The sequence below is a fragment of the Salvelinus sp. IW2-2015 genome, linkage group LG17 (assembly GCF_002910315.2).
Source record: "Salvelinus sp. IW2-2015 linkage group LG17, ASM291031v2, whole genome shotgun sequence".
Lineage (NCBI taxonomy): Eukaryota > Metazoa > Chordata > Actinopteri > Salmoniformes > Salmonidae > Salvelinus > Salvelinus sp. IW2-2015.
In genome coordinates, this window is record NC_036857.1 from 36,133,013 (window position 1) to 36,205,101 (window position 72,089).

At 40.5% G+C, this 72,089-nt stretch overlaps 3 protein-coding genes and 1 long non-coding RNA gene across 5 annotated transcripts in view; 2 read left to right on the forward strand and 2 right to left on the reverse strand.

Moving 5' to 3' along the window:
* LOC111976769 (protein RER1) overlaps positions 1 to 13,391 on the forward strand; it is a 13,857-nt gene extending 466 nt beyond the window's left edge. The window contains exons 2-7 of the mRNA XM_024005881.2: positions 2,323 to 2,408; positions 2,667 to 2,771; positions 3,481 to 3,577; positions 11,537 to 11,615; positions 12,336 to 12,471; positions 12,702 to 13,391. Coding sequence (XP_023861649.1) covers positions 2,328 to 2,408; positions 2,667 to 2,771; positions 3,481 to 3,577; positions 11,537 to 11,615; positions 12,336 to 12,471; positions 12,702 to 12,791 — 588 coding nt within the window. The 5' untranslated portion in view covers positions 2,323 to 2,327 and the 3' untranslated portion in view covers positions 12,792 to 13,391. The remainder of the gene's footprint in view (positions 1 to 2,322; positions 2,409 to 2,666; positions 2,772 to 3,480; positions 3,578 to 11,536; positions 11,616 to 12,335; positions 12,472 to 12,701) is intronic.
* A 21,780-nt stretch (positions 13,392 to 35,171) lies between these two features.
* On the reverse strand, positions 35,172 to 36,563 carry LOC111977044 (transcription factor HES-2-like). The gene is made up of 3 exons (XM_024006304.2): positions 36,426 to 36,563; positions 36,223 to 36,318; positions 35,172 to 36,087 (listed from the first exon to the last, which is right to left on the reverse strand). The coding sequence occupies exons 1-3, from the start codon at positions 36,519 to 36,521 to the stop codon at positions 35,683 to 35,685; spliced, it is 597 nt and encodes a 198-aa protein (XP_023862072.1). The 5' UTR covers positions 36,522 to 36,563; the 3' UTR covers positions 35,172 to 35,682.
* Positions 36,564 to 42,793: 6,230 nt separating this feature from the next.
* Positions 42,794 to 44,129, reverse strand: LOC111977042 (transcription factor HES-2-like). The gene is made up of 3 exons (XM_024006301.2): positions 43,975 to 44,129; positions 43,680 to 43,863; positions 42,794 to 43,560 (listed from the first exon to the last, which is right to left on the reverse strand). The coding sequence occupies exons 1-3, from the start codon at positions 44,062 to 44,064 to the stop codon at positions 43,244 to 43,246; spliced, it is 591 nt and encodes a 196-aa protein (XP_023862069.1). The 5' UTR covers positions 44,065 to 44,129; the 3' UTR covers positions 42,794 to 43,243.
* A 17,982-nt stretch (positions 44,130 to 62,111) lies between these two features.
* Positions 62,112 to 66,169, forward strand: LOC139029090 (uncharacterized). Of its 2 annotated transcripts, XR_011481357.1 has the most exons (4): positions 62,112 to 62,564; positions 63,050 to 63,116; positions 63,605 to 63,649; positions 64,759 to 66,169. It is a non-coding gene; the product is annotated as an uncharacterized lncRNA (long non-coding RNA). The 2 variants fall into 2 exon arrangements; XR_011481356.1 differs by having other exon boundaries at positions 62,112 to 63,116; positions 64,759 to 66,168.
* The last annotated feature ends 5,920 nt before the right edge of the window (positions 66,170 to 72,089 follow it).

Here is a 72,089-nt window from a genome sequence, read left to right on the forward strand (position 1 = left end):
AAAGGTGGTTGTTTAAAAACTACACAAACCAAGAAGCTTTTTTCTAATGTTAGCCAACGTCACTCACTCTGCTTGCGAGACAGGAAAACATTTAATCAAAATTGCGCTATGAATAAAAAAACACAAATGCTAACCATCTCATCTCAAACACTATGAATAATTGTTTTAGCTGGCTACAGTAGCTAGCAACTGCATTCGTTTGCTCGCTAGCTAACCAGTAAACGATTCAACGTTGGAGAGCTAACTAGCCATTATGAGAAGAGACAGTCTATGTGAGCGACTCAACCCCACGATTTACGATGGAGTGGCGCGCCGACTAGTGTGTGGGCGGCCTGTTATGTTTTTAATACAAACTAATGATTTCAGCGCTATTCTTTGGGTGCTGAAATATGTCGTTTTTGACTCATTACATTTTGTGACTTCGGAACTCCAGTCTGCCCACACTAGTCGCCGCTCGTAAATCGTGGAGTTTAGTTTAATTCGGCTATCAAGTCTGTCATTATCAGCTAACTTCAGTCTCACAATAATTGGATGGCTGTTTGATAAGCAACGTGACATTTGACTAGAATGGAAATTAAAATGAAACTATTATCGTTTGAGCCGGTAGACCTTCCAAGGGGGCTAGCCCTATTACAAGCCAAGGACTTTGGGTGGGACGAGTTGGGATAACATTAAACCAGTACTTAGGCTTGAGGAGAAGGTATCTCCTCTGACGCCCATTATCCTTAAATTTCTAAGTCCCATTAATCAGCTCTGCAAATGTGATGTCAAAATAAGTTCAGTACACACCCAAAATATGGAGTTTCGCAGCAAATATCGTCTTTACTGCCGTTGTGCGCAGTATGTACTTGCAAAAAAATTCTACATCGTTTTTGACCAAGTGCATGAGCCAAATCCACAAATCAACCTAACACCAAATGTTGACATTAGGTTGATGTAGCTGACTTAACTCAATTCCATGGAGTTGAGCAGAGACCAGGCTTTGTGGAATTCAGCTACTACTACATCGAATCGCTCCCAAGGTCAATACTCAAACATTTACATTATGTAACGCTTACCATGATGTCCCTATGTTTGCCCTCTAGTTGCATGCCTTTCCTTGTTTGCTGAGATCCATACTTTTTCAGTAAACGTTAATGAAATACAACCACCGATTGTTTGCTCGTTGCTTTTAGATGGCATGTGCCAATTTGAATCTCAACAACCAGTTGGTTGTATTTGATTCATGTTTTATAAAAAAATATGGATYTCAGCAAACAAAGGCACTCAACTACACAAGATTAAACATAGGTACAAGGTAAGAATTTMATTTTTTGTTGTTGAAATGTTGACCTTGGGCAAATCAATTTAGTCAGAGCTGAATTCCAAAAAGCCTGGTCTCTGCTCAACTCTGTTCATGGAGTTCATCAGAAACTTCCTTTACGGACCTCCTGAAAGGCGCAGCGGTCTAAGGCACTGCATCGCACAGCTAGAGGCATCACTACAGACCTGAGTTTGATCCCGGGCTGTATCACAACTGGCCGTGATCAGGAATCTCATAGGGCAGCGCATAATTGGCCCAGCATCATCTGGGTTAGGGGAGGGTTTGGCCAGAAAGGGTTTACTCGGCACATTGCGCTCTAGCGACTCCTTGTGGTGGGCCAGACGCCTGCAGGTTGACCTCGGTCATCAGTTGAGCGGTGTTTCCTCTGACACATTGGTGCGGCTGGCTTCCGGGATAAGCGGGCGGTTGTTAAGAAGCGCGGCTTGTTTTGGGGGATGCATGACTCAACCTTCGCCTCCTGAGCACGTTGGGGAGATGCAGCGATGAGACAAGATTGTAATCGGGGTGAAAAAATATATAAATAAACTTCCTTTACCATGGAGTTGAGTTTAGTCAGCTAGGTTGATGAAGCATTGTTGTCGCTGTATGTGAGTTGTTGCCATGTTATTATATGTGGAAAAGGACTAACAGAATAAAGAAACTAGCTAGCTATATAGCTAGCCAATTCAAAAATTACTGTAGCCTACATGTTGGGTAAGGATGATCTGCCAGTGTTAGTACTGAATATCAATAGCCTATTTGCCAAATTGCTCTGAGCTGAAGGCCAAATATCCTCAGGCTCATCTGTCCACACATTATTTATATGCAGCAAATGTAGCCATGCTTTGAGTCACAGCCAGGCAAGACGTTCTTGTCTTGATAGCTCAACACATTGTGTCTATAACACCTTACTATAAACACTTTGTCTACAGATCCATACTCGCGTTGCAAACAAAAAGCCTGGTGGTGAAATCTGTTAAAGTAATACCTGTTAACAACCCTTTTCTCTCCTTCCACAGACAGAATGTCAGAAGGGGACAGTGTTGGTGAATCAATCCATGGGAAACCATCCACAATCGGAAGCTTCTTCACACGGGTTGGACAGGTACTGCTGCCAGGGCCTTTAGTTGTTCTCTCATCAAATGTCAAGAGGAAAGAAAACTAGGCTAAACCAAGGGAAACGCTGCCACCACTGTTTTGATAAAGATAACCATTGGACCCACTGTCACGGTGGTGCTGCATTGAAAAATTAGAAATTAAACTTCAGATAAGACGATGTGAAAATGTGACGCTTTATCTAATGTTTACTGTTGCGCTCCTGGTAATGGTTGTGCACTGTCTTTCTGGTTGGTGTCTTTTCCAGATCTATCAGTCATGGCTAGACAGGTCGACGCCGTTCTCCATAGGGCGATGGGGAGTCACTCTTTCGCTAACGGCCATCTACATGATCAGAGTGTACATATTACAGGTAGAGAAACACACCACACACAGGGCTTATGCTGGGTCACGTTCAGGAGGTTGCAACGTACTGAACACTACAGATAGAAGTGCCATGAGTAGAGCTGACATTTTCCCTTTCTCAGCATGTCAAAGAGGTATGTCTGTTCTGCACAATAKATTTCTATCTTAAGAGTTCCACGACATTTTGCCCTACTGAATATGCATCTGACGTGTTTTGAAGGTAGACTCTGTAATCTGGCGTCACCATATACAGTGCGACAACTTCCTCCTTTGACGAAAACAACAACAAAAGTCAAATCTGCCACGATTTGGGTATGCCTCAATGGAGGGAGCCTGTAACTGGCTTGTCAGATTTGAATTGTATTGTTTATGACTGATCATGTTGCTTTTCTGAGTTTGAACGTTAATATATTTTGGGGCTCTCCTAGGGTTCTGCAATGTGCCTTTAGGCGTAATATGCACTTGCACACATCCAAGGAGTAGAAGATCACTTTGGGCGCGTCTGTGTGAAAATGTAGGCTACTGTTTTCCCTTTAGACTAGTATTGCCCCAGATATTGTCAATGTGATACATTTGTGAATTATGTGAGGGAATACACGTTTACGCTTCTTTAATTTCCAGTTTGGAAAAGAGCGTCTGCTAAATGAGTAACATTTTAAAATGTAATGTATGAAATTCAAATGAACACTAATATAGGTTTTCTCTGCTCCCTCCAGGGTTGGTATATTGTAACGTACGCTCTGGGAATCTACCATCTCAACCTGTTCATCGCTTTTCTATCACCAAAAGTGGATCCATCAATGCTTGACGAAGGCAAGTTAGAGTTCACTGTAACATACGACATTCCTTTGGGTTGCAGTCATGTTTAAGATGTTTACTTTCTCACATAAAACGATGTACTTCTAGCGCTCACTCTTCATGAAGATACCCTCAAAGCACTCTCCATGTAGGACTGTGGCTCGAGACTATATTTAAGAAACTTTGACTAGGGGTGTGTATCTTTGGCCGACTACGCATCTTGATACACTGGTGTGTATATGATTCAGGAAAGATACATTATAGTTTGGGACGATTCAATACTATATGTTTCAGTTTTCATCCTTATGACTAAACAAAGACTATTAAAAATCACATTTTCTAATTGGGTGATTCTCAAGAAACTCGCCGTTCACAAAATTCTCCTCTTGGATCACTAAGATTAGATCTGTATTTATCTATTTCATAATTATGTTTATTAATGAGATTGTCATTTACAACAATTTCCACATCTACCAATGCAAAAATGATCATTACTGCAACAGTTTTAGAAGTCCAAAGTAGTAATAACAAAKACATTTCTACTATTTGTTTTAGCATTCCTCACTTAATGAAAAGGCCTGAGTTAAACATGACACGGACATATTTCAAATGTAATTATTATTTTGTAACTTCTCATTACCGCTACACAACCTTTTCTGAATCTTGTGTATACATGGTATTTTCACGTACACATTTAGATAAAGGCATAGTATCAGATTAAGCCCAAATAACTAGAGTACATTTTATTTGTTCTAATAGTTTTCAATGTTGGTGCATTACGGTGTTGGTGCAGCAGGTTTCAGAGATGATAATGCGTGTTTGATAGTTGGCGATTTAAAAATTATACTGAGCTCTATTAGAGATTAGATATACTTTTGTATATATAGTGTACAGTTGAAGTCGGAAGTTTACATACACCTTAGCCAAATACATTTAAACTCAGTTTTTCACAATTCCTGACATTTTAATCCTAGTAAAAATTCCCTGTCTTAGGTCAGTTAGGATCACCACTTTGTTTTAAGAATGTAAAATGTCAGAATAATACCTTGACTTTGTTGTCCTTAAGCCATTTTGCCACAACTTTGGAAGTATGCTTGGGGTCATTGTCCATTTGGAAGACCCATTTGCGACCAAGCTTTAACTTCCTGACTGATGTCTTGAGATGTTGCTTCAATATATCCACATAATTTTCCTACCTCATGATGCAATCTATTTTGTGAAGTGCACCAGTCCCTCCTGCAGCAAAGCACCCCCACAACATGATGCTGCCACCCCCGTGCATCACGGTCGGGATGGTGTTCTTCGGCTTGCAAGCATCCCCCTTTTTCCTCCAAACATAACAATGGTCATTATACATTTACATTACATTTACGTCATTTAGCAGACGCTCTTATCCAGAGCGACTTACAAATTGGAAAGTTCATACATATTCATCCTGGTCCCCCCGTGGGGAATGAACCCACAACCCTGGCGTTGCAAGCGCCATGCTCTACCAACTGAGCCACACGGGATTATGGCCAAACAGTTCTATTTTTGTTTCATCAGATCAGAGCACATTTCTCCAAAAAGTACGATCTTTGTCCCCATGTGCAATTGCAAACCGTAGTCTGGCTTTTTTATGGCGGTTTTGGAGCAGTGGCTTCTTCCTTGCTGTGTGGCCTTTCAGGTTATGTCGATATAGGATCGTTTTGCTGTGGATATAGATACTTTTGTACCTGTTTTCTCCAGCATCTTCACAAGGTCCTTTGCTGTAGTTCTGGGATTGATTTGCACTTTTTGCACCAAAGTACGTTCATCTCTAGAGACAGAACGCGTCTCCTTCCTGAGCGGTATGACGGCTGCATGGTCCCCTGGTGTTTATACTTGCGTACTATTGTTTGTACAGATGAACGTGGTACCTTCAAGCGTTTGGAGGATGAACCAGACTTGTGGAGGTCTACAATTTTTTTCTGAGGTCTTGGCTGATTTCTTTTGATTTTCCCATGATGTTAAGCAAAGAGGCACTGAGTTTGAAGGTAGGCCTTGAAATGCATCCACAGGTACACCTCCAATTGACTCAGATTATGTCAATTAGCCTATCAGAAGCTTCTAAAGCCATGACATAATTTTCTAGAATTTTCCAAGCTGCTTAAAGGCACAGTCAACTTAGTATATGTAATCTTCTGACCCACTGGAATTGTGATRCAGTGAATTATAATTGAAATAATCTGTCTGTAAACAATTGTTGGAAAAATGACTTGTGTCATGCACAAAGTAGATGTCCTAACCGACTTGCCAAAACTATAGTTTGTTAACAAGAAATTTGTGGAGTGGTTGAAAAACAAGTTAATGACTCCAACCTAAGTGTATATAAACTTCCGACTTCAACTGTATGTGGACACCCCTTCAAATTAGTGGATTTGGCTATTTCAGCTACACTCGTTGCTGATGGGTGTATACAATCGAGCACACAGCCATGCGATCTCCATAGACAAACATTAGCAGTAGACTGGCCTTACTGAAGAGCTCAATGACTTTCCACGCTTCACCGTCATAGGATGCCACCTTTCCAACAAGTCAGTTCGTCAAAGTTCTGCCCTGCTAGAGCTGCACCRGTCAACTTTAAGTGCTGTTATTGGGAGGTGGAAACATCTAGGAGCATCAACGGCTCAGCCACGAAGTGGTAGGCCATACAAGCTCACAGAATGGAACCTCCGAAGCGCGTAAAAATCGTCTGTCCTTGGTTGCAACACTCACTACACTGCMTCTGGAAGCAACGTCAACAGAGTAACTGTTCGTTGGGAGCTTCATGAAATGGTTTCCATGGCTGAACAGCCACACGCAAGCCTAAGATCACCATGCGCAATGCCAAGCGTTGGCTGGAGTGGTGTAAGGCTCGCCGCCATTGGACTCTGGAGCAGTGGAAACGCGTTCTTTGGAGTGATGAATCACGCTTCACCATCTAGCAGTCCGACGGCCGAATCTGGGTTTGGCGGATGCCAGGAGAACATTACCTGYCCCATTGCATAGTGCCAACTGTAAAGTTTGGTGGAGGAATAATGGTCTGGGGCTGTTTTTCAGGGTTCGGGCCATGCCCCTTAGTTGCAGTGAAGGGAAATCTTAACATTACAGCTTACAATGACATTCTAGACAATTCTATGCTTCAGTTTGGGGAAGAACCTTTCCTGTTTTAGCATGACAATGCCCCTGTGCACAAAGCAAGGTCCATACAGAAATGGTTTGTCGAGATCGGTGTGGAAGAACTTGACTGGCCTGCACAGAGCCCTGACTTGTACCCCATCAAACAGCTTTGGGATGAATTGGAATGCCGACTGCGAGCCAGGCCTAATCGCCCAACCTCAGTGCCCGTCCTCACTAATGCTCTTGTGGCTGAATGGAAGCAAGTCCCCGCAGCAATATTCCAACATCTAGTGGAAAGCCTTCCCAGAAGAGTAGAGGCTGTTATAGCAGCAAAGTGGGACCAACTCCATATTAATGCCCATGATTTTGGAATGGGATGTTTGACGAGCAGGTGTCCACATACTTTTGGTCATGTACTGTATCATGGGTGAATAAAACTTTATTTAAAAAAAMGTTTTTTTACTGAAACTTGAAAAAGTCTTAAGGTAATGGCAAACATGTCCACAGACAGTGTTTTTACTTAATACATATTTAGTTTAATGTGAATTTCAAATGGTATACAATTTATGATTGATCAAGTCAAATGTTATTGGTCACATACACATGGTTAGCAGATGTTAATGCGAGTGTAGCGAAATGCTTGTGCTTCTAGTTCCGACAGTGCAGCAATATCCAAACTACAGCAAGTGTTTTATTCGAATACATTAGGTTTATCGAAAGTAAAATTGTATAAAAGGAACTGAATTTATGGATGCATTTTGGTAATGAGAATTTGGGGTGAAAATGTCAAATTCAGGCTCATATTTATTTGAAATGAGACACTATGCCTAAACTAGGCACCTTAGTCTTCAGAATGATTGCAGATGCAACATGGTTTTCTAAGTCCATTTGCAACTGTCAAACTGGTATCATGAGAATTACTCATTTCTGAAAACATTGCCATTGATATAGGCTAATGCCAAAATTAGATCACAAAATTCAGATATGTTACAGTTCAGTTCACCTACATGCAATATTTTGGATAACGGTTTGTTTACTTTGCCCTCACCAGACTTGCTAATTAAAAATTTGGAAATGCATTTGGTAAGTGGCGTCTATTGTGCAAGGTTATTTTAAGGCTGGGATTGTGACCGAATCGGGGGGGGTCGTCTCATACCAGTTCTCAGAAAGTATTGGTGAATAGTTAAACCTACTCTGTACACTCAAGCAGACTTTCTTTAAGTATGGTTTGTGACCCACCTGTTAACGGTGGGTTGCGACGTGTCACAGTAAATGTATAATTATTTAATTCATTACCGGAATTAATTTGGCCAAGTGCAATTGCGCTCTATGGTCAGTGCTCTCTCTGCTTAGCAGGGGTGTCTCTGCTCATTTTGGTATCTGCGGGAGTGGGAGGGAGACGCCGGTGTGCTTTGCAGTTTGATCTGGTTTCTGCAGTTTTATTGAAGATCACTGCAGCGCTGTCTTTCAGCAGCAGATGATGCGCTGTCAGCCACTGATTTGTTATTCTCACTCGCCATCACTCACCGCTGTCATCAAATGGACTCAAGCTAGCCACAAGTTCTGACTGAGCTCATACACCACAAATACAGCGTTGAGTTTCTCTCATGCAAACTTTGAGAAATGGTGAGGAGCACCCACAGTGTGTTTTATGCGGGAAGTGCTAAGTAATGAGTCTCTCAAAACAAACATTAAAACGACACATCCGACCAAACATCCACAGCATGATGGTAAACCCAGAGAATTTTTTTCAGACAGGGCACAATGCTTCAGGAGACAGTGCTTCGACAGTGGAAAAGTAAGTCAGCTAGCAAGGCATTGTTGTCATTTTATAACAGGTGATGATAAGCAGAAATAAGGGAGCACTAACTCTCAGTAGTAAATGTGAATTTCTCTTTCAAAAAATCCMCTTGTACACAGCTAAGAGCTAGCTAATGTTAGCAAAAGCAAGTTAGCTACTGTACTTAAAAAAATWAAAAAAAWAATAATTCACTAGCGAAGTCAGTTAAGAACAAATAATTGTTTTACAATGATGGCCTACCAGAAGGCCTCCTGCGGGGACAAAACACACAACGATGAGACGACAACACTACATAAAGAGAGACGACAACAGCATGGTAGCAACACAACATGATAGCRGCACAAAACATGGTACAAATATTATTGGGTACAGACAACCAGCACAAAGACAACAGTGCATCACGCGAAGCAGCCACAACTGTCAGTAAGAGTGTCCATGATTGAGTCTTTGAATGAAGAGATTGAGATAAAAACTGTCCAGTTTGAGTGTTTGTTGCAGCTCGTTCCAGTCACTAGCTGCAGCGAACTGACAAGAGGAGCGACCAAGGGATGTGTGTGATTTGGGGCCTTTTAACAGAATGCGACTGTCAGAATGGGTGTTGTATGTGAAGGATGAGAGCTGCAGTAGATATCTCAGATGGGGGGGGGGGGAGTGAGGCCTAAGAGGGTTTTATAAATAAGCATCAACCGATGGGTCTTGCGACGGGTATACAGAGATGACCAGTTTACAGAAGAGTATAGAGTGCAGTGATGAAATCTAATGGCTGAATGGTAAAGAACATCTAGCCGCTCGAGAGAACCCTTATCTGCCGATCTATAAATGATTTCTCCGTAATCTAGTATGGGTAGAATGGCCATCTGAATCAGGGTTAGTTTTGCAGCTGGGGTGAAAGAGGAGGGATTACGATAGAGGAATCCAAGTCTAGATTTAACTTTAGCCTGCAGCTTTGAGAGAAGGACAGTGTACTGTCTAGCCATACTCCCAAGTACATGTATGAGGTGACTACCTCAAGCTCTAAACCCTCCAAGGTAGTAATCACACCTGTGGGGAGAGGGGCATTCTTCTTACCAAACCACATGACCTTTGTTTTGGAGGTGTTCAGAACAAGGTTAAGGCAGAGAAAGCTTGTTGGACACTAAGAAAGCTTTGTTGTAGAGCGTTTAACACAATCCGGGTAGGGGCCAGCTGAGTATGACTGACTATCATCTGCATATAAATGGATGAAAGATCTTCCTACTGCCTGAGCTATGTTGTTGATGTAAATTGAGAAGATCGTGGGGCCTAGGATCGACCCTTGGGGTACTCCCTTGATGTGCAGTGGCTGAGACTGCAGATGTTCTGACTTTATACACTGCACTCTTTGAGAGAGGTAGTTAGCAAACCAGGCCAAAGACCCCTCAGAGACACCAATATTCCTTAGCCCGGCCCACAAGAATGGAATGGTCTACCGTATCATAAGCTTTGGCCAAGTCAATAAAAAGAGCAGCACAACATTGCTTAGAATCAAGGGCAATAGTGACATCATTGAGGACCTTTTAAGGTTGCAGTGACACATCCATAACCTGAGCGAAAACCAGATTGCATACCAGAGAGAATACTATAGACATCAAGAAAGCCAGTTAGTTGATTGACAAGTTTTTCCAACACTTTTGATAAACAAGGCAAAATAGAAATTGGCCTATAACAGTTAGGATCAGCTTTATCTCCCCCTTTAAATAAAGGAAGCACCGTGGCTAACTTCCAAGCAATGGGAACCTCCCCAGAGAGGAGAGACGGGCTTGGTGACGATAAGTGCTGCAACCTTAAAGAAAGAATMTGACCCAGATGTTTTTTGGGGGTCAAGTTTAAAACTTCTTCAGGATTGGTGGGTCCCCTGCGGGACGGTTGAGCTAACATAGGCTAATGTGATTAACATGAGGTTGTAAGTAACAAGAACATTTCCCAGGACATAGACATATCTGATATTGGCAGAAAGCTTACATTTTGCACTGTCCAATTTACAGTAGCTAATACAGTGAAAGAATATCATACTATTGTTTGAGGAGAGTGCACAGTTTTGAACATGAAAAGATATGAATAAACAAATTAGGCACATTTGGACAGTCTTGATACAACATTTAACACAAATGCAATGGTTCATTGGGATCAGTCTTAAACTTGCAYATATACTGCTGTCATCTWGTGGCCAAAATCTCAATTGCACCTGAGCTGGAATAATACATTATGGCCTTTCTCTTGCATTTCAAAGATGATGGTACAAAATAAATACAAAAACTTTGTATTATCTTTTACCAGATCTAATGTGTTATAGTCTCCTACATTCCTTTCACAGTTCCACAAACTTCAAAGTGTTTCCTTTCAAATGTTACCAAGAATATGCATATCCTTGCTTCAGGGCCTGAGCTACAGGCAGTTTTTCATCTGTATTGTTACTTAGGGTTGTATTATCAAACTGAGCCTGTGTGATGTGATCAATCTGTTTATTCCTGTTCAGAATGAAAATGATTTATTGTATTTTAACAGCAACAGTTCCAATCTAGACATTTGTACGAGTTAATGGGGAAAATAAACATGAAATTATATTTATATGGGTATTTAATTTCATTGTTATTTGTTTTTGTCTATATTGCATTTGTTTTAGGCATAAGGGAAATGAAATATACCGATAATTACATATAGTCGCATGTTTTCATAAGCTTGGGTCCCAGGAAAACAGACTTTCTAATTTGGTTCCCAGGCTGAAAAAGTTTAAGAACCCCTGCACTAGAGAAACAAGATATTGGAGAGCTCCTTTCCTTTCAATGTGATGAGAGTAACTTAGAAAGGTATTTCTTTGGAAGCTCTTGGGTTACTATGTAAATACTATTTAAAATGCCTTTAGTGACATTTTGGTATTTAAAACCGAATGCAAAGTGTCTACACCAGTGCTCTTATCGGGATTCTATTTAGAGCCGTTTTGAAACTCTGTAGTCACTGTTCTTGTTTTGAGTCCATTTGATTGGCTAGCAACGTGATCCTCGCTGTAACTTTGCTCCCCCTCCATTCACCTGTAGATGAGGGCCCGGCGCTCCCCACCAAGCAGAACGAGGAGTTCCGTCCGTTCATCAGGAGGTTGCCTGAATTCAAATTCTGGTGAGATCCCCCAAGGACCACACCATCTCTAGCTGTCATCTACCCAGCTTGGCCTGTCACTGAACTGGACTGAGTTACAGGCTTGTGCATCATTTGTGCCCACTATTTCAGTGTCCTGTCGGAATATTCCACAAATCTTTGAGTGAATGATGTCACACAGAAAATACACACAATCCATGGAAAGTGAGAACACCCATATTAACGTAGTACACTGACATGTACAATACTGTGTTCTATGTCCCACTATTCAATAGCCTGGTTCACAGAAAATACCTCCTGCACACTGTCCCTTGCAAATTCTCTCCTTTTTATTCTGTTTACTCACCAAGTAGCCAGCTCACCCACCAATGTGAAGATATTCTTGGCCTGTGGAAGTATATTTCCAATAGGACACGGCACTAGGATTGCTCTACGAACTTTTACAATACAATGTAGCCTAGCTTTCCAGTGCAGAGCTGTATCGTTGTACATACTTTCCTTACTATCAAGGCCATTTCATTCTCAACCTGAACCTATAACAACAATGCTAATATGTACCGGAGGTGGCACTGACAAGTATGTTGTTGCCCATACTTATTTTGATGGTAGGAAACAGAAATATCTCGTGCTTAGCGTTGTAGTTTACTTGTGCTTTCTTTACCACTGTCTACAGGAAAGGAACTTACTATCGTTAACGCTGACTTTTTTGTTGTGTGCATGTGTTTTTTCTTTTGTCTTCAGGCATTCGGCAACAAAAGGCATCGTCATCGCCATGATTTGCACGTTCTTTGAAGCCTTCAATGTGCCAGTGTTCTGGCCCATACTTGTAATGTACTTCATCATGCTTTTCTGTATCACCATGAAGAGGCAGATCAAGGTAAGGGAAACCCAGATGACGCTGCTGCTTACTCTGCATGATATATAGTTGTGTCAGACAATTCAAAGCTAAATGGATCACAGTCATACAATCCTAATGAATTCCTCTGCTCTTGATATGTATCTGTAATTAATCATGCTTGTCAATCTTCAAGATGTTTCACCTAGAATTCAGTCAATAAGAACATCATGTGAATGTGGCTAATTTTATTTTTCTTCTCCTACTTTCAGCATATGGTCAAGTACAGATACCTCCCCTTCACACACGGGAAGAGGACTTACAGAAGCAAGGAAGAAACCGGGAAACCTTTTGCTAGTTAAAATCAAACCCTCCCCCTTAACCCCCCCTTGAGAATTAAAAGTTATGGAAAAATAGTATATGTGGGTAAAAGGGGTCAGTGATTGTCTGAGGGGGGAAAAAGATACAATAAATAGGTTTGATCCAAAATGTTGACAGTATTGGATGGTAGTAGTGCTGAGGATTGACGTAATCACAAGAACACGCTGCCTTTGGTTATTATGGGGATGGGGAGTCATCTCTCAGCCGCGGGATACCGTTGTCTTTGGTCAGTGGATGAAACGCAGTGCCGCCCTTTGCCTTGTAACCCCCTGGGGTAAGTATGAACTCTGCTGGAGGGGGCGCCACTGGACGGATTGCAGGAGAAATTCAGTTGTGGATTCTTAATGACGCTCCATTTCTAACTGCTGGCTCCAAGCGAAATACAACTACTTTTGATTAAAGACATGGTACCTACTCGTTTATAACGTGTACTTGTGGGAAGTCCTTAGGTTTAGAATGAAATAACCTGATTAGATGTACTTTTTATTTTAATTTAATTGATTTAAATTGATGTGGGTCTATGATCAAGTGTACTTTTGCACTGTCTTGAGACTCACATCAGAAATGTTCCTTTATGTAAAGCAGTTAATTTTTAGTGACTGGTTACCCTTCAGTTGAACACGAATTCACTACATACAGTACAGAACCATCGTCCAACCATCTGTTGATGGCACAAGCAGTGATTTAGGTATAGGAGATTGGCTAGATAACAAGTTAGCGAAGAGTGAAAACGCTGCATGGCTAGGACAGAGTTGGTGTACTTTCCAGAGAATATCATCATGGAGAATTATGAAATGTCATGTTTTTTACAACATTATGTACAGAGAGGTTTAAGAAAGCCCAGTTCAAGTTGTGTGGCTGCTAAAAAGAGAAAAAAAAAGTATTATTAATTTGTTACTGTTTTTCCCTCCGTAGCCATAGAATCCCTTTTGTGTTTAWTCCCTCTGCTTTCCCGTCATGTCAAACATACGATTTGCTTGTACAGTTGAAGAGAACTGTAATTGTCATTCAGCACTCTTGGATACTAAATGACAGATTACTTTACGTATGGGGAAGTAAATCAAGTAGTTAAACTTCAGATTTATGCTTTGCGCCCCCTGTGAATATACTTTTTTGGGTTCAGATTTCTTAAAATGTACATCAGTATCATACTCTTATTCAAATTATTATTTCCTTCCAAAAAAGTTATCCCCTGAAAGACCATATCCTTTGAACAAGCAGTTTAGGCAACTGTTTACAAACTAGGGTGTATTCCATTCAAATCTAGTAGCTTGATACTCACATTCTGTATTTTTCTTTTGACAAATGTGGTAATAGTCTAATCATTCCAAACAAAAATTATTTTATCTTTTGCAGAGGACACATAAGAAAAAGTGAGATTTGAGAGCTTTTAATGTAACAAATGAATGAAGGGGGTATGCTGGGGATCTTATGAAAAGTGTGCGGTAGTATTTTTGGTAACCAGAGACATTTTGGAAAACCTTTGATCAGCAATAGGGAAGGGGGAAAAAAATTAAAATCCTGTCAAAGTACATAGTGTTTCAAGGGTTTATATCTATTTTAAAGATTACATTTGTTTTGAGATTTATTTAACATTTTTTTTCTTCAAACAACTGTTGAACAAGTGTTCCAAGTCATCGTATGTCATTTAAAAATAAAACTAGTAAAATTGATTTCTAGATTTATAAACTTTCTCATGAAAGAGATTGCATGTTCTTGGTTGCTCTTGTGCTGCAATTATAAACAAAAAAAGATTTTAATAACTTTTAAGTGTAATTTTTTTCACTCCAAATGCTATTAAAGAGACTGTGTCCCTTCAAATTAGGTGTGGCTGTTTCTGCTTCATGTTTTTGGATCTCACTGACATTTGTCTGTTAACTTTAATCCATTCCTGCTTTTAGAAGTAACCATTAGGGCGGTAGGTAGACCAGCGGAGATGGACAGTTCGATTCCCGGGCCAGGCACTGGAAAAATAGGGGGAATTGATCTGGCAACTGGAGGGCTGCTGGGTTCACATCTTAAAGACCTCCCCCTACTGTTGGGCTCTTGAACAAGGCCATTAACCCCACAACTTGCTCTCCATCCAGGGGAGCTGCTCGTCTCAACTGTATGTGATGTTGGTGTGGACACAGGCACTCTGCCTTCACATGTAGTATCTGAAGAAAACAATGCTGTAGCATCTCCTAGCCCTGCAGGTAATGCACTACCTGAATAATTCTCTTGCCCAGCCTCTGAGTTTAAACTGGATAGAGAATATATACTGGGAGGACTTTGACATTCATCATGCCAGCAGCTCAGTTCTTTACAACAGACCGGAGACTGGATTGCTCTCAGTACTGTAGCACAACATACGTTTCCACATTCAGGGAACTCCAAACTCTAGACCTGGAGAGACATTGGGTGTGCAGGGTTGTTTTTTTTACAGCCCAACTTAATTAAGCAATGCTTGTACTGAATACAAAGGTCATTATTGTAAACTGTTCTGTTGGTTTGGAATAAAAGCCTGCATACCCAGTTGGAGTTGGAGACCCCTGAGTTAAATAATAACACATTTAAGTAAAGTGAAATGTCGTTCATAGTACTGTAAATGTATTATACTGGGGCTATTCAACTATATTCTTACAGTGGCCAGATTTGAAWTTTTTTATTTACAGAGGTGGCAGACATTTTTTACATGGGATTACTCTTCCTAAAAACTGGTATAAACAACAATGCAGAAACATAATTATAATCTTATGAAGCCCTTTTATTAAAATTAAATAGGGATAAAAGTTCATTTTAAGTGCTTTAATATTAGCCTAATTCAGTGCATTAAATTGTTTAAATAATGGAACACATTTGTACTTACAGTGCATTCGGAAAGTACTCAGACCCCTTAACTTTTTTCACATTTTGTTACGTTACAGCCTTATTCTAAAATGGATAAATTAAAAAAAATCTTTACCTACACGCAATACCCCATAATGACAAAGTGAAAACAGGTAGACATTTTTGCACATTTATTAAAAAGAAAAAACTGAAATTCCTTATTTATGTAAGTATTCAGACCCTTTGCTATGAGACCTGAAATTGAGCTCAGTGTTTCCATTGATCATCCTTGAGATGTTTCTACAACTTGATTGGAGTCCACCTGTGGTAAATTCAATTGATTGGACATGACTTGGAAAGGCACACACCTGTCTATATAAGGTCCCACAGTTGGCAGTGCATGTCAGAGCAAAAACCAAGCCATGAGGTCAAAGGAATTGTCCGTAGAGCGCCGAGACAGGATTGTGTCAAGGTGCAGATCTGGGGAAGGTTATCAAAAAATGTCTGCAGCATTGAAGGTCCCCAAGAACACAGTGGCCTCCATCATTCTTAAAATTGAAGTTTTGAACCAAGAAATAAAATTCTTAAATTCTWAAAATGGAAGGTGACCAAGAAATCAATTGTAACTGACAGAGCTCCAGCGATTCTCCCATCTGGAGATGGGAGAACCTTCCAGAAGGACAACCATCTCTGCAGCACTCCAACAATCAGGCCTTTATGGTAGAGTGGCCAGACAGAAGCAACTCCTCAATAAAAGGCACATGACAGCCCACTTGAGGTTTGACAAAGGGCACCTAAAGACTCTCAGACCATGAGAAACAAGATTCTCTGGTCTGATGTAACCAAGATTGAACTTTTTGGCCTGAATGTCAAGTCTGGAGGAGACCTGGCACCATCCCTAAGGTGAAGCATGGTGGTGGCAGCATCATGCTGTTTTTCAGTGACAGGGACTGGGAGACTAGTCAGGATCGAGGCAAAGATGTACAGAGAGATCCTTGATGTAAACCTGCTCCAGAGCGCTCAGGACCTCAGACTGGGGTGAAGGTTCACCTTCCAACAGGACAACAACCCTTAGCACACAGCCAAGGTAACGCGGAATGGCTTCGGGACAAGTCTCTGAATGTCCTTGAGTGGCCCACCCAGAGCCCGGGACTTGAACCCGATCGAACATCTCTGGAGAGACCTGGAGAGACCTGAAAATAGCTGTGCAGCAACGCTCCCCATCCAACCTGACAGAGCTTGAGGATCTGCATAGAAGAATGGGGGGAAAACTCCCCAAATACAGGTGTGCCAAGCTTGTAACGTCATACCCAAGAAGACTGTAATCGCTGCCAAAGGTGCTTCAACAAAGTACTGAATAAAGGGTCAACTAATCCACATTACTTATGTAAATGTGATATTTCAGATTTATTTTATTTATTAGCAAAAATGTCAACCTGTGTTTGCTTTGTCATTAGAGTATTGTGTGTAGATTAATGGGGAAAAAACGAATACATTTTAGAATACGGCTGTAACCTAACAAAATGTGCAAAAAGTCAAAGGGTCTGAATACTTTCCGACGGCACTGTACATCGTAGTAGGTATAACATACCTCCTTACATGTTACCAAACCGCCCATGTTGCGTGTGCGAGCTTTGCAAAATAAATGTACACATGTTATTCAATCATTTCATCCAAACTGCTCGATCGCGTCAACGAGCGTCTGCGTAGCCAGGCGCTACAGTAGAACTTGGTTATATTTTAGACGCGCTGCAAGTCTGGCCTCTCCCATCTACTCATTGGTTTTAGGAGCATATTAACTCACGTGGGTGATTGCAAGATGAACTAGGTCCACACTCCAGTCCAGTTGGTGGCGGTAATGCACCCTAAAGTTGGTTGCCAACCCCCATATGAAATCCAGAAGAAGAAGGGTAGATTAATCAAAACTAACTAGTTTTCCCTTTTTATCTGTGGATTAGTTGTAGAGAACAGACAATTTTGTGAAACTCAAAATGAGTCCAAATTCTACAAAGATCCAGACCAAAAAACAGACAATGGATTGCAGGTAAAATAACAACCCAATATTTATCTCCCAGGAAAGGTTAGCTAACTAAATGTCCATGAATGTTTAATGTGTTTCTACCCGTCCTCAAATGAATATAGTTGGTTCACAGTTGGTTTTGGTATTTTTACCTACGTGCTATGAACCCGCCTGGTGGGGGATAGACAAAATTAACATGCACACGCGATGAGTCAGCATGTTAGAAACTCACGTAAATTTGCACAATCATTACTTTTTTTCAGCAGGTGTTTTAAAACGCTTGACTCTGAAGATTCAATTACGTCTAGCCCCTCACCATTGTTTCTGTGAAGAACGTCTGCACTTTGTTCACCAGTTACCCACAGCCAGTGAGCCTCAACACAGCTCTTTATCCASCTCTAAGGGGAAATCCTCAGTATTGTGGGTCTGTTTGAGTAGGCTATTTTTTATTATTATTATTATTATTTCACCTTTATTTAACCAGGTCAGCTAGTTGAGAACAAGTTGTCATTTACAACTGCGACCTGGCCAAGATAAAGCAAAGCAGTGCGACACAAACAACAGAGTTACACATGGAATAAACAAGAGTACAGTCAATAACATAATAGAAAAAAAGAAAGTCTATATACAGTGTGTGCAAATGGCGTGAGGAGGTAAGGCAATAAATAGGCCATAGTAGCAAAGTAATTACAATTTAGCAGATTAACACTGGAGTGATAAATGAGCAGATGATGATGTGCAAGTAGAGATACTGGTGTGCAAAAGAGCAGAAAAGTAAATAAAAACAATATGGGGATGAGGTAGGTAGATTGGGTGGGCTATTTACAGATGGACTATGTACAGCTATGTAGGCTACATCGATGCATCTTAAACTTATCTTTATAGATACAGGCCTACCCAAACTGACTAAATGAACGTTCATGACAATTGTTCTATGACCTTACAAAACCACTGCCTGGTCCACAATTCATCCTAAACCTCCATTTTGAATTTATGTGTATGCAGATTAGGCCTATGTGGATTCCCAACCGTTTAAGATAACACGGGGGCCTCTGATACGAGAGAACTGATGCATGTAAATAATTAGTAGCAGAAAAGTGCTGTGCTGTTCAACAAGAACCTCATTTGCGAGCCGCTGTTTCGGTAGTTATGCATAAAACTGGAGAAGAATGTGATGAATGGGCATCATGGCATGAGCCCAAGACAACCCCCCCCTGACTGTTGGTTCCTCACTGGTTATGTCTTAACATTGTTAATGTAGGAAGGAACTGATAACAAGCTATAGGGAGCTTTGATGCACGGATCGATCCCTGTGAACAAGTGTCACATGGTGCACACACTGGGAACCAAACGCCGAGCTTACTTGATGCCCACCGTTTCAATAACAGCCAACAGCCACCTCTACCTACCTGCAGTCCAAATAAAGAAGAACGAGAAAAGAGTATGGAGGAATGTCCATAGAGCTATTCAAAGAAACAGTAGTAAAGTAACCTTATCCCCTGGACTGGCCTTATTGACAAGGCAGATAACTCACTAAAACAAATAGGCTGGTGAGGTGTGCTGAAAGATACTCTCTAAACCTGGAGGCTATTCCCATGTAAAGAGGAATGGAGGATGGGGGCAAGCACCGTTCCACCTCCTATACGCGTTGCGGTGTGATTGAGATGCCGTTGGATAGCACTGGAGGCCCCTTCGGTCTCCACAGAGTTGTGCCCTTTACGTGAAACAACTTACGGAGCTCTCTGAAATGACATGTTCTGGAAATGAGATGTCCTTGGCATCGGCGTTATTTACTTTGTACCCCTAATGAAGCCAGCTTCCTGCAAGACAGTGGCTGCTTAAGAGGTTTTAAAGCTGGACATGGTGAGGTAGGCCTAAGCCTATAGATCATTTCTCAACTACTATGACAAACCAAACTGTTCCCAGTGCATTTTATTCTGTGTTATAGAAGTTGGTTCATGAATCATTACATTGATAAAGACGTACTGTATTTGTGTGTGAATATCCCGTCCATTCCCTCTCCCAGCCCACTAATGCCGATACCAAATCAAATGAGGAGAGGATTCTTCAGTTCTGTCATTTAGTATTTATAAAATACAAATCTACACTGTGAAAATACTAAACAACAAAGCATTTAATAGTTCATTAAAAGAGCCTATAAAAAATGACAGGGTCATTTTGAGATAAATACCATGCATATTGATCATTTCACTTGACAGTAGATCGAATAATTGTTGTAGAAGCATAACTAATAGTGGTACGCCAGCCTACCATACACCAGATTTATGGTTAGTTCCAAGATGTCTGCTTTCTCGAGCTTGCGTTTTTGAATCTGAATAGAAGCTTAATTGAGCCACTATTACGTCAATTGGACTAATAGATTCATAGCATAACTTACTTACTAATAGCATAACTTACATTGTTTTGTGTAATAATTATCCAGCAGGTCCAAGCATTTATTTATGTGGGCTCCTCTTTACTTCTCCATCAATGGTTTGGATACCTGACAAAAAAAGAGAGAAAAAGCATTAACAAACAATGCATTTGTCATTTAAAAAAATATTTGTTGTTGACATTCATTTGTTTGCAAGTTATTACTTGCCAATTATTATGCATGCATGTAAGTAACATGCTACGCACCGTTTTACCATTTATGATTGTGGTCTGTGGTCTTGACTGCCGACACCATTCTGTAGGTAGTCCTGGTCTGCTTACAGATGTTGTTGCCTGAACACTCCCTGGCGCACGAGTGAAGGCATTCTGCTTCACTAGCCAATTAATAGCGTCCCACGTCACATGTCAACGCGACAAGCGCCCTGTGGATCGCGCATGCCAAGATGAACAGCACTGCTTTGACAGCCCCCAACAACCAATCAGCTAAGAGCTCTCACCGAATACTCTAATGAACACTCATCATCTCCAAAAGTGGCATATCTTGGACCTATATCCCCAAATATTGCTGTCTAAAGCTTAAGATATTATTATACGGTTAGGTTATTTATGGAAAGAAACACAGGCACTGCAAAAATTACATGAATGTCTCCAAAAAACAACTAATATCCTATAGGCTTTAACTATATCAACAAATAAAGCTATATTATAGCCTTCCATATCTGGAAATTGGATGACAGATTTTTTTTCAACATGCATAAGCCTATTACATTTTTGGCAAAGTAGGCTAATAGCCCACTCAATATAGCCTTACCATCTTAGCCTTCAATTCGTGCGTGGTGAGGTAAAATCAATGTTCTGTCAATTAAATAATAAAAAATGACTACGTTTTCATTCAATTTTGATTACATTTCCATAGACTAAATGTCAATCTATACCTATACGCCTATAGACATATCATTAGGCATCAATAGTAGAGGAAACATACAATGTGTGAGATTTTACAGAAAAGCGTAGAAAATCATAGCATAATATGTTAATAGTTTTTTGCTCGGTTTGGGGACTCGTATCAGCTCTTGCTATTAATTATTTTATATCGGAGTTTCACAACAATGAGGTCGAAGGCAACGTGGAAATTCTCTCCATGTCTCCACAACATTTAGATTTTCTGGTGATACAAGAATCCGAGAAACCTGTTGCAAAAGCCTGTCCACACACCCAATCGTCCTGCAACCATAAAGCATATTTAAAATTGTACCTTTATTTAACTAGGCAAGTCAGCTAAGATCAAATTCTTATTTACAATGACGGCCTACCTCAGCCAAACACGGACGACGCTGGGCCAATTGTGCGCCGTCCTATGTGACTCCCAATCACGGGCGGATGTGTTACAGCCTGGATTCGAACTGGGGACTGTAGTGACGCCTCTAGCACTGAGATGTAGTGCCTTAGACCGGGAGCCCATATATCAAGACCTATCTCAACGACATCTACCATCACGTGTTCCCAATGTTTTTGTTTTCTTCAGAAACATTTGTTTTCACAGGCAGCGAGGAGAATCAGTTGGCCACCCCCTGTCTTGAGGCCCTTGCCTCCTGGTTCTCCACACTGTACCCTCAAAAGGCACAACCTTTGGGAAAGTCATGGCTGCTGAACCGCCTGAACAAGCCCAACTGCCCTACTTTGTGCATAACAGACATTGACATATAGGGAGACCTTCTGGAGAATCAGAGACTTTTCCCTTGAAGTACAGCCAACTCTTTAGAAATATATAGGCTATAGCCACAACATGACAAAATTTCAATCTTTAGCTTTTTTTCTTCTAAAAATCAAAAGGTTTTTACTTCTAGTGATCTAAACAAAGTGGTAGTGGCATTATTGCAGGAGTAGGCTGTATATCCTGTAGCCTATAAATGGTGGTGTCATTTCTTGATAAGAGCAAAAGTGAAAAAGGTAAAGTGAAACGGGACCATGCCATTTGTTGGACACGCAACAGGTGGAATGGAGATTCTAGACAACTTTCAAAGTTGCTCAAGTCCTCTGAAGTTTGATTCCAGACACAATGGGGGTGTTCAGCTGACAACTGAGCGGACGGGAACAAATGGCGGGGAAAGGGAGAGGGTTTGCCCATTAACATCTCAATGTATCCAGTTCAGGTGCAAGGTGCCCCTCAAAAGAGCCGAGAGGCCATTGATCTTTTCTTCTGTTTGTTTTGTGTCCACAAAAAGAGGGCCCTATCAAAGATCTCCCTCACTTTTAAACACTAAACCACATTTGTATTTGTGTTTATTATGTATCCACATTAGCTGTGGTAGCAGCTACTCTTCCTGTGTCCAGCAAAATGAAGGAAGTTATGCACAATTAAAAACAATACATTTAATTTCACAACACACAGTGCCCTCAGGCCACTACTCTACAACTACATACTGTATCTACAACACAAAATCCATGTGTACGTGTGTGTGTATAGTGCATATGTTATCATGTGTGTATGGATGTGTCTGTTTGTCTCTTCACAGTCCCCTCTGTTCCATAAGGTGTATTTTTATGTTGTTGTTTTTCAATCTGATTCTACTGCTGCGTGAGTTACTTGATGTGGAACAGAGTTCCATGTAGTTATGGCTCTATGTAGCACTGTGCGCCTCCCATAGTCTGTTCTGGACTTGGGGACTGTGAAGAGACCTCTGGTGGCACGTCTTGTAGGGTATGCATGGGTGTCCGAGCTGTGTGCCAGTAGTTTAGACAGACAGCTCGGTGCATTAAACACGTCAATACTTCTCATAAATACAAGTAGTAATGAAGTACATTTCTTCTCCACTTTGAGCCAGGAGAGATTGACATGCATATTAATGTTAGCCGTGCTGCCATGTTCTGGGCCAATTGCAATTTTCCTAAGTCCCTGTTTGTGGCACGACCACACAACTGGACAGTAGTCTTGTTGATAGTGTTGTTAAGAAGTTTTATTATGGACAGACTTCTCCCCACATGTTTTTTCAGCAGCAGATTAGGATCAATATTGTCAAAAGCAGCACTGAAGTCTAACAAAACAGCTCCCACAATCATTTATTTATCAATTTCTCAGAGCTAATCATCAGTCATTTGTGTACAGTACAAGCCGTACATGTTGAATGCCCTTCCCTATAAGCATGCAAAAAATGTGTTGTTAATTTGTTTACTTTGAAATAGCATTGTATCTGGTCAAACACATTTTTTTCCAAAAGTTTACTAAGTTTGATTGGTCTGCTGTTTGAGCCAGTAAAGGCTGGTTTGCTGTTCTTGGGTCGCTGAATGACTTTTTCTTCCCTCCTGTCCTGAGGGCACAGACTTTCCTGTAGGCTTAGATTGAAGAGATAGCAATATAGTCTGCTATCATCCCATGTCTGGAAGGTGGCCCATATATCCTCCTTCAAAAAGTGGTGACCCGTGTGACCTAAATAGTTTTGAGGGAGCATGCAATTGGCATGCTGACTGCAGGAATGTCTACCAGAGCTGTTGACAGATAATTTTATGCAAATTTCTCTACCATAAGCCACCTCTAACGTCCTTTTAGTGAATTTGGCAGTACCTCCAACTGGCCTCAAAACCGCAGACCACGTGTAGGGCATTGTGTGAGTGAGCGGTTTGCTGATGTCAACGTTGTGAACAGAGTGCCCCATGGTGGCGGTGGGGTTATGGTATGGGGAGGCATTTACTACAGACAATCAACTTAGAAATGTAGAAGGAAGGGAAGCGCTGCTAACGTACACCATAGTAGGTTTTTGTAGACAGAATGTGCTCTTTGGTAAAAGCGGTAAGTTGGTCATCAAAAAGAAAGGAGGACCAAGGCACTCTTCATGTAATGAATTAAAATGCCTTCATGACATGTTCAATGGAAACAAATAGTTACAAACTCACACGCGTTTCGGCCTTCATCTGAGAGTACAAAAGATATGATAATAAAATGTTCTCTTTTTGAACAGCATTTTCCAATCAACCCTGATTTGAAGAGGAAGTGGTTACAGAATTCATTGGACAACACCTAGTACGCCATACTATACACATTAAAAAGTGTTGTCAAAATGCAAATCAAGGCTAGAAGCATCAGACCCCCTAGAAAAGTAGTTCCATTGTGACGAGATCCTGAGGCACATTGTCGTGCCATTCATCCGCTGCCATCCCTTCATGTTGCCATCCCTTCATGTTTCAGCACGGCCTCATGTTGCAAGGATAATCCAATGTTCTGTTCTTTAAACAGCCACTACAACTTCAGCAAACTTTAACCACTGCTAAAAATCAGTGTCAGGGATAGGGACCAAATGCAATCAACTCAAGTATTTGTTTAATGTTACTAAAGGGCTTGATTCAATCCGTAGCGCTGAAGATCCTCCGCGTAGCGCAATTTAAAGGTAATTTCCGATTTAAGCCAACATATGCAGCTTTTAACATGAATGCAGTCTCCGAGAACGCGGGAACATTGCCTTTAAATTTCAATCGGGCAATAGCGCGGATCTTCAGCGCTACAGATTGAATTCGAGCCCTTAACCATGGGGGAACCAAAGTTGCAAAAATAAGTTTCCTAAATTGCATCCTGTACAGGTACTGAACAAAAAACTAAAACGCTCTCAAGAGAACAGCCTATGTGAGCTTACAGAGGAGCTAGTTGCTTTTCTTTGCCACAAAGCCAACACATATCTAGCAAAAATGCTTGATGAGGAGTTCGTATTAGATGTTTGTTTTTTCAAATCAATTAAATGGAGATAATTTGGGACGACAGAGGGATAAAGGCCAAACATAATGCTCAATTTCCTTACACTGCTCAACTACAGTGGCAAGAAAAAGTATGTGAGCCCTTTGGAATTACCTGGATTTCTGCATAGTTTTGACATACAATTTGATCTGATCTTCATCTAAGTCACGACAATAGACAGTGTGCTTAAACTAATAACACACAAATGATTGTATTTTTCTTGTCTATATTGAATACATCATTTAAACATTCACAGTGTAGGTTGGGAAAAGTATGTGAACCCCTAGGCTAATGACTTCTCCAAAACCTAATTGGAGTCAGGAGTCAACTAACCTGGAGTCGAATCAATGAGACGAGATTGGAGATTTTGTTTAGAGCTGCCCAGCCCCATTAAAAAAAAAAACTCACAAAATTTGAGTTTGCTGTTCACAAGAAGCATTGCCTGATGTGAATCATGCCTCGAACATAAGAGATCTCAGAAGACCTAAGATTAAGAATTGTTTCCTTGCATAAAGCTGGAAATAGTTACTAAAGTATCTCAGTCAGTCCACGGGTAAGACAAATTGTCTATAAATGGAGAAATTTCAGCACTGTTGCTACTCTCCTTAGGAGTGGCCATCCTGCAAAGATGAATGCAAAAGCACAGCGCAGAATGCTCAATGAGGTTAAGAAGAATCCTAGAGTGTCAGCTGAAGACTTACAGAAATCTCTGGAAGATGCTAACATCTCTGTTGACGAGTCTACGATACGTAAAACACTGTCCATAAACATTGCTGCACGTCTGAAGTTCGCAAAAGAGCACCTACTGGCAAAATATTCACAGCACACCAACATCAAAACTTCATCCCAACTATAAACTATGGTGGAGGGAGCATCATGGTTTGGGGCTGCTTTGCTGCCTCAGGGCCTGGACAGCTTGATATCATCAACGCAAAAATGAATTCCCAAGTTTATCAAGACATTTTGTAAGGCTATCTGTCCGCCAATTGAAGGTCAACAGAAGTTAGGTGATGCAACAGGACAACAACCCCAAAAATAGAAGTAAATCAACCAGAGAATGGCTTGAACAGAAGAAAATACATCTTCTGGAGTGGCCCAGTCAGTCCTGACCTCAACCCGATTGAGAAGCTGTGGCATGACCTCGAGAGCAGTTCACACCAGACATCCCAAGAATATTGTGGTACTGAAACAGTTTTGTAAAGCGGAATGGTCCAAAATTCCTCCTAACCGTTGTACAGGTGTGATCCGCAACTACAGAAAATGTTTGGTTGAGGTTATTGCTGCCAAAGGAGGGTCAACCTGTTATTAAATCCAAGGGTTCACATACTTTTTCCAACCTGCACTGTGAATGTTTACATGGTGTGTTCAATAAAGACATGAAAAATTAGAATTTTTTGTGTTCTATTAGTTTAAGCAGACTGTGTTTGTCTATTGTTGTGACTTAGATGAAGATCAGATGACATTTCATCACCAATTTATGCAGAGATCCAGGTAATTCTAAAGGGTTCACATACTTTTTCTTGCCACTGTATATTCAGTCATCATCAGCAAAGTTCACTCCCATGTCTGAGTTATTAGATAAACTGAAACCTAACTTTGCAATGAGATATGCCATGCATAAAATGTTTGTTTCCTGATGTAGGTCAACTGTGTAATACAGTGCATTCGGAATGTATTCAGACCCCTTGACTTTTTCCACATTTTTTTATGTTACAGCCGCACTATAAAAACATTTTTTTATTTTTTTTATCTCCCTCAATCTACACACAATATCCCATAATGACAAAGCAAATAAAGGTTTTTAGAAATGTAGGCAAATTTATGAAAAATAACAATCACATTTACATAAGTATTCAGACCCTTTACTCAGTATTTTGTTGAAGCACCTTTGGCGGCGATTACAGCCTTGAGTCTTCTTGGGTATGACGCTACAAGCTTGATACACCTGTATTTGGGGAGTTTCTCCCATCCCTCTCAAGCTCTGTCAGGTTGGATGGGGAGCGTCGCTGCACAGCTATTTTCAGGTGTCTCCAGAGATGTTTGATTGGCTTCAAGCCCGGGCTTTGGCTGGGTCACTCAAGAACATTCAGAGACTCAAAGCCAGTCCTGTGTTGTCTTGGCTGTGTGCTTAGGGTTGTTGTCCTGTTGGAAGGCGAAACTTCGCCCCAGTCGGAGGTCCTGAGCGCCCTGGAACAAGTTTTCATTAAGGATCTCTCTGTACTCTGCTCCGTTCCTCTTTCCCTCGATTCTGAGTAGTCTCCCAGTCCCTGCCGCTGAAAAACATCCCCACAGCATGATGCTGCCACCACCTTGCTTCACCGTAGGGATGGTGCCAGGTTTCCTCCAGACATGACGCTTGGCATTCAGGCCAAAGAATTCAATCTTGTTTCTCATGGTCTGAGTCCTTTAGGTGCCTTTTGGCAAACTCCAAGCTGGCTGAGGAGTGGCATCCGTCTGGCCACTGTACCATAAAGGTAGTGCTGCGGTCCATCTCCACAGAAGAACAGAATAACTCTGTCAGAGTGACCATCGGGCCTTTGGTCACCTCCTTGACCAAGGACCTTCTCCCTCGATTGCTCAGTTTGGCCAGGTGGACAGCTCTTGGAAGAGTCTTGGTGGTTCCAAACTTCTTAATTTAAGAATGATGGAGGCCACTGACTTATTGGGGACCTTCAATGCTGCAGACACTTTTTGGTACCCTTCCCCAGATCTGTGCCTCGACACGATCCTGCGTCGGAGCTCTACGGACAATTCCTTCGACCTCATGGCTTGGTTTTTGCTCTGACATACACTGCCAACTGTGGGACCTTATATAGAAAAGGACATCATTGAATGTAAATGTAAAACAAAAGAGTGGTAAAATATGAATGAGGTGTTAGTATGGGTGTAGTAAAAACCAATGTGGCTCCCAGGAATTCCACAGCCTCTTTCAAAGTTGCTATGTTGTCTAGCCTACCAGGTTCTAAAGCAAAGGTAGGCAAGTCATGATGTGTGCAAAGCCAATAATATCAAAGTCCTAGCTTTGGGATTATAGGGTGGTTGAATAAAAACAACAATTATTTAGGATATACCAGTATGAAATCTTTCAACCACCCCAATGCCATGGTTGTGTAATAATAATATAAACTTTCTCTACTCTTATTTGAGTGAAATATCCCGAGGGCGATGCAGAAGGTGAGTTTATAAAACTATCTGTGCTTCCTTTATTCTCTCCCGTAGTCAGGTGTTTGTGGTCCCCCCCAGCCGGGCCCAGGCTTGTGGGCTCCTGTCCTGCTAGGCCTGTGAGACGACCCAGTCCGTAGGGGGGGACCAGTTCGCCTTGGCGCTTCCTTTCCCGCCGGTGTTCACGGAGAGAACCTTTACCTGAACGGCACATCCCGGAGCTTTCCCCACCACCGCTGCCCATCCTGTGCGAGCCGTCCAGCGACCCTACCCGGCTACAGCTCCTGCCATGCTCCGAGAGGCGCCGCAGGGCCTGGGGCTCATGCTCAAAGTCGGTGAGTGGGAAATGCGGGTACAAGATGATGTGCATAGACGTCTGGGATTAGGGAGATGGTGGAGGTGCGGCGAGGGCTCTTCATGGGCTGGGCAGCGGGGTCTCGTCAATATAGTTGATGACCTCGTCGCGGCTGAATCAGCACAAATCATCCTCCTCGTAGTGTTCTCCGCCACTCCCACGAGGCAGCTGCTTGAGCATGTGCCCGGTAACCTCGGAGCACCGGCGCTGCGGTGTGGGTGGCTCTCCTCATGGCAGGACACCGGGCTGCTCCTGTGCCGCTCGTGGCGCGGCAAGCTGGAGCTGTAGTGGGTAATCCCCATCACGTCCTCGGTGGAGCCCCAGTGGTGTAGGTAGGAGGGGATCTGGCCGCTGGTCCACATGTCGGTTTCGTCGTGGGAGAATCTTCTTGTAGGGGGCACCTGGCGCAACACAACACACAGGCCAACAATATCAACTTGTATGGAGGTTAGGCCTGTATAATGTGCATATGATAATGGCTGTACATTCATACATCCTCCATGAAAAAATAACAGAAAGATATTGTTTCTCTTACTGCTAAAACAAAGCATGTGTGTACCGGCACCCCCTGTATATAGCCTCCACATTGACTGTGTACCGGCACCCCCTGTATATAGCCTCCACATTGACTGTGTACCGGCACCCCCTGTATATAGCCCCGCTATTGTTATTTTACTGCTGCTCTTTAATTATTTGTTATTCTTATCTCTTACTTTTCTTTGGGTCTTTTCTTAACTGTATTGTTGGTTAAGGGCTTGTAAATAAGCATTTCACTGTAAGGTTTACACCTGTTGTATTCGGTGCATGTGACTAATACGATTTGAATATTAGGCAATTTTCTTATCTACAGGCTACTAATCAAATGTTGTCATTAATGCAACTCCTTTGAGATATAGGCAGTCACTTAACACATATTTGGTTTTGAAACTATTATGGCACTAATACAGCACTATTGTAACAAACAACTTGTTGGGTTAAATGGCATTCTCCCCAAATTGATACTCACAATCCACATTGTTCTGAGAACTAAGTAGGAGAGACATAACGTCAGCTTTTGGTATGGGTTTGTCAGTGAGAAGATACACAGCACAAAACTAGTATCAGAGTGCCACTATGTGGTGTCTTTTGGTAAATACAGAAATGAGACAGCAGACTATACAGTAGCATTGAGTGAGAGGTTTGGACAGTAGTTGGAAAATGAAGAATGGCAGGGGGAAGATGAGGAATGATTTCCCAACAAGATGCAACATGGCAAATGAAAAAGTCTGATTCTGTAAATATAAGCCACTTGAGAGTTGCATCATCAATTATGAACTATTTTGTAATTGATTTCTTGAATTGTATTGACAAATTGTATACCGTATGTAATGACCGCTAAAACACAGACTTTATCTTAACCAATTGAAGAGTAGTATGCGTTTTCAAAGTGAATAGCTATATAAGATACACCATTTAAATGTTGGAGACCTTGTTGTTAAATGCACTGCAAACTAAACTGAATGATCTTGTAGTCTAAGTTACCTGGGAAATTTGAGCAACTAAACGCCTGTTGAAACATGCATCATGCAGCCATGATATCACTGTACACTGTTGGTAAACACTAACCATGTACAGTCATACCATTGCTGCTGGAACATAAGTCCCAAATCAACCAAAATACATCATATCAATTCCCGAGATGTATGTTCTTCAAGGCGTCCTTTCAAGGCTTGGGAGGTTTTTCCAACGTAGTTCTTATTACAAGAACAATGTAACATGTAAATAACTCCATTAGTAGGGCATTATACATTACTTTATCTCACAGGTCCTAGAAATTTGAGGGCATACACAGTTCGAAAAATGTCCTTATGGTGCTACAAGAGGTACATGATTTATAGGGAAAGCATCCTTTTATGAATGACTCTTTTCTATCTGAACACATCTGATTTAGCCTATACGTTTGATAGATTTCTTGATTGTTTATAGGAGAATAAAGGTGAATTCTGGAAGGCAGAATTGAAAGGGGAATCTGATTTTAATGTGCCAATGTTGATTGACAATATACTTGATGCCATTACGGCTATCATTGAAAGTAATTCTATAGTTTATAGAACTGTTTCTACTGTTTTTGTTGGGATTTATTTTGTAACTGTCTTCAGTTCAAGATTTTAACTTGTTTTTGAGCTTCATCAAGCCAGGTATCGGGTATCCTCTCAAGCGAAAACGCTCAAGGAGAGAGTTTTGCCCATTTTTATATTCTACCTCTGTGTCACAGACAATCTATGAAGTTGGCTTACTGGTAAATCTCTTTTTAGGGGGAGCGGGTGATAACTATCAGCTGTCAATATATTTATTTGTATCTGTTGGTTTTCTGTTAACTGTAGTTCTTGTACTTGTTACAAAGGGACGATCTATATCTAAGAAATGTATAGAGTTAGTTGAAGTGATTTGCAGAGTTGGGAGCTAATGAGTTCCCATTGCTGTTCCAAAAGTCTGTAAGTAGAAATATTTATTATATAGAAAATAGTTTAGTAAGCTCTAGTTGTGCAAGCTTAATTATTCAATATGTTGGCGCATCGCTTAAGCGGTTGGAGGGGAAGAATTTGAGGGTCGCCATACCTCCATCATTCGGGAATATTGGTATATAGCGATGAGACATCAAGGGTGACAAAGCAGTCTCCTTTACTAATAACTGGTATACTTCGTAGTTTCATTTGAAAATCAGTGGTGTTTTTTTTAGATAAGATTGCAACTGTTTGACTAATGGATAAATGTGAATGTCCACATAACGAGACACTTGTTCTGTTTGGGAGCCTGAAACGATAGGTCTTAATGGAGGGTCTGCGGTTGATTTTGTGAACCTTAAACGGACCATAAAGGATCAAAACTGTAGGTTTTGGGACAAAGATATTCCAATTCCTGTTCTGTCAACCAATTTATTTTCTAGTCCTTCATCAAGGACTTTATTCAATTGTATAGTTGGAAGATCGAAAATCTATTTCTTGTAACATATTTTTTTATCATCCAACAGGCTATTCATTTTTTCGATATACATGTTGGTATTAGAAATCACTGTTTAACGATGATAATGAGGCAGATTGACCAGAATGACATTTCATAGGTTGTTATTTAAAAATCCACACACATAGTATGTAACTCACTGTATTTCAGGCATTAGTCATTTTACCTTTTCTCACCTCAGCTGACCTCATTTGTATGTTTTTTATGTTTTGCAGTCCATGGTGGCCTATTAGACCAGCACATTAAGCTGGTCAACGGCATGCTCACCAGAAATCTGAAAAGGTCTGTATATACAGTATAGTCTTTCTTTACGTTATTTTCGCTTTAGTCCATCTCTGTCTTAATTTTTCCCTGCTTCCTTCAGAATTCCAAAGCTATTCTCTCATTTGTGATCTTCATGTTTTTTTTTCTTCAGAATGGTCCCATTCAGACATTGTGAAAGCCCCTGTGAAACCAACAGAGAAATGCCAGACCAGAGGTCTCTCCTCTGATGATTAAGACTCACAGGTATGGTTATTTAATATACAGTTCCAGTCAAAAGTTTGGACACACCTACTCATTCAACGGTTTTTCTTTATTTTACTATTTTCTACGTTGTAGAATAGTAGTGAAGACATCAAAACTATGAAATAACACATATGGAATCATGTAGTAACCAAAAAAGTGATAAACAAATCAAAATATATTTGAGATTTGAGATTCTTCAAAGTAGCCACCCTTTGCCTTGACAGCTTTGTACACTCTTGGCATTCTCTCAACCAGCTTCATGAGGTAGTCATTGGAATGCTTTTCAATGAACAGGTGTGTCTTGTTAAAAGTTCATTTGTGGAATTTCTTTCCTACTTGTGACAAGGTAGGGGTGGTATACAGAAGATAGCCCTATTTGGTAAAAGACCAAGTCCACATTATGGCAAGAAGAGCTCAAATAAGCAAAGAGAAACGACAGTCCGTCATTACTTTAAGACATGAAGGTCAGTAAATTTGGAACATTTCAAGAACATTGAAAGTTTCTTCAAGTGCAGTCGCAAATACCATCAAGCGCTATGATGAAACTGGCTCTCATGAGGACCGCCACAGGAATGGAAGACCCAGAGTTACCTCTGCTGCAGAGGATCCGTTCATTAGAGTTACCAACCTCAGAAATTGCAGCCCAAATAAATGTTTCACAGAGTTCAAGTAACAGACACATCTCAACATCAACTGTTCAGAGGAGACTGTGTGAATCAGGCCGTCATGGTCGAATAGCTGCACACAAAAAGCACTACTAAAGGACACCAATAATAAGAAGAGACTTGCTTGGGCCAAGAAACATGAGCAATGGACATTAGACCAGTGGAAATGTGTCCTTTGGTCTGGAGTCCAAATTGGAGAATTTTGGTTCCAACCGCTGTGTCTTTGTGAGACGTGGTGTGGGTGAACGGATGATCTCTGCATTTGTATTTCCCACCACTAAAGCATGGAGGAGGAGGTGTTATGCTGGGTGTTATGGTGTGGGTGTGATTTGCTGACAACACTGTTGTGATTTATTTAGAATTCAAGGCACACTTAACCAGCATGGCTACCACAGCATTCTGCAGCGATACACCATCCCATCTGGTTTGCGCTTAGTGGGACTTATTTGTTTTTCAACAGGACAATGACCCAACACACCTCCAGGCTGTGTAAGGGCTATTTGACCAAGAAGGGGAGTGGTGGAGTGCTGCATCAGATGACCTGTCCTCCACAATCACCCGACCTCAACTCAATTGAGATGGTTTGGAATAAGTTGGACCACAGAGTGAAGGAAAAGCAGCCAACAAGTGCTCAGCATATGTGGGAACTCCTTCAAGACTGTTGGAAAAGCATTCCAGGTGAAGCTGGTTGAGACAATGCCAAGAGTTTGCAAAGCTGGCAAAGGGTAGCTACTTTGAAGAATCTAAAATATATTTTGATTTGTTGAACACTTTTTTAGTTACTACATGATTCCATATGTGTTATTTCATAGTTCTGATGTCTTCATTATTATTCTACAATGTAGAATATAGTCTCCCAAGCGTTGCAGTGGTCTAAGGCTGCATCTCAGTGCCTTCACTATAGTTCCTGGTTCAAGTCCAGGCTGTATCACATCCGGCTGTGATTGGGAGTCCCATGGGTGGCGCACAATTGCCCCAGTGTTGTCCGGGTTTGGCCGGGGTAGGCCGTCATTGTAAAAAATAATTTGTTCTTAACTGACTTGCCTAGTTAAATAAAAGTAAAATAAAATATCAAGAATTGGGCTGCCTGTGTAAACACAACTTAAAGATTTGGGAGTACATTCAAACTATTTCCCTACAATAACTTTTCAGTCAATGCTATTTTGCTTGACTAAATGGAGAGGAACAAGTCTCCCGAAGGTTTGTGCAAATTTGTTGACGAATAGTTTTATATCTGTCTGATTTAAATCAATTAAAAAAACTAAAATGCCCGTCATTTTTTTCTGAAATAGCGCAACTCTACCACTAGATGGCATGGTGTCCTCATTACCTCATTAATGCATGTAAAAAAAAACATGGGTGATATCACACATTTTCCAATGCATTTAACAAAACATTTCCAAGTGCTCTGGAGTAAGACTCTGCTTCTCTCTTATCACACTGTCTTTTCGGTCAGAGGTGTGTGCAGCGATTTTTATTTTAAGACCAAAACCATGTCACTGGTTTTGCTTATTATCGTTCATCTGTCATTACATAAAGAACATAAAACAAACATTTGGAATGGCCTTCCTGTTCCAGTCTGTTTCCACTGATAGGTGGTTAGAGAGGTAAGGAAACCTCACTATAACACACACACACACACACACACACACACACACACACACACACACACACACACACACACACACACAGGGAAATGTATTGCCAGACACAGAGGATGATGGTGAACAGTGCAATAATAAAGTGTGTGTGTGTGTGTGTGTGTGTGCGTGCGTGTGTGTAATCACACCACAGTACTTCTATGAAAATCTATTTAACAGCTGAAGGCCCATTTGGAAGGACCTGATGTCAACCTTAGAGACCAAGCTGGAACAGTTGAATTGTTTATTTTTGTAAGTTATCAATCTTTGTTAACATATCACTGTCAGTATTAGAGCTTCTATTTTTTTGATTTATGTGTAAGGTGGTTGTTCGTATTGTACATTTGCCTGACCTATGTATTGGGCATCATAAAAAACATTGTGCGGGGACCGCGTTCGTCAGACTGCTTATCCAGACGCAAAGTACACAGGTTTATCCACACGCAAATGATAGCTCAACACACGCACAGGGAGAGGATAGCTCGCGTTGCTTCGATGATCACCCCTCATAGCTCGCAATGGATTTTGTCGCCTGCACAACACCTGTCAGTCCAAGCGCCTATCAAAATGACACTGTGCTTGTTGTGTAAAGGACTTCGGGCTGTTTGCTAAGCGAGTACCACTTCCTCCCTGTTCTTCATACTATTCGGCCAATACCTGGCACGAACTTCTGCCTCGCTCGCACACGTGACTACTCTCCTGAAGCGTCTTACCGGTCGGCGCCTCGAGGAAAGCTAGCTATCCGCTGGCGCAAGTGGGGACACTTCAGGCAGAGGTGTAAGTTTCACAGCTCCCCATGTGCTACACTTGCTCAACTGCCAAACTGCTTTCTATTTGACTAAAACCTTGTTCCTTAAAATGGCATGTTTACTATTTTACTAACCATTTAAGGCCATATGTTTAAACGTTTGTGTGACAGTTGGTGGGTGCGTCTTGATTACACGCACTTCTGTGCGTAATGATACGTTTTCTTACCAACTAAAATGAAATAGTATTTTGTCTCAGTCTAGGCCTAGGTTATGGCTACATATATCCCAGTCATACCAACAAAGACAACTAAGGAAAATTGAAATGAAGAGGAATATACCACGGTATCGTAGTTTTTATTACAGCTAAATATATGTACAATGCGTAATGGCAATACATATACAAATACATCCCTAAAAGAGACATTTTACGTTTTTAAGTAACATAACACAACGTGCTTACATATCGTTTATCTGCACAGACCCAGAATACTGAAGTCTAAAGTGCAAATGACACATATAATAACCCTTTGGGTTTACAGAGGCGTTTTCTGTGGCCCTTTTATCATTTAACCCCCAAAGAGGACTAAATTTAGCAAAATAAAATCCATGCAGATCTTAATAAATAAGAAGAATTTCTTCAAACTTCTTCAAACGACAGAAGACGTGTAATTACTTCAGTATATAATACTTAACTAACATGATTTAACGATGAAGTATAGCTTTTCATCAAGAGAATATGACAATGCATGCATCTCTATAGCCTAGTATTGATAAATACAAATGTACAAGAGACGTTTCCCCGACATGTACATATCATACAATTTACATTGGCGTTATGGCTTCTTGAATCTACCAGGGTCTCCACATGTTAGCATTGACAGCTTGTGGCACTGGCTGGGGCCGGTTGGGAAGCGAGTTCGAGTGGTTCTCGATTCTGGAGCCAACGTTGGCTTTGAGGCTCAGGAGTCTCTGCTGAATCTGGGGGAAAGCCCTGGAGCTCTGGGCGCAACAGTTCTGACAAGCTGGGTCGACGGACGCAGACATGGACTGCTGGATGAAGTCGTTCACCCGCTGACACGAGTCTTTGTCCAGGTTTGTTTTGGGGATCAGAGCGGTGACGCGCTGCAGGCAGGCTTTGTACCCTTCTTTGAAGCTGTCTGATGTACTTTTTTTCTGAGCGGCAGGAATATCACTGAGGAATCTTACGGTCATCTCAAGGATGTCAGCTTTCTCAAGCTTCGAGTACCGAGAATTCTGCACAAAAAGAGAACAGGGTGATGGTTAGACCACTATCTATCTATACGCATAACTTCGATGATGAAATGTTTACAGCTGTGTATTCTAGACACGTATAAAGCATAGCCTATTTGTTGGTTATTTGGAACTTACATCTTTTCCTGTGAGTGGAAGGATCAGAGTCTTCAGATGGTTGATGCTGTCATTGATACGAGCGCGCCTTCTCTTTTCCAACAAAGGTTTCATTGTCTGAAAAATGGTAACACACAATTTAGAATCCATGGCAAACCCATTTATCACGAGAATTTAGAAAAAGAAAGTATTTTCTATTCTATTGTATCTATTTAGACCCTTACCTTTCTCAATTCAAGCGCCTCTTTTCTCCTGGCCACAGTTAGCCTTGGAGCAAAGGATTGGACAGATTCGGAGGTTATATTTGGAATCATTTTCATTCTCGTATGTGGAGGAGCACTATTTTCAAGTAGGAATCTTTGAGATTGGAGAGGATATGTTTCCAACGACCTCGGGCCGCAGTTTATATGGAGGTCCCGAGCGTCGGTTCTGTGCGTCACGGGTACGCCCCCAAGCTACCGTCAAATAATTTTGACTGAGGACTTTTGCATTTGAAACAACACGAGCACCAAATGTACAATAATAACCATCTGTCTCCCCATTTAATCCAAGCATAACAACTATGGTTTGTGCAAGCTACATGTGATGATACAAAGCTTGCAAAACGTCTGCGTAAATAAGCGTTGCTTTTTGGTCAAAGTGATTTGAACATCAAATGCTATTGTATACAAGCAGTCTTTAACTTCAAAGATTTCTCATTATTCTCTGATTATTCTAAATTGCATAGTTTTTTATGTACAGCTTATTATTTACGTTTTTAAATAAGTTAAATGGTTCGATACCCATGCGTAATTACGCATAACCAATGTTCCATGGAAAGCATATTGCATTGTAACACCTTTTCATGGTTAGTGATTTAGAAACATATCAGCCACACATTAGGCCTACATGTTATTTGAATAAATATTAAACGTGTATGCAATTTCACGTTCAATTCGATAAATAGATGCAGGTTATAGTAGATGGACATGGTTCAATTCAATACACGTTTTTCAAATATACCGTTCAGCCTCTCACGTTTTGTAGATAGCATTAAACATGTTTTGCACAGATGTTGTTTGATATCCATTCTGTATCGTAGTCTAACATTGGTGGAGGGGCTATGGATGGATGGACGATGGGAGGGGGCACTGGGCTTTATGCATTATTTACATCTACACCGACAGATACCCAAGCCAAGCTAACTTCAAATAACATCTGCTTGTAAATTGTGATCAACTATTTTCTTAGTGTGTGATGTCTAGGCCTCTTACATTTTCTGATGGGAGCTGTCTTTACCTGTAGCCTACTTGTGCTGCCTGGGGAGGGGCGTGACTTTGGGGGGGTTGCACGACAGATGATGGGTATGAACTGAAATTCGTTTAAGTTCCTACATGAACAAAGCAAATGTAGAAATGTTTAGCATTCGGCCTATATCCTGAGACACATTTAGTAGACGAACCATTGTTGATTCGAGTCATGGTGTATACATTCCATGTGGCATAGTCTACAAACCCTTTACCGTTAATTCTATTCAGAAAATGCCTTTAGCATGTCTTCCATAGGCTACCAGTTCCTAACAACAATCACTACTCCAGTGTTAACGACCTATCAAACTCGGCGGTTCTCATGGGAATCACGCGTGCAGCACGCGCCATGGAGACCAGATGGGCGTATGTTACCGACCCCTAACCCACCCACCCCCCCAACCCAACCCAACCCACCTCTCCCATGTCCCCCTCCTCCCCACTACCATCCCCCTCCTCCCCACTACCATCCCCCTACCACCAGCCCGTGTCACCCTACTATAAGGGAAGAAGCCCCCACCCTGCTTGTTCTAAACTATTTCTGCATTAAGTTTTATGAAGCATGTTTTGCTAACAATTTTGGCGTCGGTAGCCTACAAATCTGCATGCGATTGGGTGATGGTCTCCATGGTATCCATGATTAAAAACTAGGATGCCAAAATAGATTTCCCCCCACACCCCCCTTTCTATAGATGCTCTCTCCATATTGCCATAGTCCGGTCGGCTTGACTTTTACATACTTTATAGCGTCCACGCTATATTTTTGCAAGTGTGTTTTTCAGTGTTTGTGCGTAAAAGCCTGTTTGGGTGTAACGAATTGATGATGGTCGATGCTCTAGTTCAGAGACGGGTCGCATCGATGTAGTTTAAGAAACACAGAATCAAACAAATAACATAGCCTTTCATTATAAGCCTTGTATATTTTCAAGTAACTTACAGATTGTTCGAAACTGGATATTTGCTATCACAAATCACTTTTAATTACCATGTGTACTTGACCTGTGAGGTCTGCATGTTTCAAAACATTTTCAATAAGATAAACAATCGAAATACTTCCAAGATAACCATCGTTCTAATTCTGTGGGGACAGGACCTTCTAACGATGCAGTTGAGCGGACGCTTGGCTTGGAACAAAACGAAGCCGTGAAATTGATACGCGCATTTGCTGCACGCGCCCCTATCACCCCCGCGGGGCCTTCAATTAACATTTCGGCTGTGTGAATCCAGAACTTTTCCATATAGAGCTTACGGTTAGGGTTCCCTTTGTCTTCCCAGCCAATTCGGCGTGGGTAACCCATCTGTGCAAGCTGAATGGACAGTGACCTATTGTCTAAGAATGTTCTGATACGTGAGAATGAAAAATTCAGCTTTTGGGATGGGGGAGGATGTCAGCCGCACCACGACTGCCCATGACGAGGAGCTGCGTAGCTGGAGTTGGGCTCTACACTTCTTTTGTCATGGCATGACCAGCGTCTCTTTAGCCAGACAAATGGGAATGGAAAAAAACAAACTCTCAGGTCATGTCTGGTTTTCTTGTGTGAGATCCAATGTAGCATACACCCAATAGTAGATCTATTGTATCTTAACCAAAGCAATTAGATGGTAAAGTAGTATTGTAATTTGGTTGAATACAATAGTTGTGTGTGTGTGTGTGTGTATATAACTCACATAACGGTTATTGTACATCAAATGAGTTTGGAAGCTCTTTTGTACAATGTGTACCTTATAACATGCTCTTTTGTACAATGTGTACCTTATAACATTTGTTGGCATCCATCCAAAACATTTCATGTCATAAAATACAGTAAGATATAAAACATCGGTAAAGTATATCTAAACCGTTTTCGTCGAGCTTATCAGACCACGGTGATATGAGCTGGTGACTGGTGCAGAATCTGAAGTTTTAGGCGTGGAACACAGCTGGGAAAAGGGGCCAGAACTCACTTAATATAGTTGCAGCAGATATTTTGTGATTAAGTGTACGTGAAAACAGATTAATATTCTACATTTATTTTGATGGGTTTATTTATCCAGGGGTTACCAGGTAGACTTTGCACCTGATGCGAACACTTAAGAAATCCCCGTACTTTTATGGAAGTGGAAGAGGTTTAAATTGTAATTCAAGATGGAAGAAAAGATGAAGCAGTTAAAATAAGTGAGTGGTTGAGGGATGGATGGTTCGGGATTGTAAAAAAGTACATTTCTTGAAGAAAATGTCGTGTTTGCTAGTTTGTTTTAAAGTATTTATGGTTGTGAAATAAGTTATAATAATAGTATAAGTAGTAGTGATGACTGCAGTAGTAATGGTAGTGACTGGTTATAGTAGAAAAATTAGGTAGATGGAAAGATATTGATTGATTGACTGATTTGATAGGATGGGATACGATGGAATTGCCGAAACATGTGAAAGTTGGTTTGGTGTCTGTAGCATAAACGGTTCAAGAGTTACTGTTGGTGGGTTATTTTAAGCAAAAATATTCATGGTTGATAAATATTTTTTACGAATTTGAAGTTAGCATAGCCTTAACATGTGAAAGTTGTTTTCCTTACTGTTGCTGCTGGTTGGTGAGTTATTTTCTGCAAATGTGTGCACATTTATGTAACTCTAGTTCATAAAGGTTTTAAAGAATTTGAAGTTAGGATACCCTATATGTTTTTTTTATAGCTTAATTGGCAAAGGAGCAGGACCATTTTGAATAGCTACCGTCAGTATTCCCATGATTCTCATTCAAACCCATGTTAATGTATGCACATTTTTAAATGGTTAGAGTTGAAAAAGTATAAATAGTATAAAAAATGGCAAGCAATCTAATTCGGGTCAGTCTGAACATCTCAACGTTGCTTTTGTATTGATAGCTTACGTAAGAGCAGTGGCACATCCAAATACGTCCTGTTCAATTCTATGGAGCGTTTATGAACATTTAACACGGTTATAGACTGTAGTTCAAAAAGTGTAAATGATATAACAATTCTGAAAGCAATGAATGTAAGTTGGGTCGGTCTGAACATCTCACCGTTGGTTTGGTGTTGATAGGTTAAATGGTGGAAGAGGTGCATGCCAACATTTTCACCGTGGAAGTCTATGGCTCTTTTATTGCCATAGGTCATGCATTGGGAGCTCATTTAAATCAGTGGTGTAAAGTACTGCCTAAGTTTTTGGGGGGTATCTGTACTTTAATATTTATATTTTTGACTTTACTTCACTACATTCCTAAAGAAAATTATGTACTTTTTACTCCATACATTTTCACTGACACCCAAAGGTACTGGTTACATTTTGAATGCTTAGCAGGACAGAAATTGTCCAATTCGCACACTTATCAAGAGAACATCGCTGGTCATTCCTACTGCCTCTGATCAGGCGGACTCACTAAGCACAAATGCTTTGTTTGTAAAGGATGTCAACAGCAAAGGTTCTTGTGAAGATGCTGGAGGAAACAGGTACAAAATAACGCGTCTCCTTCCTGAGCGGTATGACGGCTGCGTGGTCCCATGGTGTTTATACATGCGTATTATTGTGTGTACAGATGAACGTGGTACTTTTGTTCCGTCTGGTTTGCTTAATATAAGGACTTTTTAATTATTCATACTTTTACTTTTGATACTTAAGTATATTTTAGCAACTACATTTACTTTGATACTTAAGTATATCCCTTTAAGACCATCTGCCACAGGGAAGATAGCTTTATGGCATCACAGGATGTAGGCTACACATTTTGGCGCAATGGGGTCTCATGTACTTAGTATGAAACTGACACAATGCATGAAAATGCCAAGGAAATATGTTCACAGTGAGTTTGCTCAGTGAAGAGTTAATTCCAAGCCACTGGATGTATTAGGGGTGCTATCTGTTGTGAAGCCAATATGTTTTGTTTTAATTTTACTCAAATCATATTTTATTTGTCACATACACGTGTTTAGCAGATGTTATTGCGGGTGTAGCAAAATGCTTGTATTCCTAGCTCTAACAGTGCAGTAATATCTAACAGTAATATCTAACAATTTCACAACAATACACACAAATCTAAAATAAAGGAATGGAATTAAGTACATATAAATATTTGGGCAAGCAATGTCAGAGCGGCATAGACTAAGATATAGTAGAATATGATATAATACATTATATACATATGAGATGAGTAATACATAGACTAAGATATAGTAGAATAGGATAGAATACAGTATATACATATGAGATGAGTAAACCTAGACTAAGATACAGTATAATATGATAGAATACAGTATATACATATGAGATGAGTAATACATAGACTAAGATACAGTACAATAGGATAGAATACAGTATATACATATGAGATGAGTATACATAGACTAAGATATAGTATATACATATGAGATGAGTAATACATAGACTAAGATATAGTAGAATTTGATAGAAATAGGAGTATATACATATGAGATGAGTAATATATAGACTAAGATATAGTAGAATAGGATAGAATACAGTATTATATATATATATATATTGTTTAGAACTATCATCTAGATCTCATAGACTGTCACTCCTTGCACCTGTTGCTCCTTGACTGAATATGAGTGGTTACATTTCTCTAGCCCCATCCCTCAGCTTAGGATAGACAACTGGCAGGCTCAGGCTTTTGTGCCTTTTAACTTGAATAACAAATACAGATTTTGTTAATACGATTTTTGGAATCTATACTGACCCCTAAAGAGACATTGAAATACAGGACAGTAAGAGCAATCTGGTCTCATAAACGGATGTGTCCAAAGACAGAACAATCCATCCATTGGCTTCACATCAACCAGAAGGCAAAGACATTTCCTAAATGTAGCATGTCTTTATACAGAAACATTTTCTGTAAAATGTCATGTTGATGGTGCATATAAATGTCATTTAGATTACAATCCATCATGATGCTGTTATGGGACTCATACTGGTGAATTTTGAAGTACTTTATCTTAGCATTACACTACTTCATATGGGCTCACCAAAATGTTTTCTTTAATTCGTTTTGTTTGAAATGCCTCTATGGGCTACCCCCATAGACTTTACCCCCAAACCAAACAAGAAAATGTCCTCTTTCCCGAGCAAATTCCCGATCAGAAGTTATGAGCAGCGCACCACCCCACAATGGGACGAATGGGGATCAACTGATGTGCAAACAACCAAATAGTTATAGAATTATTCCTATCGCGCCATTTCAGTAAATAAAGAGATTCGTGTCATTTTAAAAGAAACACATGTTCAATCCAATGTTTCATGTTGTTGGAATAATGTTACCAATACTGAGAAAACACAACAAAACACTTTCTTCTTCTTTTTTTTTATAATGAGCTTTTATTGAAAGTACATGATCAATGACAAAATCGTTTAAGTGTCATAGGATACATCAACTAAATTATGTCTTCATCAAATAAATAATACATTACTACAACACACAGTGTTTACAGTCTACTCCTTTGCACAGACCAAAAATACTTTAAGTCAATAGCGCAAACCTCAAACAAAATAACCCGTGGGGTTTTACAATTGTGTTGTCTACAACCCAAATCTTGGAAACCCCAAAGAGGATTGCATTTAGCCTAACAAAGATCATAGAATTTGTCTGCTCATAAAATCTGTGCTCATCTGATTTTTCTGTGAATAAATAAACACATTACTATAGTCAAACGTGAAATAACTCCCTCATCTCTTCCAGTTAATATCTACATCTAACAGCGTATATATATATATATCACAAAACAATGATCGCTAAGGGGAGCGTCTGTCTAATCTACCAGGGTCTCCACATGTTAGCATTGACAGCTTGTGGCACTGGCTGGGGCCGGTTGGGAAGCGAGTTCGAGTGGTTCTCGATTCTGGAGCCAACGTTGGCTTTGAGGCTCAGGAGTCTCTGCTGAATCTGGGGGAAAGCCCTGGAGCTCTGGGCGCAACAGTTCTGACAAGCTGGGTCGACGGACGCAGACATGGACTGCTGGATGAAGTCGTTCACCCGCTGACACGAGTCTTTGTCCAAGTTTGTTTTGGGGATCAGAGCGGTGGCGCGCAGCAGGCAGGCTTTGTACCCTTCTTTGTAGCTGTCTGATGAACCTGGAAGAAAAATAGGCGAAAGTTTAGTTTAATGACCCAATGACAAATGTACAACTTATTCATACAATACAGTACACATATACAAGATGAAAGAATTAGCTTTCTGAAATAATACTCACTTTTGACTGGAGATGAAGGGAGATCTCGGAGGAATCGGACGGTCATCTCCAGAATATTGGCTTTCTCAAGCTTCGAGTATGGAGCGTTGTCTTTGCCGACCAGAGGGAGGATGAGAGTCTTCAAGTGACCGAGGCTGTCGTTGATGCGTGCGCGCCTTTTCTTTTCCAACAAAGGCTTTAGAGTCTGGAAGAAGCGATAAAAAGCCATTAGTAACTCGAAAAGGGTAGAGCATTGAACGAAAGCTACAGTATAGCGAGTTGATGATAAACACATTTGACTCTTAGTTTCTCTTACCTTTCTCAGTTCGTTCGCTTCTTTCCTCTGGGCCACCGTGGACCTTGAGGGGACAAGCTGGGTAGTCTCGGGAGTGATTCTTGGAGTCATGTCTTTAGCTAGAAGTTGTGCTTTTAGGAGAGAGGCGATGTGCTCTTTGCGAGGCGGTGAGCTGCTGTGTGCTGAGCGGAGGGAGAGCGCTCTATTTATGCGAGTCTCCCGCGTCGAGGGAGGGACCTCCATCCATTGTCTTGGAGTCTTGACGCAGGGACTATGCCTTTGGGACAGCAACACATGCACTCGACTTGACCATCTGGCCTGTGGGGATATATGGTTGACATTTGGCTTCCACAACTGGCATGTCTCACTGCTGGTATTGCATTTTGTGGTAGCTATAACTTGAAAGCGATTTAAAGTTTCATTCATTCATGTGCACCATCTACATCCTTGCCTATAACCTACATGCTTATATAACACGTGGGATCCTAAACTATCCTGAAATCCAATTTTAAAGATAAAACTGTATTTTTATGATAACATCATGTTTAATAAACAGCAGTAAGGTTTATTCGGAAGCATTTATTAGATAGCCTACAACTTGCTTATTGACACATTGTAAATTGCGTTATTTGCACATTGGGCTACTGGACCATAATGAACTTGGGGGGGGGTCTTACAACCAAACAAGTTGTATTACTAGTTCTTATAATCATGCTTCTATTCAAATGTAGATTCTGGGTCTAGGTTTGTTTTCTTCAGTCTTGATTCAGAGTTAGGACTCAGGCAAATGTAGCCAGACAAACGTTCTAAAATAGTAAGGCGATGCGATGCGATTCCAAAATGTTGAAAAACAGATCCCCAAGCCACGCTATGTATGGATTAACATTTGCTTGTCCTAATCAACATGTTTTCAATGCAGTCTATCTGAACAAGGACATTCACCTGTGGCCAAGACCCTTCTTAAATGGGNTCACCTGTGGCCAAGACCCTTCTTAAATGGGAGGGGGGGAGGGGGGGGGGGGCAATGCAGTGGAACCATAGATGTTTGTAAAATAATGAAATGTAGATTGTTTGAATTATTTATGTCAAATAGCCTACATTCTGTTGATATTTCAATGCATGACAGGAGATTTATTTCCAAATAAACACCGTTGTGTTAGCCTACTCAGATGGACTTTTCATGTATCACTATATGAACCAAAATGCAGAAGTTGTATTTATACATTTTGTAATTTTATGTAAGTCTTTGTCAATAGAGCGCTCTCGTTTGCTCTGTGCAGCTATGAGCTGCTGTTAAACTCACGCGCTCGGCACGCGCCATGGATGCGCAACAGATGGGCGTCTGTTGTACGCCCATCCCCCACGTCTCTGCCATTGCGCTGCACTTGCTCCGTGTCCCGTTGCCTACCCATGTTCTTGATTTGTGCTCCCGTCACCTATCTGCGTGTTTTTTCAAACATATTTGGCGTCAGTAGCCTATATTCCATCTGCATGATGGTGAGTGGGGGTAGGGACAATGGTTTACAACACCATCTCTAACAGTTTTGAACCAGAATTAGAAGCTCAAACGTCAAATTTCAAAGTGTTTAAGGTTAAGTTTAGGCATTAACCGCTCATTTTTAAGGTTAGGGTTAAGTGCAGGCACTCATTCCAAATTCTTAATGTTAGGCATTAACTCTGACAGTCAATATGTGACATAATACACCTGGTTTTGGATTGTTAAATCCTGGTGACACTGTATTGGCTTGTCAAATCTTCCCGAACAGGCGTGTGAAGGCTTCTTAACAGTCAATTGCAGCCTATATGCTACAATGTACTGTGCCAAAGTATAGAAAAGTATATGTCCTATACTTTGTCCATTACTTCTAGATTACATTAAGCTACACAATTTATTAGGCTAAATTAAAATACAAAGTCTCTCCAAACAATTTATGCATTGGTTATTCAATATTGCTTATCGAGGTGACCTTGCACCATCCATGTGCTTTGTAAATATATGTTGCATCCTTAGCTACATTTATAGTGTAAGGGAGATGGAAGTTATCATATAGGCTTACACTGTTGCAAGCTGCCCTTGCTTGTAGTCTCTTTGTGAGACAGCTAGGGCACTAGACGGTACACTGTATGGCCAGATGGTACACTGTCCTTCTCTCAGCACATATCAAAGCTGCAGGCTAAAGTTAAATCTAGACTTGGTTTCCTCTATCGTATTCGCTCCTCTTTCCCCCCAGCTGCCAAACTAACCCTGATTCAGATGACCATCCTACCCATGCTAGATTACGGAGACATCATTTATAGATCGGCAGGTAAGGGTGCTCTCGAGTGGCTAGATGTTCTTTACCATTCGGCCATCAGATTTGCCACCAATGTTCCCTATAGAACACATCACTGCACTCTATACTCCTCTGTAAACTGGTCATCTCTGTATACCTGTCGCAAGACCCACTGGTTAATGCTTATTTATAAAACCCTTTTAGGCCTCACTCCCCCCTATCTGAGATATCTACTGCAGCCCTCATCATCCACACACAACACCCGTTCTGCAAGTCACATTCTGTTAAAGGTCCCCAAAGCACACACATCCCTGGGTCGCTCCTCTCTTCAGTTCGCTGCAGCTAGCGACTGGAACGAGCTGCARCRAACACTCAAACTGGACAGTTTTATCTCCGTCTCTTCATTCAAAGACTCAATCATGGACACTCTTACTGACAGTTGTGGCTGCTTTGAGTGATGTATTGTTGTCTCTACCTTCTTGCCCTTTGTGCTGTTGTCTGTGCCAAATAAAGTTGGTCCCATGTGTTGTGCTGCTACCATGTTGTGTTGCTACCATGTTGTGTTGCTACCATGTTGTGTTTCTACCATGTTGTTTTGCTACCATGTTGTTGTCATGTGTTGCTACCATGTTGTGTTGCTACCATGTTGTTGTCATGTGTTGCTACCATGTTGTTTTGCTACCATGTTGTTGTCATGTGTTGCTACCATGCTGTGTTGTCATGTGTTGCTGCCTTGCTATGTTGTCTTCTTAGGTCTCTCTTTATGTAGTGTTGTGTTGTCTCTCTTGTCGTGATGTGTGTTTTGTCCTATATTTATTTATTTATTTATATAGGACAAAACACACATCACGACAAAAGATATATATATATATATACACACACACACACAATACCGTTCAAAAGTTTTAGAACACCTACTCATTCAAGGGTTTTTCTTTACTTTTACAATTTTCTACATTGTAGAATAATAGTGAGTACATCAAAACTATGAAATAACACATATGGAATCATGTAGTAACCAAAAAAGTGTTAAACAAATCAAAATATATTTTATATTTGAGATTCTTCAAATAGTCACCCTTTGCCTTGATGACAGCTTTGCACACTCTTGGCATTCTCTCAACCAGCTTCACCTAGAATGCTTTTCCAACAGTCTTGAAGGAGTTCCCACATATGCTGAGCACTTGTTAGCTGCTTTTCCTTCACTCTACGGTCCAACTCATCCCAAACCATCTCAATTTGGTTGAGGTCGCGGGATTGTGGAGGTATGTCATCTGATGCAGCACTCCATCACTCTCCTTCTTGGTAAAATAGCCCTTACACAGCCTGGAGGTGTGTAGGGTCATTGTCCTTTTGAAAAACAATTGATAGTCCCATTAAGCCCAAACCAGATGCGATGGCGTATCACTGCAGAATGCTGTGGTTGCCATACTGGTTAAATGTGCCTTGAATTCAAAATAAATCACAGAACGTGTCACGAGGAAAGCACCCCCACACCATAACACCTCCTCCTCCATGCTTTATGGTGGGAAATACACATGCAGAGACCGTTCGCCAACACCGCGTCTCACAAAGACACAGCGGTTGGAACCAAAAATCTCCAATTTGGACTCCAGACCAAAGGACAAATATCCATTGCTCGTGTTTCTTGGCCCAAGCAAGTCTCTTCTTTCTATTGGTGTCCTTTAGTAGTGTTTTTCCCCCAGCTATTTGACCATGACGGCCTGATTCACACAGTCTCCTCTGTACAGTTGATGTTGAGATGTGTCTGTTACTTGAACTCTGTGAAGAATTGATTTGGGCTGCAATTTCTGAGGTTGGTAACTCTAATGAACTGATCCTCTGCAGCAGAGGTAACTCTGGGTCTTCCATTCCTATGGTGGTCCTCATGAGAGCCAGTTTCATCATAGCGCTTGATGGTATTTGCGACTGCACTTGAAGAAACTTTCAAAGTTCTTGAAATGTTCTGGATTGACTGACCTTGATGTCTTAAAGTAATGATGAACTGTCATTTCTCTTTGCTTGTTTGAGCTATTCTTGCCATGATATAGACTTGGTATCTTCTGTATACCCCCCATACCTTGTCACAACACAACTGACTGGCTCAAATGCATTAAGAAGGAAATTCCACAAATTAAAAAGGCACACCTGTTAATTGAAATGCATTCCAAGTGACTACCTCATGAAGCTGGTTGAGAGAACGCCAAGAGTGTGCAAAGCTGTCATCAAGGTAAAGGGTGGCTATTTGAAGAATCTCAAATATAAAATATATTTTGATTTGTTAAACACTGTTTTGGTTACTACATGATTCCATATGTGTTATTTCATAGTTTTGATGTCTTCACTATTATTCTACAATGTAGAAAATAGTAAAAATAAAGAAAAGCCTTGAATGAGTAGGTGTTCTAAAACTTTTGACCAGTAGTGTATATATATTTATTTTTTAATCCCAGCCCCCGTAGGCCATCATGGTAAATAAGAATCTTAACTAACTTGCCTAGTTAAATAAAGGTTAAATTAAAAAAATTGCCAGAAATGGATAGGCCTACGCATTGTTTTTGCGCTCGCCCTTTTACCCAAATTAACTGCCGCGAAGTCCAGTTTGAGAACAGGGCTTTCGAGATCACACAAAATCCTGGAGGGCTTTCTGTTAGGGCCCTCTTTGTCCATAATTTGGCGTGGGTATCCCATCTGTGCAAGCTGAATGGACAGTGATCCTTTGTTGGGGAATACCTCGAAATGTGGAGGAAATTATCATGTTTTTGTTGGCCACTGTATCGGAGATGCTGTGCGTCATGGATGCGCTGGATGAGGGGTCACACAGCAGCTATAGAACAGACAAGTGTTCCGTTTTAGCTGGGATAATGTCTGTGTGCATCAGGATATAGGCTACATGAGCCATCCATGTTTGTCAACGAGATGTAGGCTAGTGCATCTATTTCAGTATGACAGTACTCCCAGTGCAAGAAACCATTTCATTGCCAGATTATTTTCCAGTTAAGAGCATCCAATTACTATTTTGCACATTGAAGATCTAAACTATTTAATTGAACCTTATTCAATATTTATGCAATTGGCATATTTTCATGATCTAATTCACGTCAATGTGGTACAGGACTACACTATGAAAACCTTAGAATTATTGTTCTATTGGCCTATTATGTTGTAAATAAGATCATGCTATGCATCATAAATGGTGAGATTCTGGGTTTGAGCGGGTTCGCAGACGCAGTGCACCCCCTCATTGAACTCGTTATGAAAACGGCATGAGACTGACACGAGCCAACATTTCAAGACAGATGGGGGTCAAATGAAAATTCAGTGAAGCATAAAGTGGAACATCAAGCTTCTATTTGGGGTAGACTAGCCTTGTTGGAACAGTTATTTGAATATTATAAGAATGCCATGGATTTGCCATCATGGAATGTAAATGTTCCAATATTGAATGGATCCAGATGTTAAATATGTATAGGCCTACATCAAAACTGTATTTGCTAGCATAAGTTACCTATAGTGGTATGATGGATTCATTGTTGTCCATAACGGATATTGATTGCCATTCTAGTGGCATATAGAGTCATAGGCTACCCTCCCTATAGGTCTTTAGCAGAACGATGGAGTGCTTATCTATATACAACACCCTCGTGATGACCAGCCAATGAGTACTGTTATATGCACACAATAATGCTTTACAAGAAGAATAAATTCCCTTATAATCCTGTTAACATGGACACATCTGAAACCTGATGGCATTCCGATAAGTGCAGAAAACCGCCACTCAAAATGAACGTTCTAATAAACAGCGACCATGTTGCTTTTGAGAAGCATATTTGATTCTGAGTTGGGACATATAACGTTTTAATGTGAAAACTACTTCTAAGACACATACATTCAGTTGTTCTGAACTTACTTCACTCGCCCTAAAGAGGGCGGCTCTCGGCTGGTGCTAGCACATGCGCAGATCAAATACATTGCTGAAACGCCCATGAAGGTGTTTACATATCCTAATAATTCTAAAGATTACTAAAAAAAAACAGATGTTTTAATCGGCATATGCTTACTCCGATTTTGACCTTATGCTGATTCAGATAAGTAGAGTAAGGTGTTAACATGACTTTTGCATAATCTGCCTACTGATACTCAACACGGGGGGCCCCTCAGGACTGCATGCTTAGTCCCCTCCTGTACACCTTGTTCACCCACGACTGCGTAGACAAACACCATCAATAAGTTTGCTGACGGCACAACAGTGGTAGGTCTGATCACCGACAATGATGAGACAGCATATAGGAAGGAGGTCAGAGACCCTTCTCATCGAAGGGGCTGTAGTAGAGCAGGTTGAGAGCTTCAAGTTCCTTGGTGTCCACATCACCAACGAACTCACATGGACCAAGCACACCATGACAGTCGTGAAGAGGGCATGACAAAACCTATTCCCCCTCAGCAGACTGAAAATATTTGGCATGGGTCCTCAGATCCTCAAAAGGTTCTACAGCTGCACCATCGAGAGCATCCTGACTGGTTGCATCACTGCCTGGTATGGCGACTGCTCGTCCTCCGACCGCAAGGCACTACAGAGGGTAGTGCGTATGGCCCAGTACATCACTGGGGCCAAGCTTCCTGCCATCCAGGACCTCTATACCAGGCGGTGTCAGAGGAAGGCCCTAAAAATGTTCAAAGTCTCCAGCCACCCTAGTCACAGACTGTTCTCTCTGCTACTGCACGGCAAGCGGTACCAGAGCGCCAAGTCTAGGTCCAAGAGGATTCTAAACAGCGGTCTACCCCAAGCCATAAGACTACTGAACATCTAATTAAATGGCTACCCAGACCACTGCATTGCCCCCCCCCCCCCCCCCCCCTTTACGCTGCTGCTAGTGTCTTTATTATCTATCATAAGTCACTTTAATAGCTCTACCTACATTGTACATATTACCTCGCTAATGTTATTTTACTCTGCTCTTTAATTATTTGTTACTTTTATTTCTTTTTTCTTAAAACTTAATTTTTGGTTAAGGACTTAGAAGTAAGCATTTCACTGTAAGGTCTACCTACACCTGTTGTATTCAGCATTTCACTGTAAGGTCTACCTACACCTGTTGTATTCAGCATTTCACTGTAAGGTCTACCTACACCTGTTGTATTCGCATTTCACTGTAAGGTCTACCTACACCTGTTGTATTCGGCGCATGTGACAAATAACATTTGATTTGAATTAGGCTGAGAAGTGAGTTTCCCCACATGCTACATTCACCCCCCATCTCACTCCACAGCATTAAGCTATGTGCAAACGCAGATCCGGGTCACAGTACCATTGTAAAGAGCATCACACTGCTTGCTTAATGAGTACAGCTTTCTCCTGATTCAGCTCTTAACGGGGCTCAAAATCATCCCTTCTGGCTTGCAAACACATGCGACTTCCCTCCTAAAGCGTCTGACCCTATCTCTCCACCAAAAAGCCAGCCTTTCGGGAGTGCAAGTGGGGACACTTCAGGCTATGGAATGAGTTTCACAGATCCTCATCTACTACATTTAGTTCCATCTGACCATCCTGTTTCTTTTGATCATGAAAAACTCCCCAGACCCTGCCCTTGACAAGCACTCATAACATAATGCAGCCACCACCATGATTGAAAATATGCAGGGTTAGTGATAGGATTTGCCTCAAGCCTAGGCCAAAAAGTTAATTCCTTTGGTGTTTTTTTCTTCTTCAGTAACAGTTTTACTTTAGTGACTTGTTACAAACAGGATGAATGTTTTGGAATGTTGTTGTTTTTTCAGTACAGGCCTCCTTTTTACTCACACCAGTTTTGTGTAGTGACCAAGCCATTGAACGGTTCCCTTCCTCTGGCAGCTCAGTTAGGAAAGATATCTGGATTTTTGTAGGGTCTGGGTGATATGATACACCATCCAATGCTTAATTATTAACTTGACTGTGCTCAAAGTGATATTCAGTGGGTTTGTGTTCATTTCGTCAACAATAACTATGACGAAAAATACTCGGCAATTATCTATTTTTCCTGACAAAAACTATGACGATAACGAGATGCCCTGGGGAAAAAACGCTAACTATTACAAATTACTTTTCATTTTAGTAGAAAATATGAGTCGAGACTAACGGACATTTTATTTGACATGAAGCTCCTTTTCTTCTGTTTTGTCCGATCCTAAACATGCATGCATGCAGAATATTTCATGCAATCTGCTTGAGTTGATCTTCCCGGCTCTCCCACATAGCTTCCAGGCGGTCACTTCAGTCACTCGTCCGTCTTTTTAACTGATGCGAAGCCAGGACACTTGACTTGTAACTAACCTCAACTAGAAACAATGTTGACTCTTACTCTCTCTTACTTTCATGTAGGCTATTTTTCCTTTGATCACATTATAAGCTTAATTTCCCCATGTGTTCTGTTATTCATTCATCTGTGTTGCCGCTCTCGTTCCGCCGTCCACAATGAGGTAGCGGTAGCTCTTTCCTATGGGAAAAACCAATGCTATTTGTTGAATATTACACTGAAAAAATGATTGGAATTTACTTCATTCAAATGTGTACATCGATTCCACATGAATGAAACATGTTAGATAAACACTTTTCTTTTCAGTTTACCTCTTTTTGTCAAGCAAATATAATGTGTTCAAGTAAATGCACTGTAATGGAATACAATCAATTTAACATGATTTGGTATTAAATGTGTAGCTTCAAATGGATTTGATCATGTTCCCTAAACCTGATCACAACTGAATAATTAACATTTTATTGATGATATTACTCATAATTATGTAGAACTTTGTCCATAATTTATATTATAAACAAGGTTCTACATAATTATTCATGGAAGCACAAGATGAAATGCTGCCATTTTCTACCTTAGTGTTTGAATTGACAAAAATAAGGGAATAAAAAGCAAATGCTAAAGATGCGTAACCAAGGAGCAAGAGACCATTTGCATCAGTGACTAAGAAGACAAATGGCATGCGTTTCAAAAATTACTGTATTTTTTTTAATGGTTCAGCTCTTTGGAATGACAAATGTCCATTCACTGACATTCAGTGTTCAATGAATTGCACAGGTCTAAATCACATTAATGTAGGCTATACAGCGGCAAGAAAAAGTATGTGAACCCTTTGGAATTACCTGGATTTCTGCATAAATTGGTCATAAAATTTGATCTGGTTTCCATCTAAGTCACAACAATAGACAAACACAGTCTGCTTAAACTAATAGCACACAAACAAGAATATGTTTTCATGTCTTTATTGAACACACCGTGTAAAAATTCACAGTGCAGGGTGGGAAAAGTATGTGAACCCTTGGATTGAATAACTGGTTGACCCTCCTTTGGCAGCAATAACCTCAACCAAACATGTTCTGTAGTTGTGGATCAGACCTGCACAATGGTCAGGAGGAATTTTGGACCATTCCTCTTTACAAAACTTTGTCAGTTCCACAATATTCTTGGGATGTCTGGTGTGAGCCGCTCTCTTGAGGTCATGCCACAGCATCTCAATCGGGTTGAGGTCAGGACTCTGAGTGGGCCATTCCAGAAGGCGTATTTTCTTCTGTTGAAGCCATTCTGTTGTTGATTTACTTCTGTGTTTTGGGTCATTGTCCTGTTGCATCACCCAACTTCTGTTGAGTTTCATTGGCGGACAGATAGCTTTACATTCTTCTGGAAAATGTCTTGATAAACTTGGGAATACATTTTTCCGTCGATGATAGCAAACTGTCCAGGCCCCGAGGCAGCAAAGAAGTCCCAAACCATGATGCTTCCTCCACCATACTTTATATTTGGGATGAGGTTTTGATGTTGGTGTGCTATGCCTGTTTTTCTCCACACATAGTGTTGTTTGTTCTTTCCAAACAACTCTACTTTAGTTTCATCTGTCCACAGAATATTTTGCCAGTAGCGCTGTGGAACATCCAGGTGCTCTTTTGCGAACTTCAGACATGCAGCAATGTGTTTCTTCCGCAGTGGCTTCTTCCATGATGTCCTCCCATGAACACCATTCTTGTTTAGTGTTTTACGTATCGTAGACTCGTCAACAGAGATGTTTGCATGTAACAGAGATTTCCGTAAGTCTTTAGCTGACACTCCTGCATTCTTCTTAACCTCATTGAGCATTCTGCGCTATGCTCTTGCAGTCATCTTTTAGGCTTTTTCTTCTCTTGACTTTATATTGCGATGAGGTGCATTACCACCACTGACCTAGTTCGTCTTTCAGTCACCCACGTGGGTATAACCAATGAGGAGATGGCACGTGGGTACCTGCTTCTATAAACCAATGAGGAGATGGGAGAGGCAGGACTTGCAGAGCGATCTGCGTCACAAATAGAACTGACTTCTATTTTAGCCCTTGGCAACGCAGACGCTCGTTGGGGCGCGCGAGCAGTGTGGGTGCAATAATTGAATAATATAGATTCCTAAATTTATTTTGCAATGCTCGCGCAAGCGACACGAGCGGTGTAGTCAGCCTGTTACCGTGGACTGATGAACATCAAGGCTTTTAGAGATACTTTTTTAACACCGTCTGTGAAGATACGTGTGATGAAAGACTGAAGTGAGAAACAAGAATGATGCAGCCCATAAATAACAATAAACATAGTAGTGTCTAGTCTTCTTAACTAGAGGCTCATTTAACTATACAGGAATACATTGTGTCTCAGTAACACAATTACCAAACACTGCATCAACAGATCTTTACCAAATAACCTGTTAAGTGGGCAATTCTAAATTGGGATTGGGACCCATCATTAATATCTATTGATAAGATTAAACGTTGACACTGTCTCCAACACATTTTGACCATGATGACAGTGTCTGACAGGAGATGTTTAACAAGGTCCCTAGTAGCTATCTATAACCTTTCCCTACTCTCATGCTGTGCGGCTTTTCACTCTTCCTCATGGACCTGTAACAGGCAGCCCTCACGGTGATCTCCCCTGTCAATGTATATTTGTTAGATACTGTGTAGAAGACATGAATAACAATTATTTTTTAGCTAGCAAATATAGCTAGCAAGCATAACTTAACCAAGCTAACGAAAATACACACATTCTCAGATAGATTCTGTCAACGTTACATCATTTTACAAAGTAACTAGCTATAGTTAAATTAGCTAGCTAATATGATTGTAGCTAGCTAACGTTATATCTGTCACTGACTTGGTACTCACCTTCATAGTTGTCTATGTAGCTTCCTATATACATCTTGAACCCCTTTTCATTCTTGCTAGCTGGAGGCTGATTTAACAATTCGATGTACATCATTAATATTAATTTGAGGCAAGTCCTGAAAACACCTAGTAGAAAACTGCGACATAGTGGTAGTAACATTATATCGTCGATAACAACAAGACTGGCTTCCGTTCTATAGTATGCGCCACCGGACATTGCCACGCCGGTAGGAAGTGTGTTTAGAACGTTCGATCATGGAATGTGCATAAGGGCTATTCGGACTACAACCACACAGACAAACGTTGAATAAAATCAATCACCATGCTTACCTTGACCAAGATTCTAGGTACTGTCTTCTCCACTAACGCGCCAGCGTTCTGTTGTGGCAATTTCCTGTATTACCAAATGAGGAGAGTTACAAACCACACACCAGTCAGAGTTATACTTAAACTGCATCTTTAATAATGTGAGCTTTACCATAGCCCTGTGACTTTCAACAATTCACTATCTATAATGAATTGTTGAGAGTCCCAACATAATGGCAACTGAGATCTTTTATAGCAAAGATACACCCCTCTCAACTTACATGACGAACCACTGAACTTTAGGAACTCTTCACAAAGGGCCTTTTACTTGAGAAAGGAGTATCCCTTAGCCAGATTGCATTCTCTATAAATTATCGCTCAGTTTGGTCTCTAAAACGAGGTTCTAATCTCATTCCTGGTACTTCATAGTACCAAAACATTGCCTCATCCAAGGCATAACTCAATTGTCAACTCTATATACCCCCATCTCAAGTAAACCCCCTCTTCTCCCCACTCCTGGACAAGCTCACTGAGGGGAGTGACTTGCGCACAGACATTGTGGAGCCAAGAGGTAATTGGTTCCCCCCATCCCTTCACATGGTTTAACAGGTACATTCACATATGAAGACAATGTTCCATTCTGTACTCCTCCATTTCTGATATTCTGCATATTACCAGAGACATGTAAAAGACAAGCCTGACCTCTCCCCTCTCTGGGCCTCAAGTGACTGAGCCCTAGCTGAGGGAAAAGTGCAACTGCCAACAGTATAGTCCAAAGGGATACATTCTAATGACAAGTATCTCACATAAGCATATTACGTAAATAAAACATCTTATTTATCTATGTTACCCAACTAATTCTGATTCATCCGCCACAGTTCTTTCTGGAAGGTTCTTCTCTCGCGCGGTTTGAATTGTTCCTCATGACTCGTCATAAATTAACTTTATTGGTTCACACTCCCCCTACATGATTCAAACTAGCAGATCTGATTTTGCTTCGTGTTGCATTGATTGCAAGCTAATGATATCGCGTTGAGAGGAGAAACAAACATGTTTCAGTAAATCACACACAATATATTTTGTAAATCTGACAGCCCACCTTGTCCCGTTTTTTTCTGTGCAGGAGTACAGTAATACTGTACTTCTGGCATTTTTGTAAAGCTCATTCTCTCCTTTTTAAGGAAACTACTGTTATTTACCGCCCTTGATGGTTATGATTGGAAAATCTGAGCTGTAAATTGTTTCACCTGTAACCAAGGCCTATGGCTGTCATTGGTTACGACCTGCGACAATATCAATGTTGCCGGCTAAGGTATAGGAGGGGATAGTGGGCCTAGTTGGACAAGGCTATTCGAATGTGCACATGATGGAATTTAGAGGTAGTCTAAATTGTGACTGAAATGGCTGTGAATCATTTCTCAAGAGATTTAGGCGACTGATAAAAACTAAAACTAACGATGAACGATGAAATGACTAAAATGTGACTTAGTCTAAAAGGTATTTTAAGACTAAAATCTAAGACTAAAACGAAATAAAATAGCTGCCAAAATTAACACTGGTTTGTTTTTTTTGCTGCTTTTTATGTGTACCTATCTGTGCACTTTTTTATGAGCCATTGGAAAAGGTCCTTGGTCTTTGTGGTAGGGAGGGGGCCTGATCCTAGATCAGCTCTCATACTCTAAAACACTTTAAGTACAGGCACAGGTTTAATTTAGTTTAGTTTATTTGGATCCCCATTAGCTATTGCACATGCAGCAGCTACTTTTCCTGGGGCCCACATAAAACGTAAAATACATAAGGTAATATTACATTAAATAAAAAATCAAATAAGAGTTATATATTGTCAAGACACCAAGAGACAACAAATAGACTATTTACACACTATTTATAAATACATATTCATATATTCGTACACTCTTATATTACAGTACAGTTAAAGATGCAGTCCGGGATCTTAAGCACTTACAAATTTGCAACATATTGTACGAATTGGAGTTGGAATTCATAACATATGGTACAAACTTTTTGCAGGACCTAACATATAACACCAAATGGATGACGTAGTGCACTACTGGCACTGGCTCGTGAACACTACTTTCAAAACTACTGGCGGAAATTATACAAAAGCTCTGGAGCATCACTTTAAATTAGATCTCTAGAAAGAGGAGAGGCGTTGCGAAACAAGAAAATGTTTTATCTGTTGTTTTAAAGTTTAACTTGCTTTTGCCTGAGTAACCTCTGGTGGCAGCGCGTTCCATGATTACATGGCTACATACATAACTGAGCGACGCATTCAATCCGTTTTTTGGTTTGGGTACCGTGAAGAAACCCACAGTGGTGTGTCTGTTGAGGTGTATGCAAATACATTTACGAGTGGTTAGGAATTTTCATAAAACACGAATGTTTTCATAACACCAGAAAATAAGTGGTCGATATCTCCTCAACCCTCAACCAGGAAAGGCAATCATGCATGTTGTTAGTTCTGTGTTGAGCCAGTTGCAGCTTTGCTAGGTCTTTCTTTGCTAAACCTAACCATATCACTAGACAGTAATCAAGATGGGGAAAGACCAAAGCCTGAACAACTAGTACAGTTGAGCTTGAATCAAAAAACATATTTTTTAAAACAGACATACCTCTCCCCATCCTCACAACAACTTTGTCAATATGAACTGACCATGAGAACTGACCATCCAATGTTCCTACTAGGAGTTCAGCTTCTTCGACTTGCTCAACACCCTTCATGCTCAACTCCAGTTTAAGTCTTAGAGAATGTTTTGTCACCAGGTCCCCAGGAAGGTTACGCATCGCACAAGGATCTACATAGTAGTAGTGGGGAGGTGGAGTTGTCAAACATTGGAATATTTTTTTTACATCTAAAAACATGTAACACACTGCAACAAGAGAAAGATGGTGCTATGTTAACTAAACCAAGGTGCCACGAAGCCTAATGATCTGTGCCCACCCACTTGGAAAAAACTGGTTGAATCGACATGGTTTCCACGTCATTTCGACAAAATAATTCAATGTGATGACATTTAACTGCCTCGCCTGGTTCACCAACTACTTCTCAGACAGAGTTCAGTGTGTCAAATCGGAGGGCCTGTTGCCCGGACCTGTGGCAGTCTCTATGGGGGTGCCACAGGGTTCAATTCTCGGCCAGACTCTTTTCTCTGTATACATCAATGATGTCGATCTTGCTGCTGGTGATTCTCTGATYCACCTCTACGCAGACGACACTATTCTGTATACTTCTGTAAACTCTCCTTCCAGACTCGCAATAAGCATCTCCAATCCAAAATTAAATCTAGAATCGGCTTCCTATTTTGCAACAAAGCCTCCTTCACTCATGCTGCCAAAACATACCCTCGTAAAACTGACTATCCTGCCGATCCTTGACTTCGGCGAGGTCATTTACAAAATAGCCTCCAACACTCTACTCAGCAAATTGGATGCAGTCTATCACAGTGCCATCTGTTTTGTCACCAAAGCCCCATATACTACCCACCACTGCGACCTGTATGCTCTCGTTGGCTGGCCCTCGCTTCATATTCGTCGCCAAACTCACTGGCTTCAGGTCATCTATAAGTCTTTGCTAGGTAAAGCCCCACCTTATCTTTGTTCACTGGTCACCATAGCAGCACCCACCCGTAGCACACGCTCCAGCAGGTATATTTCACTGGTCACCCTCAAAGCCAATTCCTTCTTTGGCCGCCTTTCCTACCAGTTCTATGCTGCCAATGACTGGAACGAATTGCAAAAATCACTGAAGCTGGAGACCCAATCTCCCTCACTAACTTTAAGCACTAGCTGTCAGAGCAGCTCACAGATCACTGCACCTGTACATAGCCCATCTGTAAATAGCCCATCCAACTACCTCATCCCCATACTGTTATTTATTATTTTTTGCTCCTTTGCACCCCAGTATCTCTACTTGCACATTCATATTTTGCAGATCTATCACTCCAGTGTTTAATTGCTAAATTGTAATTTTTTCGCCACTATGGCCTATTTATTGCCTTACCTCCCTTATCTTACCTCATATATATACTTTTTCTCTATTGTGTTATTGAATATATGTTTGCTTATTCCATGTGTAACTCTGTGTTGTTGTTTGTGTCGCACTGTTTTGCTTTATCTTGGCCAGGGAGCAGTTGTAAATGAGAACTTGTTCTCAACTAGCTTACCTGGTTAAATAAAGTTGAAATAAATAAATAAATTAACGTGGAAAGCTATTTGGATTTCCAGAAAGTCATTCAACCTATGGGGATTTCGTATTTTTTACCTAAATCCAATGTCATGGTGAAATGTTTTGTTGATTTTATATTGAATTCATGTCAGCTGACAATTCAACCACATGTGAATCAAAACCAGATGTTGAAATGACTTCTGTGCCCGGTGGGACACATTTTTCTCTTTAAAAGTATTTCTTAATGAGACATATGCATTTTGATTTTGATTTAGTAAATGTTCCATTTCATCTTCCAGTGGTTTAAAAAAGTCCAACTCCTATAGGTCCAGGTGCAGAAGAAATGAAGTACCAAACTTCATTACGGTTACATGTTGTAGTGGTGAAGCATTGCCAGAAGTCTCCCCTATCATACTAGGCATCATAATGGTGCAGATGTATTTCAGGCCAACTTGAGCTGTCACTGTAAAGAAATTGTCAATACATGGCACTGCAAAACTAAGAGTATATGTGTTAGTCTGTGTAGCCTCTCTAGGAAAGACGATGGTCAAAAAACGAAGTTCAAATGGACTGAGACATGGAATGATTTTCTCTTTATCGGGAAAAATTGAATAATTGTATTATAAATGATCAGTATTGTGGAATCCTTTAAACCCAAAAATAACAACAGAAAGTAATTCATCCTCCGTAAATCTTGGTACTTTACAATACAACTGCATTGCTTTGATCGAAATGTACAAACTAGTTCCTCTTTAAACATGATTATCATCGGTGTTCAGTATGCGCGAATTGAATGTGAGACTGTGTTGCGGTGTTTCATTAGATTGTAGAAATGACAATACTGTAGTTTATAGTGAAATGCTTTTTACACTGTAACTATCAGATGATAAATCTCAATCAAGTACATTTTGTATAGCATTCAAGTCAATTACACCCTAAACAAGCAATATATGGTGTGTACAATGTTACACTGCCCTTTGTGGTGCATCATATATTTACCATCTGTTTTTGTGAGTGACATGTCAATCAGAATATGCCTCTGGAGGTGTTTGAGCTTGAAACAAGAAACTGGTGTAAGAATTTTTAAAACAGCTTGCCAAGCATAAACCAACGTCATTTTCAGGAAGCATCTGCCACTTAGAAGCGTAAACATATAGTAAAATGTTTACACTGTAGCGAAGGACTCGAGTCAATACGACCAGGTGACGCGTCTCCTGGCCACAAAGCTTCCGCATCATTTCGAGTCAACAGGGGAACAACAAAGCGACAGGTGATTAATGTATTACTGTACAGACATGGTTATTTAATAACTAAATAAAACATATATTATATCAACTGCAATGCTGAATACAATATGATACGAGAGTGGGTGACACTGTAATATCTCATTTGTGCTATATAGACTGTGATCACATCCTAATTTGTCTAAATATTTTTTGTTTTGGATTGTGCCATGAAAAAACAATAAACGAATTCGAGTGACATCCTGAAACAACGATTCCTAATTGAACTGACTGTAGTCTAACGGTTCTTCAGAAATCTATAGTCAGTGTAGGTGAGGACAATTTTAAAACTCAATTTTAACTCGTTCGTATCTATTCTACAGTTGTCCATAGACTACATGTCTCTGAATTTAATGATTGAGCGCCAAATGAAGGGTCGCATTGTCTGCGTAATGGATGTCACGAGAACTGCACGAGCCGGGTGACTCCGGCACCAGTTGGTTGCGCAAGTGTGTTTTTGACGCACACAATAACCTACAAGATGAATGTAACAAACCCAAAAGACTGTCTCAGTATGTTTTACATTTAGCCTTTTTATAACAAGTGTATATTCTTTGTAGTTTGTAGGCCACCGAACTACCGGAAAACATAGCATGCGTAAGGGGGGCATAGCATTCATTCTAACGAGACCTAGAAAAACAAGTCAAAAGATTATATTGTGGATTCATGCATAATATGTTTGGCTTACATGTCACAGTCAAATCAAATCAAACAACGTTCACTTCTAAATCATTTAATAGTATAGGCTAAGGCACCCCTAGTCCCCAAGCGTGGACAGATTGTAAGCGCATATGAACTTCATCAATGACATGAAATGTAAATACCCAAGCCAAAATACAAGCTAAAAAGTACACATCTGGTGCCTCAACTTTAGTTTCCCTTTAAACCATGTCAAATGGCTCTATGGCGTCACATTAGAGACTCAAGATATATTCCTAATGTCCTCCAACAGCAGTCTCTCTGACGCATCGGCCTGTATCAGACACGAGATCACGGTAGTCTGCATGAATAATTCTAGGTAGTAATAACTACAATTTTACTCGTATGGCCTTTTTATAGCCTATGCTTCTATAACTGAAATGAAAGAGATCGTGCGGTATTTCATATTTCAATCCTATGTATTGGACATTGTCTTTCGGTATACAGAATTACAAGTGGGCTAAGCTGCAATCAGACATAGTCGAGGTTATTGGACAGACGGCTCGATGGCGCGTTTTTTGAATGCACGATTTCATATGGGCATTGAGGGGTCTTCATTGTGCGGCCCCTGTAGATATGGGGGGCACGAGAACGACACGAGCCTGAGGAACAAAAGGACAGATGGCCCTCCGGTCCATCTAATGAATTATGGAGAATTTGAAGGAAATTGGACCATCAAATATTTCATGAAGGGTGAGGTTACTTTCTATCTGATAATGTTGCATTATATTATTGTTATATTAGGCCTATAGGCTCCTGAAACTAAATACAATGCTCAATGCTATGGGCATCCAACGATATGATCATATTAATAATAGCCATCACATCTTTAAAAGAAGGTCTACCTTATAACATTATTTTACTGAAAATAGTGTGAGAAGGAAAGATAACTGGATGAATAAACTATATTGAGCTCATTTTGTAAAATAATCAATCGATATGTTTAACATGAAACAAATCTCGTAAACAACAACCAAAGCCAAACATGTTTTATGTTTTGATATGGTAATATGCATACGGTTAGGCTATATTCCAGATATTAAGGTTTTGACGCTGAGGGCTTAGTCAAGCCTTAGAAGGCGTGGACCAATCGCCTCCGCCCACAAAGAGCAAACCAGCCACACTGGTTCACCAGCCTAGTGCGCTAAAAGGGCGCTCAATGCAATTCACTGTTCCAGCCATCCACGGGCAACGCCACGCTCCTGCTCCATCGAAGCTCCATCAAAGCAAGGAGGCCGATTTCTGGTATGTAATCATCAATAATATCCTCTATAGTATTATCAGTACACGCTTTCCTTGAACGAACGTGTGAACTGTTTATATTATTCGGAGCACTCTCGAATTGGCAGAGCAAGTCGTTTATGTTGCACCATATAAGCATGAACGTCATTAGCATTTATCAGTACATTTGTAAATGCATTAAAGTAGTATCATAATCATATTGGTATGAAAGTAGCCTATTGTATCGATACAATGTAATCTTGTGCTTGTGCATGATTAAGTAACATGCATATCGAGAGCGTTTATTGTTACTCTATTATATGTAGAAGGTCTGTTCCATAATATCTGTTGTTATTAGTCATATTCCTGTTATTCACTCATGTCAAAATGCTCAATTATGTCAAGTTAGTGTTAATTCAATCATGGATAAAGTGCTGTTGTTAATGACATTCACGAATTTGTCAATTGAGGACAAGTGTGTGAGAAAGTTCGACCATGTAAATTCTCACCAGCAACTCACACGGATGACTGCATTGCTGTGGTGTGGCAGAGGAATGGTAAGTTGGTGGTCATTAAGAAAGAATGTGTTAATGTGTTGTCTCAAGGTTATATGGATGTTGGAATAGCTTGTATCTGCAGTAAATAGGCTACATCTGTCTGCTAATGTAACATGAAACCTAATTGTAGTTCAATCCATGCAGTGTCAATAAGTGCATTTTGAATGACATAGTTAGCCTTAAACACTTTATAGTATGGTCAGTAGCTTAAGTCAAACAGTGGTTTTGTCTTTAACACACGTGGCAAATACTTAAAAGCAATGTGGCATCTCAATAAACAGCTCAGATAGTTTTGCTTTATGAAATGCCAATATGTCAAAGACATGCATTATTAGTACAACAACAAAAAAAGAGGAAATCAGAGTTTACAACACATTATGCAGATTCATTTAATTGGAGGTGATTTCAAAGGTCTTTCACTTACATTAGTATTTCAACTTGAAAGAGATTAACACTATATTTCTCACCATGTTAGATATCAGAAATAACACGCATACTCTTAGACGTAAATCCTATGACGTTTGCCAGGACATTTCCAGCAGTACTTGTTATGAAAATGGGTTTTATGTTTTTATTCCCACATGTTTTTGTTTTCATTGCATTAAGATGCTATGAATATATATGTATATATATTTATATTATATATTTATAATTGATCTGTAAAAAAAATATGCATGAATCATTTACTCACTAACTGTTTTTAAATAATTGGAAAACTGTCCGAATCTCAGTCATTTATAAACACCATAGTTATTTGGAAAAGTGGTTAATCAAATGTTTCATTAAAGCGGCAATCATATAGTTTTAACCATGTTTTTAGGCTATATGGTGTTTGTTTAAATGTACTTTGTTTACAAACATTGGAGTAAAACACGCGTATATTTTGGGTTCTGGTGATGGAACTAAGCTCATGAGGCATTTATAAGTAATACTTTTCAAAAATCAATAGGTAGGTATACATATCATTAATTCACAAGTCCACAAATGGATGTAGGCAACAGCAGATTGCCCCTTTATGGATCTTAAAGTGAATTGACTAGTCTTTATGAATATATATATCTATATATATATATATATATATGCTATTTATTAAACGATTTTATTCGAAGCGGCTTCCAGTCATGCGGTCCCGGGAATCAAACACACCATCCTGGCATAGCACCAACCCAAACCAACTGAGCTACAGAGGACCACATGAATGTAGATTGCAGTGTTACCGTGTCATTTTAAACCCCATATAGAGAACAAAAACCCATTGTTTCTGGTTGACTAATTCCACTGGGCACACACTGGTTGAATCAACGTTGTTTACGGGTCATTTCAATAAAATTACGTTGAATCAACGTGGAATAAACGTTGAATTGACGTCTGTGCCCAGTATACCTGTTGTATATACACAGTTAGGTATTGCTTCACAACGTGTGTGTGTGTGTGTGTACGCGTCCGTATGTCAAGAGAGAATCCACCATTAAAGTCTTCAGGAGGATCAAACTGGACGGCCAAATAAAGTGATCTCTTGCCGTTTGTGTCTTATTTAATTGTGACAATTTCACATGATGTAGCTATTCCTCTAAACTGATACACACATACATGCTGAAATATTAAAGTTTTTGTTGTGGTCTGGTCTGGTTATTTATGTATAGTACGCTATGGGTTGAGGTTATAAATGCGGCATTTATAGATTGCAGAAAATGATGGTGTTGGGATGCATATAAATCCTATTTGTCAATTATATAAGGAAATTTAGTTGTGATTTCCGTGAGAACATATTTACATATATCATTTTATATGGGAAAATTCCAATTGGTCAACGTATCGGTTTTTGTGAGAATAAAACTCCCCTCAGAGACTAGATGATGACGCACAGGACTGTGCCAAAAGACCTGTAAAACGGTAGGCGTCTTGGAGGTGGGATAATAACGATTGTCACAAAGGTTTAAAAAAGAAAAGTGTTGAAAATGGAACCATAAAAAAAGGGACATTAAACACCAAATTGAACTCTGAATAAAAAATAAATAAGAACACGGCCGTTTTATTTGTAATTTGATTTCAAAATGAATTTAAGGTGCTATATGAGAGGCTCTTGATTTAAGAAGCGAATCAATGAATAGGCCTCCAACTGCACGCGTGCTGTTTGCTCAACCGAGGTTAATTCATGGCACGCGCCACCCCGCTGAGCATTTGGACAGATGGGCCAACCTCTCTCTGCGGAGGCTGTGTGGAGGCACTGCCATTAGTAAAGGAATTTGGTAACTGCAGTAGACCTACACTGGAAAATATATTTAATAACATGTTTATATTTAGCCATAAAATGTAAATACATGTTTTCATTTGAATGTAAAACACAAACCTACAATATAGGCCTAGGCCTAATTGCAGGGTATAATATGCAGTGATTTGTTGCTCATGTTATTGTTGTCATTGTTTTTAATTCGAGTCAATTTTGTTATCTTTTTTTAATTTTGTTTTATTTGATCTGTCTTATAGATTTTGCTATTTCCACCCATCATTTTGGTTTAACTTGCCATTAAAATCTATTTGTAATATCCTACATTGTTAATTTTCACAATTTTCAATAGGTTACTAAAATGTTGAAAACAAATTGGTAGGCCTATATTGGAAACCAAAACGTCACTGAAGTTCCCCGGGGAGGCAGCAGCGTTCCTGATTTGAATGTTCCCGCGCAGGCAAGCAGCAGATGGCCATAACAACGGGCCTTCAGTTTGGCCATGCTCTGAATGTAATTGAATAACTGTCACACGTCAGACGCGTGCAAGGAATACCCCCGCGTTCCCAGACTTCGTCTTCAACGTTCAAATTGAAAAACCGTTGGAAAGCCTGTTCCAATTCAATCGGGATTTCCAAACATTTGGAGCGTTTAAAATGACCATGGAAACAAATACCCATAAAAGACTAGTCTAGCTCCATAGTGCTTAATTTCTCTATATGGTCTATATAGCCTTATAACCCGAAATGTTTGTGCTATAAGTAGGTTATATACAGCAGCTGTTCTCTACAACAATAAAATAAAGCATATAAATAAATATATAATATAGCATAGGTCGTTTTTTTGAAAGCCTATTGAAAGCCTAAAAGGCATTTTAGCCTAATAATCACGATTGCGCAAAACATATCCATTTATTTCTGGCAATAAAACTAGTGTTCCTTATATGTGCCATCAATTGATTGCCAGTCCCTCATGGGGTTTTAAAGGTCCAATGTAGCTGTTTTTAACTCAATATCAAATCATGTCTGGGTAACAAGAGGCTACCTTGCCGAGTTTGTTTTCAATTTTAAAAATATATATTTTTTACAAAAATAGCTACTTAACAAAGAGCAATTTCTCAAGCAAGGGAAACCTGAAAAGTAGCTGTTATTAGCAGAGAGGTTTGTAACTCTTTCTTATTGGTCTATTAACTAATTTACAGCCTCCATCCAACAGGCTGAAACTTCAGGCAGTATTTTCAAACAGCTCTTACACTAAAAAGGGCATTATCATCATTTTCACAATCTCACAGTATTATTCCAAACTCATAGTGTGGAAATATATATAAAACACGGGAAAAATCACGTGTTTGACTGCACTGGGCATTTAATAAGCACCTCCTCTTAGCAAGCACCCGCATGGTGTCTATAACAATTGGGCTTATGGCAACAGATTGTCCCATGAGGTACGAGTTAAGCACGGGGCTCAACCCATAGAGACGCAACCAACAGAGTGTGCTTGAGCAGAAAGTGATAAACCAGATATCATGAATAGTAAAATAGAATGCGTGCTTATGATGCAGCAACAATGCTCATATTTCTGTGCTTAAAACAGTTTGTTAAATCATCTTAAGGGCTGGAATTCTATTAAACGCCATTACATGATTCTTGCAAGTCTAAATAAACAAAACGAATAGAATATGATGGGATTAAAGTCTCTGAAAGAATATCATACATAGCCTACAAATATTATATTAGGCTATAAAAATGTTGGGAACTATAAGATCTCAATAATGCTTTTGTGGTAAAGATCAGCCTAACATACAAGTCTCATTTAAAGGCCCAATGCAGCCATTTTTATATTAATATCAAATAATTTCTGGGAAACAGTTAAGTACTCTACTGTAATAGATTTCCATTAAAATCGTAAAAATTTGCTTTTTAGCAAGAAAACATCTCTCAAGCAAGAATTTTGCTAGGGCTAAGACTGAGTGGGGAGGGGATAACGAAAAACTAACTGTTATTGGCAGAGAGGTTTGGAACTCTTTGTTATTGGTCTATTAGCCAATTTACCCCACGGTGATGTCACCATGGAAACCCAAAACTCATGCAAGCCTGCTGATTATAAGGTCCTGTGTTGATTGGGGCGGTTACTAGTCCAACGCTCTAATTAGTGGTTAGAGCGTTGGACTAGTAACCGAAAGGTTGCAAGATCGAATCCCCGAGCTGACAAGGTACAAATCTGTCGTTCTGCCTCTGAACAAGGCAGTTAACCCACTGTTCCTAGGCCATCATTGAAAATAAGAATTTGTTCTTAACTGACTTGCCTAGTTAAATAAAGGTAAAATAAAATTGTATTTTCAACCAGCAACTATCAGGAAATAACACTGATCACATTTTTTCTCCCTTTTACACTTCTAACACTGAAACTAACAGTGTTAGTTTCATCAGCTGTTGTACAATATGATATAAAACACAGGGACATAATTTGACTGCATTGGGGCTTTAAGGCGATATCTTATTCACAGATTATTGATGTTTTATCCAATATTGATGCATACCCAGCTAGGTTGCTTGTGTGAGCTGTGGTCCAACATATGATGATTTCCTGACACACTTTGGTGATGAAACATATTGTAATTCATCACAGTCAACGATGGAGAGGCATGTGCACAGGTATGCTACGGAGATGTAGAATCAAAAAAAAAGAAATATATATATATATATTTGTGAGATGCGCCGAATACAACAGGTGTAAACTTTGCCGTGAAATGCTTACTTACAAGCGTTTTCCTAACAAAGCAGAGTTAAAAAGTAATAAAACCCCCACACAAAGTTTCAGAATTGGTCGGAAGCCCGTAAAACAGCCGCTATCCACTGCAGCGCCATCTCCTGATATTGAAATGGCCTACAAAATGCATGAGAAAACGCATGACTCTCCCACGTGTTGCTCCACCCCTACTTCCAATACATATTATTGCAGGGTTCCCTTTACATGATGCAAGCCATACATTTTGTTTCTGGACTACATCAACAATAAGATCTGGTTTTTGATATGAGCAAAAATTATTTTAAACGTTTTCTGATATAGCATGGGCTACCTGGTCTACTGGCTATTGTGTGTCCCCTGATGCGAACCACTAATTATATTGGGTAATGCAGAGTCTATCTCGAGTATGTAAAAGGATTTCGGAATTAAAATATACATAGGACTAACACTGCTTTGAAAGACATTACAGCCCCTTATAAGCAGGGGTGTGTAATGATGGATGTCAAGGGAAGCCAGGCGTCCCCAAAAAATTGACCAAGAAAAACAGAAAATTATCAAATTTTCATGTCTCTGTTTCATAATTTTCCTTCAATTCAATAGGCTGAATGTACACTACAATGCCAAACGTATGTGGACACCCCTTCAAATGAGTGGATTTGGCTATTTCAGCCACACCCATTGCTGACAGGTGTATAAATTCAAACACACAGCCATGCAATCTCCATAGACAAAAATTGGAGCTCAGTGACTTTCAACGTGGCACTGTCATAGGATGTCACCTTTCCAACAAGTCTGTTTGTAAAATTTCTGGCCTGCTAGATCTGCTCCAGTCGACTGTAAGTTCTGTTATTGTGAAGTGGAAAAGTCTTGGAGCAACAACAGCCCAGCAGCGAAGTGGTAGGCAACATGTAACAGTGCAGCTTCCGTCCCTCTCCTTGCCCCTACCTGGGCTCGAACCAGGGACCCTCTGCACACATCAACAACTGACACCCACGACGCATCGTTACCCATCGCTCCACAAAAGGCCCTTGCAGAGAAAGGGGAAAAACTACTTTGAGGTCTCAGAGGGAGTGACGTCACCGATTGGAACGCTATTAGCTAGCCATTTCACACCGGTTACACTCACCCCCTTTTTGACCTCCTCCTTTTCCGCAGCAACCAGTAATCCGGGTCACGGCACCAATGTAACAGTATAGCTTCTGTCCCTCTCCTCGCCCCTACCTGGGCTCAAACCAGGGACCCTCTGCACACATCGACAACAGCCACCCTCGAAGCATCGTTACCCATCGCTCCACAAAAGCCGCGGCCCTTTCAAAGGGGAAAAACTACTTCAAGGTTTCAGAGCGAGTGACGTCACCGATTGAAACGCTATTAGCGCGCACCCTGCTAACTAGCTAGCCATTTCACATTGGTTACACACACAAGATCATAGAACAGGACCGCCGAGTGCTGAAGTGCATAGCGCGTAAACATCATCTGTCCTAGGTTGCAACACTCACTACCGCGTTCCAAACTACCTCTGGAAGCAACATAAGCACAATAACTGTTTGTCGGGAGTTTCATGAAATTAGTTTCCATGGCCGAGCAGCCGCACACAAGCCTAAGGTCACCATGCGCAATGCCAAGCATCGGCTGGAGTGGTGTAAAGCTTGCCGCCATTGGACTCTGGAGCAGTGGAAACACGTTCTCTGGAATGATGAATCACGCTTCACCATCTACCAGTCCAACGGACAATACTGGGTTTGGTGGATGCCAGGAGATTGCTACCTGCCCGAATGCAAAAATCAAATCCAATTTTATTGGTCACATACACTGGTTAGCAGATGTTATTGCGAGTGTAACGAAATACTTGTAATATAGTGCCAACTGTAAAGTTTGGTGGAGGAGGAATGGTCTGGGGCTGTTTTTCAAGGTTCAGGTTAAGCCCCTTAGTTCCAGTGAAGGGAAATCTTAACTCTACAGCATACAATGACATTCTAGACGATTCTGTGCTTCCAACTTTGTGGCAACAGTTTGGGGAATGCCCTTTCCTGTTTCAGCATGAAAATGCCCCGTGCACTAAGTGAGGTCCATACAGAAATGGTTTGTCGAGATCGGTGTGGAAGAACTTGACTGGCCTGCACAGAACCCTGACATCAACCCCATCGAACACATTTGCGATGAACTGTAACACCGACTGCGAGCCAGGCCTAATGGCCCAACATCATTGCCCCACCTCACTAATGCGTTTGTGGTTGAATGGAAGCATGTGCCAGCAGTAATGTCCAACATGTAGTGGAAGCCTTCCCAGAAGAGTGAAGGCTGTTATAGCAGCAAAGGGGGACCAACTCCATATTAATCCCAATGATTTGGAATGACATGTTCGAAAAGCAGGAGTCCACATACTTTTGGCAATGTATCTCACCGGAGAAAGCATCCGAGTGAACAAAACAGCACCCCTCTGTCTCTGTATGTGTATCCCATCTAGGCCTATATGATGCTGTCTGATCAAAAATATGATTACATTTTTGCCGCCCATAGCATTGAATGCAAGGGAAGCTAATAATAGCCAATCAGTGTTGAGCTAAACTGAGTGAGCTCAACTGTGAATCGTCCTTGCGCACCCAAAAAAAGTGTAAAGGAAAGCCAGTTTCGATTTGGCTTCACACCAATCACATCAGGAGCAAAACATCAAATGACAGAATAAAATGTAACTGTTGCATCTCATTGTGTTGTTGTCCTCCGGTGGCTAGCTAGCTAGCTAAAAGTGTCCCTTTCCTAAATTAACCATGGATGGATGTAGGGATTTGGACTTGTGGGTTTTACTTAATTCTTCTTACTGGCCAATGATTATAACGGTGATTCTGATCAAACCATAAATTCATACTTTGTGCCCCTGGCCTGAGGGGATGGAAGATCAATATGTAGCTAAATGTAGTAGGCTAATGTAAACTAGCTGGGTCCTCGTAGCCCATGAAAGGAAGTTAGGCTATCGAGCAAGCATTTTAGCCAGGTAGCCTATGACCACACAAACTAAAAGTATACTGTATGACGGAGTCATAGATCATTTTTTCAACATGAAAGAAAGGATGGCATTACACGAACGCAAGCACAAACAGAAATCACAACCATGGACAGCCAAATCATATTTAGGTTACGTTGATTGGACAAAACAGTTTTGGTATCTTTTAGTTGTCACTGTATTAGACTAAACATATGTGATTTGATGTCGAAATGGTGCTGGAATAGTGGAGGCAGCTCCTGTTTTCTTTGTGACTTGTGATTTGGCATGGGTCCTCAGATCCTCAAAAGGTTTTACAGCTGCACCATCGACAGCATCCTGCCGGGTTGCATCACTGCCTGGTATAGCAACTGCTCGGCCTACGACTGCAAAGCACTACAGAGGGTAGTGCGTACGGCCCAGTACATCACCAGGGCCAAGCTTCCTGCCATCCAGGACCTCTATACCAGGCAGTGTCAGAGGAA

Bases quoted from the DNA above. Each gene is read 5' to 3' on its own strand.
- LOC111977044 (XM_024006304.2), bottom strand. From the start codon at position 36,521: ATGAAAATGATTCCAAATATAACCTCCGAATCTGTCCAATCCTTTGCT. The intron at 36,319-36,425 runs GTAAGGGTCTAA...ACCATTTTTCAG, and splicing joins AGGCGCTTGAATTGAGAAAG to ACAATGAAACCTTTGTTGGA. The intron at 36,088-36,222 runs GTAAGTTCCAAA...CTTTTTGTGCAG, and splicing joins TTCCACTCACAGGAAAAGAT to AATTCTCGGTACTCGAAGCT.
- LOC111977042 (XM_024006301.2), bottom strand. From the start codon at position 44,064: ATGACTCCAAGAATCACTCCCGAGACTACCCAGCTTGTCCCCTCAAGG. The intron at 43,864-43,974 runs GTAAGAGAAACT...CGCTTCTTCCAG, and splicing joins AAGCGAACGAACTGAGAAAG to ACTCTAAAGCCTTTGTTGGA. The intron at 43,561-43,679 runs GTGAGTATTATT...TTTTTCTTCCAG, and splicing joins CCCTTCATCTCCAGTCAAAA to GTTCATCAGACAGCTACAAA.